A 71555-nucleotide genomic window follows, 5' to 3' on the forward strand; every position below is an offset into this window, starting at 1 on the left:
CCATCTTGTTATCCTCGATGGCAACAATACAATACATGCCTTTCTGCCCTTACTGTCACCGGGAAAGGACACCGCAAGATTGAACCCAAAGCTAAGCACTTCTCCCATTGCAAGAAAGATCAATCTAGTAGGCCAAACAAAACTGATAATTCGAAGAGACTTGCAAAGATAACCAATCATACATAAAAGAATTCAGATAAGATTCAAATATTATTCATAGATAGACTTGATCATAAACCCACAATTCATCGGTCTCAACAAACACACCGCAAAAAGAAGATTACATCGAATAGATCTCCACAAGAGAGGGGGAGAACATTGTATTGAGATCCAAAAAGAGAGAAGAAGCCATCTAGCTACAAACTATGGACCCGTAGGTCTGAGGTGAACTACTCACACTTCATCGGAGGGGCTATGGTGTTGATTTAGAAGCCCTCCGTGATCGATGCCCCCTCCGGTGGAGCTCCGGAACAGGCCCCAAGATGGGATCTCATGGATACAGAAAGTTACGGCGGTGGAATTAGGGTTTTGGCTCCTATTCTGATCGTTTGGGGGTACGTGGATATATATATAGGAGGAAGGAGTACGTTGGTGGAGCAACAGGGGGCCCACGAGGGTGGAGGGCGCGCCTGGTGGGGGTGGGCGCGCCCCCCCTACCTCGTGGCCTCCTGTTTTATTTCTTGACGTAGGGTCCAAGTCTCCCTGATCTTATTCATTGAGAAAATCATGTTTCCGAAGGTTTCATTCCGTTTGGATTCCGTTTGATATTCCTTTTCTTCGAAACCCTAAAACAGGCAAAAAACAACAATTCTGGGTTGGCCTCCGGTTAATAGGTTAGTCCCAAAAATAATATAAAAGTGGATAATAAAGCCCAATAATGTCCAAAACAGTAGATAATATAGCATGGAGCAATCAAAAATTATAGATACGTTGGAGACGTATCAAATACTTACCGAAGTGTCCGGATGATTGCAGTCAAGGCCAACATCTTCAGTGGTGTCCGGCCATTGCTCTTGCTCCCCGAAATATAATTTCCACATTCCTTCGTGCATATTACCGAAGAAGTGCTGAAGAGTCTGCCGCTCTTCTGGATTGAACTCCCACATATGGAGAGGCCGCCGTTGACACGACAGGATCCGGCGGACCAGCATTACCTGAACGACGTTTACAAGATCGATGCCCTTCTCGGTAAGGCTTCGGATGCGACCTTGCAGAGTCTACACCTCATTAGCAGATCCCCATTCCAACCCCTTGTTGATCCATGAAGCAAGTTGAGTCGGAGGGCCGGGACGGAACGCAGGCGCTGCCGCCCACTTGGAGCCCCGCGGCTCGTTAACATAAAACCACCTCTGCTGCCATAGTTCGGAAGACTCGGCGAAGGATCGTTCAAACCAAACCGCGCTGGCAAGCTTGTTTATTACAACGCTGCCGCACTCTACCTGCTCCCCCTCGGTCACCCGCGGCCTCACATCAAAAGTCTTGAGCCACAAACCAAAGTGCGGAGGAGTCCAGAGGAAGGCCTCACACGTGACGATAAATGCCGAGATGAGAAGAATGGCATCCGGGGACAGATCGTGAAAATGTAGCCCATAATAGAACATGAGCCCCCAGACAAAGGGGCTAAGCGCGAAACCTAGCCCACGAAGGAAGTGGGACACAAATGCTACCCTCTCGCCGGATTTGGGGGTGGGAATAATCTGCCCCTCGGCAGGAAGCCGATGAAAAATTTCTGGGGTCAGGTACCTCGCTACGCGGAGCTTCGCAATATCCTCCTCTGTGATGGAAGAGGCCACCCACTGGCCTGAACGGCTGGACCCGGACATGATTGGGGCTGGTGGTGATTGGGACTCGAGGGATAGAACTCGAGGTGGCTGGGATTGAGGAAGAAGCAAGTGCAGAAGAGAAAGACAAGTCCGGGTCCCTATATAAAGGCCCAGAATATCGAGCATCCACTCCTGGGTATTGAAACTTACCTATCCTCAAAGAGTTGTACCCAGAGGACAGTTGGGTTACCCATGCCAGCATTATTGAAAATCCTGTGAATAAGGGGGCACGATCTCTGCTTTGACAAGATGTGCCAATAAAACCGCTTCCCAGGCGACATGGTAGCCAACGGTTGGAAATAATAACCGGGCAGGCGTAATATAGTGCCGTAAGCCATTGTCTACAGATTGGCCTCATGGAGTATTGTATTTTCTGCAATTATATACACAGGTCCGAATACAATCATCATCTCCGACTACATTGAAGTTCGGACGAAGGGGAACCCGCCTTGCAATGCCGAAGACAATCTGCACGCCGGACTCCTCGTCATTGAAGCCAGGTTCAGGGGCTACTGAGGGAGTCCTGGACTAAGGGGTCCTCGGGCGTCCGGCCTGTTATCCGATGGGCCGGACTGATGGGCTATGAAGACATGAAGACTGAAGAATATATCCATGTCCGGATTGGACTCTACTTGGCGTGGAAGGCAAGCTAGACGACCGATTATGAAGATTCCCTCTTATGTAACCGACCTCGTGTAACTCTAGATCTCTTCGGTGTCTATATAAACCGGAGAGCATAGTCCGGATAGGACAGATTCATTACCATATACTCATAGGCTAGACTTCTAGGGTTTAGCCATTACGATCTCGTGGTAGATCAACTCTTGTAATACTCATATTCATCAAGATCAATCAAGCAGTAAGTAGGGTATTACCTCCATAGAGAGGGCCCGAACCTGGGTAAACATCGTGTCCCCCGTCTCCTGTTACCATCGATCCTAGACGCACAGTTCGGGACCCCCTACCCGAGATCCGCCGGTTTTGACACCGACAGGGACTCCGAACAATATTAGGTCATCAAATCACATAACTCATAATACAAATCATCATCGAACGTTAAGCGTGCGGACCCTACGGGTTCGAGAACTATGTAGACATGACCGAGACACATCTCCGGTCAATAACCAATAGCGGAACCTGGATGCTCATATTGTCTCCTACATATTCTACGAAGATCTTTATCGGTCAAACCGCATAACAACATACGTTGTTCCCTTTGTCATCGGTATGTTACTTGCCCGAGATTCGATCATCGGTATCATCATACCTAGTTCAATCTCGTTACCGGCAAGTCTCTTTACTCATTCCATAATGCATCATCCCGCAACTAACTCATTAGTCATATTGGTTGCAAGGCTTATAGTGATGTGCATTACCGAGAGGGCCCAGAGATACCTCTCCGATACACGGAGTGACAAATCCTAATATCGATCTATTCCAACTCAATAAACACAATCGGAGACACCTGTAGAGCATCTTTATAATCACCCAATTACGTTGTGACGTTTGATAGCACATAAGGTGTTCCTCCGGTATTCGGGAGTTGCATAATCTCATAGTCAGAGGAACATGTATAAGTCATGAAGAAAGCAATAGCAATAAAACTAAACGATCATTATGCTAAGCTAATGGATGGGTCTTGTCCATCACATCATTCTCTAATGATGTGATGCCATTCATCAAAGGACAACACATGTCTATGGCTAGGAAACTTAACCATCTTTGATTAACGAGATGGTCAAGTAGAGGCATACTAGGGACACTCTGTTTTGTCTATGTATTCACACATGTAGTAAGTTTCCGGTTAATACAATTCTAGCATGAATAATAAACATTTATCATGATATAAGGAATATAAATAGCAACTTTATTATTGCATCTAGGGCATATTTCCTTCAGTCTCCCACTTGCACTAGAGTCAATAATCTAGTTCACATCGTCATGTGATTTAATACCAATAATTCACATCTTTATGTGATTAGTTCACATCGCCATGTGACTAATACCCAAAGGGTTTTACTAGGGTCAATAATCTAGTTCACATTGCTATGTGATTAACACCCAAAGAGTACTAAGGTGTGATCATGTTTTGCTTGTGAGAGAAGTTTAGTCAACGGGTCTGCCATATTCAGATCCGTATGTATTTTGCAAATTTTCTATGTCTACAATGCTCTGCATGGAGCTACTCTAGCTAATTGCTCCCACTTTTAATATGTATCTAGATTGAGACTCAGAGTCATCCAGATCAGTGTTAAAGCTTACATCGACGTAACTCTTTACGACGAACTTTTTGTCAACTCCATAACCGAGAAACATATCCTTATTCCACTAAGGATAATTTTGACCGCTGTCCGGTGAACCACTCCTGGATCACTATTGTACCCTCTTGCCAAACTCATGGCGAGGTACACAATAGGTCTGGTACACAACATAGCATACTTTATAGAACCTATGACTGAGGCATAGGGAATGACTTTTCATTCTCTTTCTATTTTCTGCCATGGTCGAGTTTTGAGTCTTTACTCAACTTCACACCTTGCAACACAGGCAAGAACTCCTTCTTTGACTGTTCCATTTTGAACTACTTCAAAATCTTGTCAAGGTATGTACTTATTGAAAAAACTTATCAAGCGTCTCGATCTATCTATATAGATCTTGATGCTCAATATGTAAGCATCTTCACCGAGGTCTTTCTTTGAAAAACTCATTTCAAACACTCCTTTATGCTTTCCAGAAAAATCTACATCATTTTCAATCAACAATATGTCATGCACATATATTTATCAGAAAGGTTGTAGTGCTCCCACTCATTTCTTGTAAATACAGGCTTCACCGCAAGTCTGTATAAAATTATATGCTTTGATCAACTCATCAAAGCATATATTCCAACTCCGAGATGCTAGCACCAGTCCATAGATGGATCGCTAGAGCTTGCGTATTTTGTTACCACTTTTAGGATTGACAAAACCTTCTTGTTGCATCATATACAACTCTTCTATAAGAATCCATTAAGGAATGCAGTTTGGGCATCCATTTGCTAGATTTCATAAAATGTGGCAATTGCTAACATGATTCAGACAGATTTAAGCATTGCTACGAGTGAGAAAATCTCATAGTAATCAACACCTTGAACTTGTCGAAAACCTTTTGCGATAAGTCGAGCTTTGTAGATAGTAACACTACCATCAACGTCCATCTTTCTCTTGAAGATCCATTTATTCTTCATGACTTGCCGATCATTGGGAAGTCAACCAAAGTCCATACTTTGTTTTCGTACATGGATCCCATCTCAGATTTCATGGCCTCAAGCCATTTCACGGAATCTGGGCTCATCATCGCTTGCTCATAGTTCATAGGTTCGTCATGGTCTAGTAACATGATTTCCAGACCATGGTTACCATACCACTCTGGTGCGGAACATACTCTGGTTAACCTACGAGGTTCGGTAGTAACTTGATCTGAAGTTTCATGATCATCATCATTAACTTCCTCACTAATTGGTGTAGGCATCACATGAACTAATTTCTGTGATGAACTACTTTCCAATTTGGGAGAAGGTACAATTAGCTCATCAAGTTCTACTTTCCTCCCACTCACTTCCTTTCGACAGAAAATCCTTCTCTAGAAAGGATCCATTCTTAGCAATGAATATCTTGCCTTCGGATCTGTGATAGAAGGTGTACCCAAGAGTTTCCTTTGGGTATCCTATGAAGATGCATTTCTCCAATTTGGGTTTGAGCTTATCAGGTTGAAGCTTTTTCATATAAGCATCGCAGCCCCAAACTTTAAGTAATGACAACTTAGGTTTCTTGCCAAACCATAGTTCAAACGGTGTCATCTCAACGGATTTAGATGGTGCCCTATTTAACGTAAATGCAACTGTCTCTAATGCATAAACCCAAAACGATAATGGTAAATCGGTAAGAGACATCATAGATCGCACCATATCTAATAAAGTGTGGTTACGATGTTCGTACACACCATTACACTGTGGTGTTCCAGGTGGCGTGAGTTGCGAATCTATTCCACATTGTTTCAAATAAAGACCAAACTCGTAACTCAAATAGTCGCCTCCACGATCAGATCATAGAAACTTTATTTTCTTGTTATGATGATTTTCAACTTCACTCTGAAATTCTTTGAACTTTTCAAATGTTTCAGACTTATGTTTCATTAAGTAGATATACCCATATCTGCTCAAATCATCTATGAAGGTCAGAAAATAATGATACCCATCACGAGCCTCAACACTCATCAGACCGCATACATCGGTATGTATTATTTCCAATAAGTCACTGGCTCGCTCCATTATTCTGGAGAACGGAGTCTTAGTCACCTTGCCCATGAGGCACGGTTCGCAAGCATCAAATGATTCATAATCAAGTGATACCAAAAGCCCATATGCATGGAGTTTCTTCATGCTCTTTACACCAATATGATCAAAACGGCAGTGCCACAAATATGTTGCACTATCATTATCAACTTTGCATCTTTTGGCACCAATACTATGTATATGTGTATCACTACGATCGAGATTCAATAAACCATTTACATTGGGTGTATGACCATAGAAGGTTTTATTCATGTAAACTGAACAACAATCATTCTCTGACTTAAATGAATAACCGTATCGCAATAAACATGATCCAATCATATTCATGCTCAACGCAAACACCAAATAACATTTATTTAGCTCCAACACTAATCCCGAAGATAGAGGGAGTGTGCGATGGTGATTTTATCAACCTTGGAATCACTACCAATACACATCGTCACCTCGCCCTTAACTAGTCTCTGTTCAATTTGCAACTCCTGTTTCGAGTTACTAATCATAGCAACTGAACCGGTATCAAATACCCTGGGGTTACTATCAACACTAGTAAAGTACACATCAATAACATGTATATCAAATATACATTTCACTTTGCCATCCTTCTTATCCGACAAGTATTTGGGATAGTTCCGCTTCTAGTGACCATTCCCTTTGTAGTAGAAGCACTCAGTTTCAAGCTTAGGTCTAGCTTTGGGTTTTTTCACGGGAGTGGCAACTTGCTTGCCATTATTTCTTGAAGTTCCCTTTCTTTTCCTTTGCCCCTTTTATTGAAACTAGTGGTCTTGTTAACCATCAACACTTGATGCTCTTTCTTGATTTCTACCTTTGCTGATTTTAGCATCGCGAAGAGCTTGGGAATTGTTTTTGTCATCCCTTCCATATTATAGTTCATCACGAAGTTCCAGTAACTTGGTGATAGTGACTAGAGAACTCTATCAATCACTATCTTATCTGGAAGATTAACTCCCACTTGATTCAAGCGATTGTAGTACTCAGACATTCTGAGCACATGCTTACTGGTTGAGCTATTCTCCTCCATCTTGTAGGCAAAGTACTTGTCAGAGGTCTCATACTTGTCGACTCGGGCATGTGTCTGAAATACCAACTTCAGCTCTTGGAACATCTTATATGCTCTGTGGCGTTCAAAATGTTTTTGAAGTTCCGGTTCTAAGCCGTAAAGCATGGAGCACTAAACTATCAAGTAGTCATCATACCGAGCTTGCCAAACGTTCATAACGTCTGCATCTGCTCCTGCAATAGGTCTATCACCTAGCGGTGCATCAAGGACATAATTCTTCTGTGCAGCAATGAGGATAATCCTCAGATCACGGAACTAGTCCGCATAATTGCTACTATAATCTTTCAACTTATTTTTCTCTACGAACATATCAAAAATAAACGAGGAGCTATATAATGAGCTATTGATCTACAACATAATTTGCAAATATTATCAAGACTAAGTTCATGATAAATTAAAGTTCAATTAATCATATTACTTAAGAACTCCCACTTAGATAGACATCCCTCTAGTCATCTAAATGATCACGTGATCCATATCAACTAAACCATGTCCAATCATCATGTGAGATGGAGTAGTTTTCAATGGTGAACATCTCTATGTTGATCATATCTACTCACTGGTGCGCGTCGGTCCTAAACAAATGGTTTTTAACCCCTTTCCGCGACGGCATTTGGAACCGTCGCCAAGTGAGTGTGTGTGATAGGGTGTCCTTCCCACACGACCCAGAAATCATCGGGGATAGGTCCTCCTAGGACCCAGGCTGGGGCCGTGTGCGATCGGGCGAGGCATCGAAACCCAATAATTTCCCTAGGTATGTACATCCCACACGGTAATCCGAGAAAATCATTTCTGTAGGTATGTACATCCCACACGCTGAATCCCAGAAAATCATTTCCGTTCATATGTATATCACACACAGTCAATCCAAGGAATACGTTTCCGTTCTTATGTACATCCCACACAGTCAATTCAGGGAAAACGTTTCCGTTGGGATGTACACCCCAGACGGTTTTATGTATACACTCGTGTGTGAAAGGTGTAACTATCACACATGGTCTACCTTGGTTAACTGTTTGCTTTCATTAACTACATCACACATGATTTGATGTAGAAAACTGTGTGGCATTGGGCTATCCATCACAAGCGCTTTTATTGCCAGAACCGTTTACAAAGTTCCATGACCGTCTGTTCTCTTTTTATTTTTGCCTATAATTTATTATTCTAATTGGAAATTTTGACAAAACATGCAATTCAAATTTTCAGCACAATGGTTCAACAACGAATCCATAAATAAAGTTGCCAGTACAATATGTTCAGTAGTTACAGGATTAGGCAGCAATTAACTATGATGAACCACAATATTTAAAGGCGGTAAAGGTGAAGAGACAAGTGTAAATCATTTTGACTGCTGACAGTGTTGAAGAAGCGGAATGCCCATAATGTGCCTTCCTGCATGCCATAGGCACGAACCACTTTTGTCCAACCCCTTGTGACGATCGCCCGCCCATCCTTCACCGCCTTTAGGAAGACTTCTAGAGCTTTATCATGGTAGCATGAATTATATACTGTAACCTCAATTGCCTCCACTCCGATCATGTAGTTTGCAAGGTAATCGTCAGTAAATAGCTTCGGAAACCACTGAAAAGAGAAAAATATCAGATAGTGAAGTCTAATAGAGTAACTTGTTGTGAGCAGGGGGAAAAGGCAACACATTACTTACCATCCTAAAGTTCACTGTTGTCTTCGACAAAGTGTAAATAAAGAGCTTAACTCCAATCACCAGTTTCTTTCGCCTTACAATCTTTCTTAGTTTCCTCACTTGATGCTTGTTCATGAATATCTCATTGCCCCATACGCAAAAGGGATCGAAGTGTGGATCAGTACCGCTCATATATGTACCTACAAACAACCAGTAAATGTTAGAAGCTAAACTGAGATCGCACAAATGATGTAAAATACAACTACATATGTTCCTAATTACAAGTATTTTTTTGAGATTTTAATATGAACTACATATAGATGTATATAGAATTATAGATATAGTTTAGATTAGAATCTAGATTCACTCACTTTGCTCCTTAAGTAGTCTATATTGGAATCTCTAAAAATACTTTTATTTAGGAATAGATGGTGTATAAGACATGGGATGCAGCTAACCTCGATGGCAAACAACAACATTGCCCATTGTAGCCATGTGTAAGTACATGCAAAGCCAATGTTAACTACAACAAGGTTAACATCCACCAAAAAAAGAAAATGGTAATAAAACGGCAGCATCTGTAGTGATATCTTCATTTCGAAAGAGTAGCACGGTAGCAAACAGACGGATTAAAAAAATGGATACAACTGTTAATTGCAACAGGCTTAACAACATCCTAATTCATGTTTTGTAAGTTTGTAGCCATTGAAATACAACTCTTTAAAAATGGATACAACTGTTAATTGCAACAGGCTTAATAGCCATTGAAACCGGTACTGATAAAAATGCAATTGGGAGAGTTAAACATCACAAGGCAGGTGCTGCCAGAGCAGATAATGGCCCGGTTGTCTATAAAAAGGTAGGGAAAATAGCTCAAATGTGTTAGGCATGTTTACTACAACATGCTTAATACATCGAAAGTACAAAACATAGCCATTAATTGCAACTGGTATTAGTAAGATTGAACTGGTGGGTACATACTTGGTAAGTCCTGAGAGGTAGTTGCCGGGGAACTTCATCTTGGCCAGAGCCCGCCCAAAGTTAGCGGCGGCGGAGGCGAGCTGTTCCTCCGGGTCGAAGTGTGGATCAGTGCCACTAACATGTGTACCTACAAGCAACCAGTAAATGGTAGAAGTTAAATTGTAATTGCACAAATTATGTGAAATACTGTAAGACATGGGATGCAGCTTACCTTGACGACAAACAAAATCATTGGCCATTATGATCCTGCGTAAGTACATGGACAAGCATGTTAAGTAAAACAGGGTTAGCATACACCAAAAATAAAAAATGGGGAGCATCTCTAGTATATCTTCGTTGCGGAGAGTAGCATGGTAGCAAATGGACAGATTAAAAAATAGATACAACTGTTAATTGCAACAGGCTTAACAACATCCTAAGTCATGTTTTGTAAGTTTGTAGCCATTGAAATACAACTGTTTAAAAATGATTCAACTGTTAATTGCAACAGGCTTAATAGACATTGAAACCGGTACTGATAAAAATGCAATTGGCATAGTTAAACATCACAAGGTAGGTGCTGCCACAGCAGAGAATGGCCCAGATGTCTATAAAAAGGTAGGGAAAGTAGTAAAAATGTGTTAGGCATGTTTACTAGAACATGCTTAATACATCGACCATACAGAACATAGCCATTAATTGCAGCTGGTATTGGTAAGATTGAACTGGTGAGTGCATACTTGGTAAGTCCCGAGAGGTAGTTGCTGGGGCACTTCATCTTGGCCAGAGCTCGCCCAAAGTCAGCAGCGGCAGAGGCGAGCTGTTCCTCCGGGTTGAAGCGTGGATCAGTGCCACTGATATGTGTATCTACAGGCAACCAGCAAATGGTAGAAGTTAAACTTCAACTGCCCAAATTATGTGAAATACTATAAGACATGGGATGCAGCTCACCTCGACGGCAAACAAAAGCATCGGCCGTTATGACCCTGCGTAAGTACATGGACAGGCATGTTAAGTACAACAGGGTTAGCATCCACTAAAAATAGCAAATGGGCAGGATCTCTAGTGATATCCTGAGTCATGTATTGTAAGTTTGTTGTTGGTATTGGTGAAATTGAGCTGGACACGGTAATATTTGAACATCACACATTGTGCAGTACTGAAATAAACAAGGCACGAACATGCTTAATACATCAACCGTACAATTCATAGCCATTCTAAGTGGTATTGGTAAGATTTAGCTGGCCAGATCTTACCTGTTAAGTCCTAGGGGCAGTCGCTGGGGGGCTTCATCTAGGCCAGAGCCTGCACCATGTCGGCGGCGGCAGTGGAGGCGAGGTGTTCCTCCGGGTCAACACGCACAGCGGCCATCGCGCCATGGACCACCATCAGCTCCTGGCGGGGGGGGGGGGGGATTTGGAGGCATGAGGATGTTTCGCGGGCACCATATAAGCAATCAGGCCGGGGACGTGATAGAGATCGGTGGGTTACCTGACTGGATCCGAGCAGAACGTAGATGTGGTTTAAGCTGTGGTTGCGGCGGCGGTTTGAGATGCCGGTAGGGGGAGGGCGAGGGAGGGGGGATTCTGAGGGGAAGGGGATGTGGCTGGAGGAATAAATTCTGAAATCACGCGCCTAATGAAAATTTCGGTGCGAAACTTGAAACTTGGGCAGGGGAAACACACAACGCAGACAAAGTGCGTAAAATACTCGTGTGCGAGAAAAAAAAGAAAGTTGGCAGATCCCGTCTCCAAAAAAATGTACACGTGTACTTGATTTTTTTGGTCAATGATACGCCTGGTTTATTAGGAAATATCGCACACGTAACTTACTTATGGGTCATTAACGCAAAAAACGGCGATGGGTACGGCATAGAAACCGTGTGTTTTGTGATCTTCTAATGATTAACGCAAAAAACGCACACGGGGACACATGCTAATCAACACTCAAAGCCCTTAAAGGAAGTTATTACCGACATTGTACGTCAATACTACAAACTTGAAGTACTACTAGCAATTTTCTCTAATACTACAAACTTAAACTACTTCTCACATGCTGCCATCAGGGCATGCTGGCCAGATGTCGGCATTCTCCTTCCCGGCCTTGTAGGCGGCAGCCCACCGTGCTTCGATCCCCGCCAAGCTCTACTCACCATGGCGTGCGGCCTCTTTTTTCTTGCGGCGATGAGACTCATTTTTCTTGACTGCTTTCTGCCTTTTCCGCTCCTTCTGTGCGGCTTTGGCTGCCTCTAGATACACCACCCATTCGGCCATGGCAGCCTCAAAGTCCGCCCATGTAACTGTCTGGCCGCCGGCGGTGATGAACTCGGCGTGGCGAGATGCCTTCACTTCCTTACCATGTGTGCAGCCGCGGGCGGCGAGGAACGCGGCGCGGTGGGATGCCATCACTTCCTTACCAGTTACTGTGCGCCGCGGTGCCATGGACGACGCCTGGAGGGGAACGCAGTATTACAAATTTTTTCCTACGATCATGCAAGATCTATCTAGGAATGCATAGCAACGAGAGGGGAGAGTGTGTCCACGTACCCTCGTAGACTGAAAGCGGAAGCGTTTAGTAACACGGTTGATGTAGTCGAACGTCTTCACGATTGTCGGGTGGTAGGTGCGACATATGCCAACGGGTGGCTTATCATTGTGGGAGCCAGTAAGACATCGCCGGTGCCTGGAAACGGGATAAGGCGAAGACATGCACGCCGGCGGATCTTACCCAGCTTCGGGGCTCTCCGTGGAGATAACACCCCTACTGCTGCTCTGCGGGGTCTCCGCATGATCACTAGATGAACAAGTAGCTACACAATGCTCCTTGAGCTGTTTGGTGGGAGGAGGAAGAAGGACACGGCTAGCCTACTTCTTCTCCTTGTGTGGTGTCTAGGACTAGTTGGGGGTCCGACCCTTTGCATGGGTGCCTCGGGGGTTTATATAGGCCTACCCCCTGGGGGTACAATGGTAATCCGACTAGGCGCGGGGCCCAGCCGTCTGTGACTGCGCTCGCCGGCTTCCACGCCGGCTGCTGGGGCCCGCCGACTGGTGGGTCCCGCCGGCCGCCGGCCCCTTGGTCGACAGGCAGGCCCCACTGTCCAGGGCCTGGTCGGCGGCTGGTTACTGTGGCTTCATCTTGGTGACGTGGGCTTCGTCGTGGTAGGCGCGGCTACAGTGCCGCCGCCCGTCGAGCGATCGCTGTAGCCTCACCGCGTCTTGTCTCCTTAATGGGGCGTCTCCTTCGAGGGAGGCGGCAAGCCGGCTGCGGGGAGCCGGCTCTGTCTTGGGCCGACTGGTTGGAGGCGTGGCCGCCTTCGGGCGTCTCTCTGCCCGAAGGGGCCCACCGTCTGTGGGCCGCGCTGGCGGCCCGTCGTGGGTGACATCAGGGTCAACATGGCAACAGTGCCGCGCCGGACGGGTCATGGCTACTCCGTACGGCGCACTGTGCCAGGCGTGCTCCGGGATACGGGGGTGGCCGGCTTCACTGTAGCCACGACCCGTCGCACTGCCGTTAGGTGGGTGCAAACTTTGAGGGTACGGTCTTGACTGCTTTATGGGAGCCGGCTTCTTGGAGTCGGCCTTCTCATGGCCGGCTTCCCGAAGTCGGCCCTCCCGTGGCTTCCTTCATGAGGGCTAAAGTCAGACCGCCTTCCGAAAGCCGGCCTGGGTGGCAGCCAGCAAGGGGGAAGGCGGCTCCATGTCTTGGATTCTTGTGAGCCGGACGGGCTCGTGATTTTTCAGAAGGGCCAGCGGAAGCCGGCTAGGCTACCCATGGCTATTTACTCCGACAGTAGTCCCCGAAGCTGATCGAGCTTCGAGGCGGACAAAGGGACGAGAAGCTTGGTCAGCTTCCTATCCTCAAGAGCCGGCTTTGCTGATGTATTCCGTTTTCGGGGAGCCCTGCGTCTTGCAGGCGGGAAAGCTTGGTCGACCCGCGTGCTGACCGCGGGCCCTCCCGCGGGCCACGTGGCAGCGAGACCCTGCCGTCGCACGCGCGCGACGGGACGCCGCTACAGGCCCGGGCCCGCCACTCCTAGGCCTCGACCCGAACGCTGATCTTCTGCGGCCCAGGTGGACCGCTCGCCTTCCCGTGACGATTTTATTTCGCCATTAGGGCGCAACAAGCGCAGGACGTGGGGGAGTGGGCACGATCGATCCCCACGTTTCCCCATGCCGCGCCTCCTCGGCTCCGCCACGCGAGCCTATAAGTAGGAGGAGGGGGGGGGAACGACAGAGGATCGCACGCTCCCTCTCGCTCCGCCCCCTCTCGTCCCCCTTTCTTCCTCTCGTCGCCGCCGCAGCCTCTCGTCTCAGCACCGCCACATCGTCTTGCTCCTATGGCGCTGTCGAGCTCGTGGGACGGCTCCAACGTCCATGAGGACCACGTTGAATTCCTCCGCCAGACTCGGCGCCTGCCCGACGTCAACCTCGTGCGGGTCCGCCTGGCGCCGAAGACGGAGATTTCGCCGGCGCCGGAGGGGGGCGAGCGGGTCGTCTTCCACTCGCACTTCCTGCGCGGCTTCGGCCTTCTAGCGAGCGGATTTCTGCGCTCCTTCCTCGAGTTCTACAACCTTCAGCCGCATCACCTCACGCCCAATGCGGTGATGCTACTGTCGGCCTTCGTCTCCCTCTGCGAAGGTTTCTTGGGGCTGCTCCCCACGCTGGAGCTCTGGGGGGAGTTCTTCCAGAGCAAGCTCGGCACCGTCGTCGCAGGCGTGCCTGCCCCCTGCGGGGCCTTCATCGCCATGAGGAGGGCGAGCGAGAACAACCCATTCCCGCCCATCCCCCTGATCCAGTCGGTGAAGATCTGGCAGAAATCATATTTCTACGTGAAGAACGTCGCCGAGCAAGGGGATCACGTCAACCTGCCGGCTTACGTAGCCGGCCCGCCGGCTGGGAGGCAGCCCTCATGGAGTTTCCGGTCCCGGTCACTGTCTCAGGCCGGGAACGCCGCCGTCTTCCGGCTTCGGGTGATGATCCAGTCGGAAAACCTGAACGGGGCCGACTTGGTGGCCGCCTTCGTGGAGCGCCGGATATCTCCTCTCCAAAGCCGGCCCCACATGATGTGCCAGATGAGTGGCCGCTTCGACCCAAGCCGGCTGAGCACCAGGGAGATGCCTCATGCGGAGGTATTGTATATGGTAAATTACATCTCAAATTGCAAGCTCGCCGAAGACTGGCGATACGGCAAGGCGCCGTATTCTCGCGCTAACCCTCCACCCGTGGTAAGTTTTCTTTTCTTCCTTCTTTTCGTTGGTAGCCGGCTTTATGACGGCCGGCCTTTGATCAGTCGGTTCTTCTTAGCAGAACCCCCTTCTCCCGCCGACGACCGGGTTAGCGGGGATAGAACGCCAGTATGCCCCCGACCGCACGGCGGACGGCGTTGACGATCCGGACTTGGGGGCGGCTGCCATGGAAGACGCCGCCGTGGAGGACGACGCCGAGCCCGGGGGCTCAAGGCTCACCGCGAGCTTCGAGGACTGGCCGGACGATGCTGAAGCCGAAGTCGCCCCGCGTCGTCAGCCGGCGGCCGACGATCAGGGCGCGGGCTCGTCCATCGCGCCGGCTACTGGTGGTGGCACACAGAAGCGCCGGGCCGCTTCAGGCCTCTTCGGCAGTCGGCCGAAAAAGTCCAAAGCCTCCACCGCGGCGACCAAGCGAGACGAGGCGGCCGCGAAAGCGGCCCGCTTCCGCAAGGCGGTGAAGCAGCCTCAGGCGGTCTCAGCGTAAGTCGTCAATTGCCTTGTCGCATGCTCTTCATCATTCTCTTCTTGTTCGAGCATTCTTCTTAATTTCTTCCGCTTGCTGGGCAGGGCGCCGCTTTCCCTTGAGCGTGGTCCGGGCGGCTCCGTAGTTGGGCCGACTGGAGGTTCTTCAAGCTCCCGCCGCGTGGACCCCCACGCCGACCTCAGGGAGGCCACAGAGCGAAACGCCCGTGAAGCGCGGGAGGAGCGCGAGGCGGCGGAGAAAGCGGCCGCCCAGGCGGTGAGGGAGCAGGCCGACGCGGCAGCCAAGGCCCAGACGGAGGCGGCGACCGCGGAGCCGGAGGTGGAGGGTTCGCGCAACCAGCCTCCGCTGCTCGCCATTCCCCTCCGAGGCGTGGCCCCCGACACCCCATTGCCCTTGGCGGAGGAGATCGTCCAAGACCCGCCGCTGATGGAAAGGGGGGAGGACCCCGTGGCCTTTGCGAGGAAAGCGCCGCCAGCAGCGCCAACCGGAGCGGGCCAAGGCGGCCAATCGTCAGCGGCGCTAGAGGGGCCGACCGGGGGTGAGCCGGAGAACAGAGCCGGCCTCGAGGTGCAGCCGGCGACGGGCCGGTGCGCAGGGGGAGGCGCCGCTCTGCCGGAGTTGCGCCGAGTCGCGGGCGCAGGCCAGTCGGTGGAAGATCTGGAGGCGGCCAGCACTGCCACATCCGAGTGGACTCCCAGCGGGGGGACTGGCGAGCTGAATGTGGCGGCTCAAGGGGTCCGTAGCCGGCTGCAAGCTCAGGCCGCCCTGCTGCAACAGTTCACCCAGGAGTTCTTGTCGATGCGAGCCACCATCCGGGTGAGTCCTTCGTTCTTGGCTGCTTTGCTCTCTTAATTTCTTCCGTGGGGGCGCGTCAGCGCACCCACTGGGTGTAGTCCCCGAGATTCGGGCCGACTGCTGCGCAGTCGGGTCGGATCTTTCTTGACGGCTACCTTATTTTTGCCTCTTGTCTGAATTTCCAGGAATATCACAACCTCCGTGCTGCCGCCTTCAACTCCCAGGCTCGGGAGTTGAGCCGGAGGACCGACGACCTGGTCGACAGCCGAAGTAAGTACTCGATCTTGTCTGTCTCCTATGGGGGCGCGTCAGCGCACCCACTGGGTGTAGTCCCCGAGATTTGGGCCGACTGCTGAGCAGTCAGGTCGGATCTTTCTTGACGACTCTTTCCTTATTGGTTTTTCTTTTTCTTTGTCTCCAGGGGCCAACGCCGACTTGAGGAAGGAGCTCGGCGAGGCGAAGGCCGCCCTTCATACCAAGGATGCCGAGTACGCTGCCTTGGTCCAGGAGCGTGATCGCCTGGCCAAGAAGCTAGCCGACCAGGAGAAGAGCCACAAGGCGGCCCTGCAGGCGGCGCAGGATAGCGAAGCCGCCCTGAAGGCAGAGTATGAGACCGAGGCGGCGAGCTGGGCTGAGACCCGGCGAGCCCTGGATGAAGGCTTCGGCCGGATCGAGGATTTGATCGACGGTAAGCCGCCTTCCTCGCCCCTCTCCTGCCCCTTGCCGCCTGGGTTTTTGGCTTAACTTGAGCTGCTGCTTGTTTTTTGGTGCAGACTACTTCCCCGGCTATTCCGCCTTCGCCGCCCAAAGCATTGAGGCCCATCGCGAGGCGCGCCGTCAGGCGGGGGCCAACATCGCGCCGGATGCGAACCGGACGCTTGAGGAGCAGCTCTTGGCTGTCCAGGCACTGTTGCAGCCGGCTCATCGAATGCTTCGCCGGCTCCAACGTGCCGGGGTGCAAGTGTTGGCCGCCCTCTGGCCCGGCGAGACGATCCCCCGCACCCCAAGCCGAACTGCCGACTGGCTAGAGGTCGCAGTCGGTCGCTTTGAGGCTTGGAAGGCGTCGGCGTCCCGCCTCGGAGCCGGGCGGGCGTTGGAGTTCGTTCGGGCTTGGTACCCAGGGCTGAGCCTGGACCAGCTGCGCACTTGGCGGATGGAGGCCGACGCGGAGCTGGAGGAGGTGAGGCCGGCTATCGCCCAGCGAGCTTCGACGATCGCCGAGTGCACCGACATCAGCGTTTTCGCACCCGAAATCGATGATGACGGTGTTGCTCAGCCGGAGGAGTGGTTTGGGCTGAACCCGGCGGTGGGCGAGGACTCGGTGGAGGAGATTGCCTCCAGCGACGAGGGCGAGGATGACGAAGAGGAGGACGGCGAAGACGTCGAGCCGGCTGGTGGAACAACCGGCCAACCTCAGGCCGACCGTGCCTCCAGCAACGAGGCGCGTGGAAGCGCGCCCTCTACGGGAGGCGGTGACCAAGCCGAAGTTCACCAGCCGGCCGCTCCTTCAGCCGGCACGACCATCTCCGCCAGCTTGACCTGCCGTCTTTATCTTTCCTGCTTGTTGTCTTTTGAACAATCTTCATTAAGTTTTCGCAGTTCCACCCACTTGGGGTGTATCCAAACTATGTTGAATGCTGGCCTCTCGGAGGTCTTTTATGTAAATATTGTTATGTGCATGTTTGGTTTCCATTCGCGTATGCTTTTTATCCTTAGGCCTTTTCCTTTGCCGCCTTCCCTCTTTGGAGAGGCAAGTACTTGAGCTTTCTTGGATTGAAGTGAAGTGAATGGAAACCGGCCGGCCGGCTACTCTGGTAGCCAGTCGGCGGTGGGAGAAAAAAACGGCTTTTGTTATATTAGTCTGTTAGTCCCTAGCCGTTTTTCGTGTGGGCGCCCGTTCCAGCCTTTAACTCTTGCCAGCCGGACAGCCGGTTCTTCGAACTGCGACTTTTGGCAAGGGAAGGCTTGGGAGCTGGCACACTACTTGTCTGACTGCGGGTAGGACTTCTAATATAACTCCAGTCGGCCAGTCCCCGAGCCGACTAGTCGAACCCGGTGCCGGACGGAACAAGTAAATGAAATGACAAGGTCATAAGCATGATACTTTTCATTCATAAATAAGGGATGGCAGTCCCCGAGCCCTCCTCGGGGGGCCTATTGTCTCGTACTTAATACAAAAGTTAGCGTGATACATACTGCGTTTCAACTGTAAAATCTTCGAAGGAGGTTGGCGTTCCATGGTCGTTCCGACTCCTTGCCGGAGTCGTCTCTCTTGCGTGCCTTCGGCTTCTGTGCGTCGATCAGGTAGTAGGAGTCGTTGCCTAGAGCTCTGCTGATGACGAAGGGGCCTTCCCAAGGGGCCGAGAGTTTGTGCTGGCCGGTTGTTCGCTGGATCAGCCGAAGCACAAGATCGCCCTCTTGGAAAGATCTTGGCCTGACCTTCCGGCTGTGGTAGCGGCGCAAACCCTGCTGGTAGATGGCAGACCGGCTGAGGGCTAACAGCCGGCTTTTTTCCAGCAGGTCGACGCCGTCTTCTCGTGCTTCCTTGGCCTCCGCTTCCGTGTACATGGTTACTCGAGGCGAGTCGAACTCAATGTCAGTTGGGATGACCGCCTCGGCACCATACACAAGGAAGAAAGGGGTGAAGCCGGTCGGAATATCTCTTGCTCGACACACCGTTGGAGGATTCCAGTGACACTGCGCTTGACTAGTTCTCTGTTGACGATTGTGTATGCTCCGGCTCGACGTTGGACTTGTCTTGCTTCTGTTTCGCCAGCCGGCAGATCTTGGTTTACTAGGAAGTTGAGGATAGACTGAGCCCATGATGGAGCCGCGACTTCTTGTACTGCCAAAGTGGCTACCGCCACCAGGGTGGGCCGGCTGGAGTCGGTCGCAGGCTATTGTGCTGGTGCAGTCCCCGGGCCGGCTACCGCAGTCCCCGAGCCGGGTGTGGCAGTCCCCGAGCCGGTTGCCGATGTCCCTGGGTCGGCTGCGGGAGTCTCGGGGTTGCCTGCTAGGTTCTTCGAGCCGGACTCGGCCGCATCGGGTTGATGGACAGTTTGAGGAGGCGTTGTAGAGCGACGCCGGTTGGAATTGCTTGTCTAGTGGAGCCTATTCGAGCCAGGGCATCGGCTGGCTCGTTGTCGGCTCGCGGTACATGGAGGAACTCCCATCCTTCAAAGTATCCGCTGAGTTGTTGAACCAGGAAGCGGTAGCTCGCCATGTTTGCGTCCTTGGCATCCCAGTCGCCGGATGATTGCTGGACCACCAAGTCCGAGTCGCCATAGCATAGGATCCGGCGAATGCCGAGTTCTTTGGCAAGCCGGAGCCCGTGTATGAGCGCCTCGTACTCGGCCACGTTGTTGGAGGCGCCAAAGTGGATCTGTAGCGTGTATCTGAGCTTGTCGCCTTTGGGAGAGGTAAGGACGATGCCGGCTCCCAAGCCGGTGCGCATCTTGGACCCGTCGAGTGCATGCGCCAATGGGTGGAGTCGGGAGCCGGCGGAAGGTACTGGGTCTCGGCCCAGTCGACGAGGAAGTCGGCCAGTGCTTGGGACTTGATGGCGGTGCGGGGCTGGTAGAAGATTGTGTAAGGGGCCAGCTCGATGGCCCATTTCGCCACCCGGCCGGATGCGTCCCGGCTGCCTATGATCTCGGCCAGCGGGGCGGTGCATACGACCATGACGGGATGCTCTTGAAAGTAGGGCTTCAGCTTCTTGGCGGTGAAGTACACGCCGTAACACATCTTCTGGTAGTGCGGGTAGTTCTGCTTTGAGGCGGACAGCACCTCGCTCAAATAATACACCGGCCGTTGGACCGGCTGGGCTCGGCCTTCTTCTGGGCGTTGGACTACGATGACGGTGCTGACCACCCGGCTGGTTGCGGCGATGTAAAGGAGCATGGGCTCTTTCTCAGTCGGCGCCGCGAGGACAGGCGGCGTGGCCAGCATCTTCTTCACCTCGTGAAAAGCTTGGTCGGCCTGGTCGTTCCACTCGAAGTGAGTGCTCTTCTTCATGAGGCGATAGAGGGGGAGAGCTTTCTCTCCGAGCCGGCTGATGAAGCGGTTCAAGGAGGCCAAGCACCCGGTGAACTTTTGAATGTCTCGAAGCTTGGTGGGGATCGCCATTCTCTCGATGGCCTTGATCTTCACCGGGTTGCATTCGATGCCGCGTTCGGAGACCAGGAAGCCTAGGAGCTGGCCGGCTGGCACTCCGAACACGCATTTCTCGGGGTTGAGCTTGATTTGGAACCGGCGTAAGTTCTCAAATGTTTCCTTGAGGTCTCCCAGCAAGGTGCCGCGCTTCTCCGTCTTCACCACGATGTCGTCCACGTAAACGTGAGCGTTTCTGCCGAGTTGCTTGAGGAGGCACTTCTGCATGCAACGCTGAAAAGTGGCACCGGCATTTCTCAAGCCGAATGTCATAGTCAGGTAGCAGAAGGCTCCAAATGGCGTGATGAAGGCGGTCTTCAGGCGGTCGTCCGGATCCAGCTTTATCTGGTGATATCCGGAGTAAGCATCCAAGAAACTCAACAGCTCGCATCCGGCTGTGGAGTCTATCAGTTGGTCAATCCTTGGCAGGGCAAAAGGATCTTTGGGACAGGCCTTGTTGAGGCTCGTGTAGTCTATACACATGCGCCACTTGTTATTCTTCTTTAGCACAAGGACCGGGTTGGCAAGCCATTCTGGAAAGAAAACTTCCATAATGAAGCCGGCTGCCAGAAGCCGGGCTATCTCCTCTCCCACAATCCTGCGCTTCTCCTCCGACAGTCGGCGGAGGGGTTGTTTGACTGGCTTTGCGTCTTCTCGGACGTGTAGTTTGTGCTCGGCGAATTTCCTCGGAACACCCGGCATGTCCTTGGGGGACCATGCAAAGATGTCCCGATTCTCACGGAGGAAATCGGTGAGCTCGCCTTCCTATTTGCTGTTCAGGTTTGCCCCGATGACGGCAAACCTCTCTGGATGCTCGGGGTCAAGAGGTATCTTCTTCGTCTCCTTGGCCGGCTGGAAGGATCCTTGAGCATCGTGCTCCTTGGGGTCGGGGGACACGGCCGACTGCTTGCCGGCTATGGCAACGACTCAGTCCAACATCTTCTTTTCCGCGGCAATTACAAGGGACTCGGCCAGCCGGCTGCTGGCTGCCGCGCACTCAGAGGACTTCTTGTAATCGCCGGCTACGGTGATGATGCCTTTGGTGCTTGGTATCTTCATCTTGAGGTATGCATAGTGGGGAACTGCCATGAATTTGGCCAAGGCAGGTCGGCCAAGCAATGCATGGTAAGGGCTCTCCAGGTCCACCACTTCAAACCAGATCGCTTCTCGGCGGAAATGCTCCTTGTCCCCAAAAAGTACATCGATCTTGATCTTGCCAATGGGGGCGCAGGATAAGCCGGGTACAATGCCATGAAACACTGTCCGAGTAGGCATGAGCTGCTACGTCTTGACGTTTAGCTTCTCCAGGCTGTCACGGTACAGGATGTTGATGCTGCTCCCGCCGTCTATCAACACACGGGAGAAGCGGGTAGCACGTCTGTCCGTCGCGAGGGTGGCTTCCAGGACCAGGCATAAGAACCGAGAGACGGCATCACCTCTGGATGGTCGGCCCGGCTCCAATGCATGTGTCTGGCGGGGTCGGCAGCGACCATGCTAACTTCCTGGTGCTCTCGGCGTTTGCTGCGCCGGTCTTCGGGCTGGCTTGTAAAGATGATGTAGGTTGCTTGCTCGTCAGGGAACTCGTCATGCACGGCTCTGACCGCGGGCCGAGCTGCCGGAGGCGGCGGAGGCGGAGGCGGCGGGCCGGCAGGCGGAGGCGGCGCGAGCCCCTCGCCTTTGGAGATTCGGGTGAGCCAATGGCACTTCCGGGTTGTGTGGTTGGACGGCTTCGCGCCGCTGTGGAACTTGCACGGGGCGTCGAGAGTTTGCTCGTAGGAGAAAGCCAGCTGCCAAGCCGGCCGGCCGCCCTTGGGTTTCTTGGGCGTGGGCCGCCCTTCAGGCGGCACGTCTTCAACTGTGGCCACCTGCCGATTGGCGGGAGGCGGCGCGGGGCCCTTGCGCTTGTGGTCGTTCGAGTGGGGGCGTCGGCCGGAATCCCCAGCCGGCGTCTTGGGTGTCGGGTTGAGTACCTTTCCGGACGCGTCTACCCGAAGCTCGGTCTTCATCGAGGAATCGGCGGTGTGAGTAAGTGGTGGGTCCCACATTCATGTGGATAACTGATGGGCACCGCGTGTCATAACTCAAACCACTAACCCCTTGTGTTTTGCATTTCATGCTCAAATAGGGCCATGTCGCATTGGAGCAATTGTTGGCTGCAAATAGGTCGCATCAGAGATATTTTCGTCAATTACGTAGCTCCTCATCCAATTCATCTCAAAGATGTCGCACAGGAGCTATTGGCCCAGATTTTTCAGCCTATATATTTCAATTACACATTAAAAAATCAATTCAATTGCTAAAAATAAAATAACAAAATATTTTATCCCGTTGCAACACACGGACATATGTGCTAGTATATATACCCAAGCCTCTATATCTAGCAAGGTTTTCGCCCCAACAATGAGCCATTTGGATGAAAGTGACCTATGGTGAGTTGTGGTTATGGCGCGTGGTATTTTTTTGGTACATGGCGGGGTAGAAACGCTTTGTGTATCCAGATATTTCATTCAAATTTTCTGAACGGGTGTAGCATTCGTTTTGGTTGCGTTAGCGTTTTTCTACCGGATGTGGGGCAGCTTCATGTGGTCGGTCTTTGTACGTGTTTTTGTTGCATACATTGATTTGCTATTGTCGCTCTCGCGTTGTAGTTTGTGCCCTGGTTCCTCCTTTCTGGTTCGGTGCTTCTTTGTGTTTTAATTGGCCTAGACGACCTGTCCCTTTCTCTTTCTACCGCTGTTGGGTCTGTGATGAGCCAGTCGATCTGTCCCTTTCTTTCCAATTTGGCCCAATCGATCTGCCGCTCTTTCTTTGATTGACGCATGTATGGGAGAGTTTCGATGTTCTTTTTAGCGGCCAAGCTTTCTGCACCTCCACCGATTTGACTAGGTTTGATTGCACGTGTAATTTTTAGATCGATTGCCGCTTTGACGTGGGTCTTCTGGGGTATTCATCTTGTCTGTTGGACGCCACGCGTGTACTCTTGAAAAACCGTGGTGTTTTCTCGATGTCTCGCTTCGCCTATTTAGGCGCCAGAGCGCAATCCCTTGACGCAAATTCCACGCCGGCGAAATAGTAGCCAATTGCTGTAGGGGAGACTCCCGCGGCGCGATGCCAAATTTGCCGGATCTGGCTCGAAGGCCACGATTGCCGTGCGAAACGGCGCTACCTCGAGGTCGCTGGAACAGCTTCAGCAGCGGGCCGAAATAGAGGTCCATCTCGGCCCAAAATTTGCTACGACAGAGTAGGACCTCCAGGAAACCTAGCATCGCTCCGTTTAGTCCCTCGCATCTGAGGAGGTTCCGGCAAGCCGGCAGCTGCTTCGGCGCAGGCTCGAGGCAGTGATGGGCGAGGTGACAAGGCGGCGAATAGGGATCCAGGTGGCAAGCCGGAGGCAATGATGGGCAAGGCGGCGACAAGTCATCTTGGCGAAAAGCATGAAGCTGTGATGGGCGAGGCAGCGACGGCGACAAGCCAGAGGTGACGGGCGAGGCGGCAAGGCGACGAGTCCGCGTCGTCTTCTCCAACTCCCAGCAAGTATAGGCAAGTGTTCTCTGTCTGTTTGTGGATTCAGTACCATTAGCAAGTGCATCCCCATATCAATCTTGAGTTCTTCACTTGTTCACTTCTTGTGCTTTACCCTTTTTTATTTCGAGTAAATCTATTTTCCTAATGAAAATCCCTTGTTTTTCTGCTGAAAATGCCCTGTAGTAATTCCTTCTAAATGGCTTAGCTGCTATAGCGTTAGAGATGAGCTGCCGCCAAATGTAATCTCCCACAATTTTGATCTTTGCTGCTGCTACACATGCAGTATCTCTCTCGAGTCTGTGCTAAGAATAATATAATCGGGCAAATAGCTCCCATGGGACGTCGTTGGTGTGAATTGTCTCTCATGCGACGTCATTGGTTGTAATAGCTCTCATGCGACTTCTGCGTTGGAAAAAAAATAGCTCCCATGCGACACTGCTGCCTAATCCAAAGACACATGTTTAAAACTCGAATCAGGTGAGCGGGACCCACAGCATGGGACCCACTAACTTATCCAACTCAGCATTGGTCAGGTGAACGAGACCCACAGCGTGGGACCCACTAACTTATCCAGGTCAGCATTGGTACAAGAGGACACCGAGCCTTGCCCCGAGCCATGCAGCACCCGAGCCCATCCTCCCCCCTCCCTCCTCCCCGGCCGTTGTTGTTCTTCTTCTCCAGCAACGACGCGCAGCAACGCCGTTTCGGGCCGCGACCTAGCAATGTCGAGCTCCGCTTCAGCCTCCCGCCGCTCATGGCCGCGCTATGGCGCAGTGCCCATGACAAGGTGCCCTGCATGCCCACGTATCGCACCCCTGAAGCGGCTACTCACAACGACCGATAAGAATGGCAACCTTGGGCGGGAATTCGTAAAATGCGAGAGCAAACCAGAGCAGAGAAAGGTGAGATTTTACTTCTCAATATGCCAATTTTGGTTTTTGTCTCCCAATTTCATATTTGCCCAATTTTTCATCGGATTTGAGATTTAGGGTTCATCTTTCCAATTTCAGAAATTGAAGCAATGCACCCATTTTGAGTGGCTAGATGAGTACATAGAGCGGATTCAATTGGACGGTGCATCAAGGGAGCTCGATTTACCGTTGGAGGCGGAGAAGTTGGGCAAGTTTGGATCGGGTGCGTCTGGATCTCCCCATTCCATTGGGGCTACTATGGGGATGTAGGAGTGACGGCAGAGCTGAAGAAGCTGAACAAGCAGATGAAGAAACTCATCGAATTGCAGAAGCAGGGCAATTTGATGGGGCTGATGGCCGGACTTTTTTATGTTTGTGTAATTGCTCTCGCATTTGTTTATGTGATGATAATTAGTCGTAAGTGAATAGATTGGGCATCATTTGTAGTCGTAATGATATGTATATTTGAATAAAAGTGTTGCGCTGTACGAATTCGGCATGTCTTCTCCACTCTGTTTCGGCCCCATTTTTTCAGTTCTTCAGTTTGTCATCAGTTTCAGTGGTAGAGGGAGAAAAGGAAAAAAAAAGGTTCATCCACGGTTGCCCGAAAAGGCCAGGCCCATATAGAAGTTAGGCAGGGCCGAATAGAACATATCCAGGCCCATTGATAAAAGAAGTGTAGCTAGTGCAAAAAAAGTGCACACGGTCATTGACATCGATATATCTTTTCGGCTTTAGTTTATTTCACAAATTTTAAGTTTCCTGCAGTCATCTTTTTTGAGATAACTCATCTGATAATTATTTGAGCTATTTTTATGCATAAGCTATCATGTCCGATGGTAGGGTCCCGTGTTGTTTCGGCTAAAACAAAAGGTTGGTTCTAGTTAGCAGTCTAACTTGCAGTCTTTGTGAACCAAAAAAGTTGCAATTGTTTGGTTCTAGTTTATTTCAACCAAGCACCATTTTTTGAATTTTTTTTTGATTTGTGCTATGGTGTTTTCAAAGTTTTTACTTGTGTGTTTCAACCGAAAAAGATTGTGCCCCTCTCAAAAAAAGAAAACATCTAGTGTGCCCCTAGTAGCATCTCCTTACAACATAGAGGGGCATCCCCTTACAACATATAGTGCATAAAACATAAAAGGAAGATAATTAACTAGACACGTGCTAACAACAACTTATATGATTGGATCATGTTTTAGTGCATTTTTTAGTACACATGGCCACATAAATAAAATGCAATGGAGAAACTTTAGGCCTGAAAAAACATTTATAGATAGCACGATAGAGGGGCATCGGGTACCCTAGTAGCATAGATAGATAGAACATATAGAGGGGCATCCCCTTACAACATATAATTCATAAAACATGAAAGGAAAATAATTAAAACTAGATAGATAGAAGACACGGGCACACACGCCCGAACCAACACAAACACAAGCTAGATGGATAGAAAGACTCGCACTCGAACAACTCCTTGGCCCCTCCTCCTTAGCCGGCGCCCCTCACTCGTCGTTCTCCGGCATCTGGTAGGGGACGGTGTGCATGCCGTTGGGGTGAGGGAAGATGTGGTGGAAGTTGGTGAAGATGTTGTAGGTCGTGAACGCGATAAACTCGCATCCACACCAGAACACCTGGCCGAGGAGGTGGTGAGCATCGTAGGGGTTGGTGAAGGTGACGTAGAGGCTGATGACGAAGCTGTTGGCGTTTCCATCGTACTGCTCGTGGAGGTGGAACATGGGCGGAGTGCCCGGAGGGAGGTGGCGGTAGCCGGCTTGGAGGAAGAAGCCAACCAACTCTCTAGGGCCCCTCCACCTTGAGATGGCCCACACCCTCAGGCTATTCTCGACGATGACTCCGGCCGGGTACTCTCTCTCCGGCACGGTGCGAGGGCGACGGTAGGTAGGGTCATTGAACTGCATGGTGGCTCGAGTGGTGGATTTGGCTCGAAAAGAAGAAGGGGAGGAGGCTTGAGAGATGAGTGTGAGAGGGATGAGGAAATGGTGCCCTTTTATAGCCGCGTTGCAGCCGTGGTCAATGTGTACATGGTGCCTTCTCAATCGTTTTCTCTTCTCCGTTTGTACTGGTATAAGTAATTGCGGGCATTAATTCAAAAACGGCGGGCAGAGCATCCAAAGAGGCACGGGCGGCACAGGCGAGATGCATCGTTTCGTGCACTTGCATCGGCGGTGACGCCGCATGTGAAACAGGCCCGTTCATCCGCGCGTGACACTGAAAAAGGAGCTGCACCACCGACGCGTCCGTCCTATTCAAACATGCATTTGTTAAAATAGCTTAGATGCGACGTACTTATACGCTGCGCCCCTGCCGTGCTTTACTGCGTCGATGCGTGCATGCAAGCCTGCATGCAAATGGCTAGGCTGTGTCACAGCGTTCACGAGCACATAATAGCTAGGCTGCGACGGTGCATGGCATGCATGGGACAGGGATGGCCCACATGTCATTGACCCTCTCGCATGTAGCCCATCCCCCCTCTCGACGGCCATGCGCACGCACGCCAGGCTCTGCCGGGCCCGATCCGCTCGGCCCAACGGTCACTGAGATGCTCCCCCGCTCAACGTTATCTGTTCGTTAGAGAGAAAAAATGGTGGCCAATCAGATTGGAGAATCAGGGCTCCCACGGATCGCCCCCACGGAATCCTTCTAGAAGGCCTATCCGACGGCCGCAGTTTGGCGTTAGGGTTAAATCGACGGTGGACGTTTGGCGCTAGGGTTACATGGGTTTTGGAGGCAGTCAACGGGGTTTTGAAAGGTTTGAACGAATATTCAAATGTGTATAACTAATTCAAAAAAATCTAAAAAATGAAAAACATGCTCATATAGTCTTTTTATGTTACATAGTTATGATATAAAATGATAAACTTGATCTAATGATCTTTGCATGAAAAAAAACCTTCACAAATTGGACTGTCTCAACTGAGGTTGCATAGAGTTCAAAGGAGTGAGAAGAGGGTTTGAGGTTTCGAAAATGCAAAAAAATCAAGAACATCACCTTAGCTTCATTTTGGAGTGACTAAGGAGGATCTGAAGTTATTTTTGCATTTTAAATTTTTAAACTTGTTTTATTGCTGACTTTGTATTAAAGGGTGTTTTTTCAAAAATAAATTAAATAATATGAATACTTATTCAAAAAAGGTGAGACTTCGTATTGATCCTATATAGGTATAATATAAGCTAAGAAAATCTTTTTTGGGTGATTTTGAGAAGGTCGAAAAGAACTTGCTTAGAAATGGGGCCGTTTTCCCTTACTTTGGAGCCTGTTTGGACAACATTTTCAGTGACTATGAGTTGGACTTCACAAAAAGGGTTGGATTTATGAACTAAAGTGCATAGTAGTACATAAAACAATGCAACATCACAGAACAAACAAATGAACTCCAAAAATATTGGAGATAGGTTCAAATTTGAATGTCGGTTCAAATTTGAATTTTATTTCAAGTCAAATCAACATCATAGCACATAAGTTTTCACATGAAAGAACATAAGTTTTCACATCAAATGACAACAAACTTAAGTTTTCACATCAAATTTGAAGGATTTCGACTCTATTTCTTTTGCTTCTTTCTACCACTCGATTTCTTCCCCTTTTTTCCACCGTTTGGTTCCACGGCGCATAGTTTGTTGATGCTGATGCTCTTGCTTTTTGGCCCCTTAGTTTTCTTGCCAACTCCACTAGCCCCCCTCAACTTTTGCACCTGACCATGTCCCACTTCTTCAGTTTGCACTTCTGCAGATTGAGTAGATGCCACACATTGTTCAACTACTTCAGTTTGCAACTCAACACTTGGCAGCACAACCTCCAAACATGGCAACACAGCTGTCAAAGCAGATTCGCATGGCAGCACAATAGTTGCTTCATCTGCAACAGTTTCAGATTGCCCTAGCGCCTGCAAAACAGATTCAGTATGCATCACATCGTCCAAAACAGAAACACTTAGCTCATGTTCACCAGTAACAGTTTCAGTTTGCTCCATATCTTTGTCACCAAACATTATCTGCTTAGTGCTCTTCCTTCTAAAGCCATTGAGTCTTACTTTTTCACTGGCCAGCATTGTTCAACAACAAGAGGTGGGGCTTTTTCTGCACGCTTCCTCCTTAAAAAATAAAGCATTTGACTTGGTTAGATACTAGAACAAGTAGCAAAATCAAAAACTTGCAAAAACAGTAACATAAACATACTTTGGCCTCTGAGGAGTGTAGATGCACTTGGATGAACCAATTCTGTGCCCAAGTACCTCACACAACTTGCACCTATTTTTGTTACCTTTTTGATCCCTTTTGGGCTTATCATTCTTTTCCTTTTCCTTTTTCCCCTTCTTACTACAACCACCTTTCTCAAACCAAGCTTTGAATTTGCTCTGTTTAGGCCTCCCAGCCTTTCTTCTAGTGACAGGGGGACACAAGGTAAATTCTATTTCCACCTTAGGCCACTGAGATTGGTCAGTCAGTGCAGGAATTGGACTTGCATATGCAGCTTTGAATTTTTATACTGAATAATACTCATGCAAATATGGGTGCATATTTAACCTGGGTTTAGATGCCAAAAAAAGTATGGAATGCTCACATGGTTTTCCAGTGTGTTGCCACTCTTGGCAAGTGCACTCATGCAACTCAGTATTTACCACATGCCTCTTGCCACTCTTTGTATCTCTAACTTCAGCACCCCACAAGGAAGATTTCTCAACAGATAGATGTGAAAGATTTCTACTCCTGTTGACCACCTGTTGTACCACTGCTGGAAGCTTGTCCCCTTCCAAAATATTAGCAATTTTTCCTCTCAACTCCCACAAACGCATGATCATGATCCTTATTTGGTCCACCATGTCATGCACAGGCAATTCTTTCAAATCCTTCACTTTGTTGTTAAAACTTTCTGCCAAGTTGTTATTGATATGATCACATTTTATGGCAGTATTAAAACCTGATCTATACCACAACAGAGAATGATGGGTGTTCAACCATGAAGCAAATTCATTATCACTACATGATGCCAATATCTTACCAAGGTGATAGGAATGTGTCTGTCTGGTGTAGGATCTTGCTGCTGGCCACATGCGCCCAAATTCATCTCCTCTGAATTTTTTTATCAGATTCATCCACATATGTCCAAAGCACTCCCTCTGCTCAGCATGGGGAAAAACATTTTTTACTGCATTTTCCAACTCTTTATATGCATCTGTGTGGATGGCCAAAGGAGAAACTAGCCCTATGCATCTTTTCAGTTGCATCATGAACCATATCCATGATGCCTCTGTCTCTGATTGAAACATTCTTATTGCAATTGGGAACATCCAGTTGTGTCCATCTAGAGCATTGCATGCAGCCAACTGACCATTCCACTTTCCAGTCAAAAAAGATGAGTCTATGCTCAAATATGGACGACAACCTGCTTTGAATCCATTAATGCAAGGCTTCAAACACATAAAAAACTTGCTGAATAAAACCTTGTCATCCTCTGTTACCTCTGTATCTATCTCCACCACACTCCCAGGTGACCTCTTCTCCACCTCTGCTTTAAAACTATACAACATCCTAAATGTATTTGCCCAGTCACCATACAATGATTTCATGGCCCTTTGTTTTGCTTTCCACACTGTGGTATATTGCAGCTGGATGGGGTACAGCTTCTCCAAGTCAACTTTAAGCCTCTTTGTAGTAGTGTTTGGAGTCTTGGCTAAAATAGAGTAATCTTCTCTGTAACCCAAAGCTGTGATGTCATCTTTGAAACTCTCTGTGAAGTGGTCATGCATGTATGCTGGTGTGGTATTTGATTTACCCTTACTGTACTTCCATCAGGTTGTAGTCTGGCAGACAAGTACCATCTGCAAGGATTGCCACCACCATCATAACCTTTGCACCGAGCATAAAATTTCTTTCGATCAGTCCACATAGTCTTGGCATCAAACTCTTTTTTCACTGCATAGGTCCTGAAAGACATCCTAAACTCCTTCATGCTTGGCCACAACTTTCCCACCTCAATAACTGGGTTGTCTTTGTCATACAAACAAACCAGCTCATTATCATCTGCATCATTCACATCATTTGCAGCTTCTCTCATCAGCTGTTCTTCATCCTCATTTGCATTTCTAGGGCTTGTGTTACCATCAGCAGGCAAAGAACTGTCATCCTTCTCCTTATATTTGTCATCAACTTGAATGCCAAACATTTCGGCCATATCAATGTCAGATATTGGTGTAATGACCAAATCTGTTTTTTCATTCAAATCTACTACATTCCAGTCAACAACAATCTTCCTAGCACCATGGGTTCCCTCCTCTCCATCTGCATCAATCCCTGTATCTTCAGCTACTACAGTCGGTTCAGTCAACAATGCCAACATCTTCTTTTGTGAAACCCACTCATCATCTTCCACCTGTGCAGCCATCTTTGATGGCACATAACCAACTCTGGAATGAGTTTGCAGATCAATTAGCTCTGCATAAAATGTTACTTGTTTGCTTGCCCACCCTTCTTGCTGATCAATTTCAGCAACCATGGATTCTCCATCTTCAATTCTCACATATTCACCATTATAGTTATCGAAACATTGCAGAGATACCTCTTGTTCTGGACCCCAAACAATACTCTCCCCAATTCTCTCCACCAAATTGCCCACGGCCTTCTCCTTCATGCTCTCCAATTCCTGGGGATCAACATCTGCAAATTCGACATCCAACCTCACGGTGGTATCTCTATCAATGTCTTGGACACTGCCATCACTGAGCTTGGCTTTACAGGAAAAAATTCCACTATAATTGCGAATGTGGTGGCAGAATCTGAACCTCCCCTGTTTTGTCAATGGCAGGCAGCGGAGGCACTGTAAGCGACAGTCACCACCAAATCGAGTTCGATTCTAAATCGCCAAGAAAAGAGGGTGGCATTACCGATTTGAAGCACTGTCTCCTCGCTCCATCTCATCCAGCCCTCGCTGCATCTCCTATCCAATCGAGATTCTAAAACGCCAAGAAAAAGGGGCAGCATGAGGCCACAGATTTATCCAAAATTCAGTGAAATGGGAGTAGTGTTTGGAAAATACTCACTCGCAATAGCCGCTGCACAGAAAGGCGCTCCACCACCGGGCCGCGGAGAAGAAACAGCCCCCGGATCCAGTAGAGCCCGATTCTAAATCGCCAAGAAACAGAGGGCAGCATGAGACCATAGATCCCCCAAAATTCTGGGGAGTGGGATTACGGTTTCGGGCTCACCTCGCAATAGCTCTGCCGCTGCCGAGAAATGCGCTCCACCACCGCGGAGAAGAAACCGTTGCCGGGGAAGATGCTTACGGCGGCGCCGCTCGCCCAGTCCAGCACGGGCGAGTCGACCATGGTCACACAGTCACCGGTCGAGTCATGAACGGTTGACTCTTGACTACGTGGCCCTAGGTGGACCCCACCATTCAGAGCACATAACCCCCAGTGTCCTAACCAAACCTCAGCTTAACTAACAGCCAACTAGCCGCGTAAATGGGTTGTCTTGCTTGAGCTATTTATGCGTTGGGAGACGTCGCATGAGAGCTACTACAACCAACGACGTCGCATGAGAGACAATTCACACCAACGACGGCGCATGGGAGCTATTTGCCCGATATAATCCTTGTACGATGTGTGCTGAATCTACCTGTGTAGTGCAGCTAATGCCATGCATGTGCTATTCTACCTGGGCAATGCTATTTGTTGGACCAAATGCCTAATTGTCAACGGTATTCTGGACAAGGAGGACAAGGCAAGACGCACTGGACATCTCAATCTCATTTTCATTTTTGAAGTAGGTATGGACTATGGTCGCTCCCACTAATAAGAATTTCCTGCATGGAACACTTTGCTATTTTCATACAACATGTTTTGTTCCTATGAAGTATAATCAATTAAATGGTTTGGCAATTCATATTTCAGACTACCCCTTGGACAGGAAATTTAAGAGAATGCCAAGAAAACCGAAGGCTAGCAAGACTTTCAGGAGATTAAAATGCAAAGAATTGGTAAAACAAGGTTAGCTCTTTACATTTGTACAGGTAGGTATATTGTAGGATGCAGGGTCTACCACTTCAGAAAGATAAGGTGGTATTAAAAGCTAAAGCACATTTGCAACTGATTTTCTTAAGAAGTGATGTAGGAAGAAGTGAGTTAGAGTATATAACTGAAGATTGTCATCACAACAATTGTAGATGCAGAAACATGAGGGACTGGGTGTATGAATAAGCTTTTTTTGACCCTCAGTACTAAGCCCAAATTTTGTCTTGTGAACGGTAATACAACTCTTTTACATCCTTGTCTTGAGAATTTTTGACACATTGTCACAAGTTGTGACTTAGGCTGCTGTCACGATGTTGGATGAACACACAATATGGTGATAAGTGTTGGGTATATGACTAAATTTAGCTATGGAATTTATTATGTTAGCAACTCTACTTTGGATCTGAACTAGCAGAAGTTGTAAGTTGAATTTTTCCTGGCTAAAAAGTTGCATTCTATGCCAGAGCTAGCTTGCAAAGGCCAACAGAAAATATATGAACTTGGCAGCTCCTAAGCTATGAATACCGTTTCAGGTTGCAGTGTCATATTGTCTATACTACTCTGGGTAAGGGTGTGGTTGTCGGTAAGAATGCGCTCACGGTTGTGCACGAGCCATTCCCACGCTCCGATCATTTGGTGCTCCTGATGTTCTGCCAAATTAAGGGCCTGCAGACTTGTGTCCTTCGTGCTACCAATGATCATATATGCTTGCATGGTTCGTGTGGTGGGTGTAATACAGTGCAAATTGAGAATGGACTGTGAGCTCCTATGCTTCAGATCCTCTTCTGTGACATGTATATGGTTTCTATAATGATCTGTGACTGGCGTGCTCTTTATATTTTCTTCTTCTATGGACTTTTCGTTGTTTCTTGCTGCCAACATATTTGTTCTCTTCCTTTGTAGCCTACATTTCGTAGTGGAAGATATTATAATTTTTTATGACGCACGGCATGGTAAAGTTATGACAAATTTCTTTTACTTGAGTTATAGTGTTGTATTATTTTTCAGCTGAGTACCACAATCAGAAATCTCAATTACTTATAGAATTGTTTTTATTGTTTTTAGTTGCCAAATTAGCCAGAGGAATATTGGAGAGAACTGTAAATGGCATAATTTTCTTCACCAAGACGACCACATCAAAAATAGGTCATGTTCTCCCCTGAATTATGCCTGCTTTCCCTCGATATATATATATATATATATAGCGTGGTTTGCACAGAAGCAAACTTGAGATTATGATCACAGTTTGCTGCTAGGAAGGAGGCTGCTGGTTGTACCCCAAGTTACTTTAAGCATAATCTTAATTAGAATCCTCCGAAACAGAATTCATGAAGCACATGTAAATAAGGTTCCCATGGGTTGTGAATCTGGGTCAGCTGAAGTGGGACTGTGGGAGGGAGGTAGTTTCAGCCAAGAGACTCATCAGGTAGCTGCAATGCAGGATGCGTGGCCTTGCCTTTCTCCGTTACATTTCTAGCTTGATACATTGTTCAGGCACAAATTATCTGTAATGTACGCCTCTTCATATGTACCAGTTTTGTTTTGGAAGAAACATGTCATAATTATTGTATATGGATTGTGGACTGATCATGTAGTCTTTTTCTTTATCTTTAGATAAAAAAGCACACTCCTTGATTTCCTTGGTTCTTGATTATAAAAATAGTAGACAAGCATACAGATTGAAATGTTAACGTGATTGTTTGCCGACAAGATTACCCAAGAAAAATCTACTTTCACTTTGCCGACATCTTACCACTCCGTTACGAGTCTGGCAGCACATCAACCGTCAATACCTCGACCATCTACACTGGAAAACTGAAGGGAAGAACTGGCTTCTGCTCTATAACAAACATCTTTAGACAAACCCAACGGGTGGTTCTACATCGCAGCTCTAGGTGTTACATGCAAAAAAAAAGTAGACTACTAGGCCACCAGTTGTAACTGTGTCTTTTACTCATTTGCTTTTAGCTATCGCAATGTAAAAATTCTATCTAGAAACTATTACAACACAACTATTCTCTCGCTCACTACAAAGGTACACATATGTAGAACATACAACAATTCTCAAAAACAGAAAATAAATTGCTTGCGAGCACAACTTGCCTTTTTGTAACTACAAACTTATGGTCATAAAACACTTATTTTAGGCCTAAATTTGAATAACTTACATAATCATAACGTATCAAGGGGGCGCGGCGTGCTGTTGCGCGGGCATTGCTAGTATAAACAAAGGAAAAGTAGAATCAATGCAAATCCTTTGACAAAAGGTACGCACTTTCGCATGTTCGCTCGCCGGAACGTGTGTGCCATACGTACAACCGTACGTTCGGCTATCCTACCCATCGTCACCACACAATCCCAAAAATAATAATTGAAAACCGCCACCCCCTCCCGGTCCGCAGCCATCGTTTGGAGTCCGACCAGCGGCAATCCTAAGCCATCGGCGGCCCCCGCGTGGACCCCACTCGCGAGTTCACGCCGGCATTGGGTCCTCCTCGCACGTCGTGTCGTGGTCGCTACCCTCCCCGCAATAGGCGGCGCCAAGCACACCGGCGATGCTAAACTTGGTGTGATCCAAATTGGAGCTGGTAAATCTAGCCAAGAATGCATGATTGGCCACACATCGTCAAGCTTCTGCATAATCCTCTTCTTGATGTTCCAGATACCCAGATCTTTCGGCAACATCGGGTGACATGATGGATGGTGAAAATCATCCGTGAGGTAGATGCAGTTTGGTTCCAATGTTGTGTCTTTGGTCGAAAGGCACACAGCGGCATTGAACCCAAGGAAGATTGCGCAGTCTCCAATGTGCTGAAGCTCTACCAGTTTCTGCCTATCCATGTCAACCTTGAAGACTAGGACCTCTGTCGTGTTGACCTCATTATGACGCCCCTCCTTAGCATCAATGTGTTGTTGGTCTTTGATGACAGTTTCACTAAGCCTGTCGCCGCCATTCTCGTTTGCCAATTCAATAAGATCATTGGTCACATACGGCACAATGTCTTTGTATGTCTTGCGATTCTTGAGTGGGGTATCTATCGTAGCCTGCATCCTCCACACCTGCAGGAATTGGCCCGACGGCGCGACGACGAGATACATATCAGAAATGCTCATTCTCGATGTGGGACGCATGGTCATGGTCACCCTCGGCTGAAGCCCATTGAGATCCACAGCACTGATGGAGGCAGTATTATGTAGAACGTAGAACAGGCCGTCCTTATCGTTGTAAAGAACATCACTGACACCGGTTTCAAGGTCGGAGAGCAATGTCCACTGCTTATCGCCCGGCTTGGCAAACGAGAGCATCGAATCTGGATTGTGCATGATCAGGACAGTGCATGCAGTCACCTCGGCTCCGGAGGAGATGGCGACCCGGATATACTCAATATCTCGTGCCCAGAGGATGTCGGTTCTCGGGTCTCCATTCTCGTCAACACCCTCGAGGGTGAGGACATTCTTGCCGTCATCGTCGTAGAAGTTCTCATCGCGGCCCGAGAGCGTCTTGACCGGCGGGAGCGCAGCCTGGACGCCGGTGGTGGGGTTGAAGAGGTACGGGTCGCCGACTTCATCGGCAGCGAACACCCAGCCGTGGCACGAGAAGACGACGCCCCGCTTCCCGTGCGGTGGGCCGGGGAAGGGGACACGGAAGGTGGCGTTGGTGGAGGGGCAGTACAGGGCGGCCTCCTTGGGCCCGTACTCGTCGCAGGCGTAGAGCAGGCACGGCGCTTGCTTCAGCGCGGGTAAGCGGAAGGTGCTGTAGGCGTCCCGCCAGGACGTGCAGACGGCGCCGGAACGGACGAGGCTGGGGACATCCAGCGCCGCCATGATGACCAGCAGGAGGTCCTGCAGCAGGCCAGACCAATCGGCGGCGGCATGCGCATCTGGCGGGGCGATTGACCTTCGTTGCGCCTCCTTGTCATTGGTCGCCCCGACTACTGCGTAGCGAACAAGGTTACTGCTTCCATCGTTTGTGGGTGGTGCTATCTGGCGGTGCCGGCGAATCCAAGACTAGCCCTAGTACATCTTTATATATGCCAGGAACTTCAGCCCGCTGCGTTTAGTTTCCGAAAGGGAATAGGGTTGGCCAGGTTACAGTACTCCAGATACGTCTAGTTGTGCAGGTAACTTTAGCCTGCCACGTTTAATTTCCGTACGAAACAATCTGGGCTGGTAACTTTAGATACGTCTAGTTGTGCAGGTAACTTTAGCAGCCACTTGGGCTGGTACATCAGACACTCGATCATTCAACAATCTGGTTTATAGGGTACAAGCGACCAATATTGGCTAGCTCATATGCTACCGCATTTGCACTACAACGACAAACTTCTAATACATATTTAGAAAACCACGTCTTAAGCTGAAACTTCGTGCCCTCAATGACAGTCGTGTAAGTAGAGTCGACTCTTGTGAAGTCCATGGCCTCAACTAGCAGTTGCGAGTCCGTTCAAACACCACACTCAGTGTACCCAAGTCAGCCGCAAGGGCCACGACATTAGAGAGAGCCAGAACTTCAGCCGCAAAGACATCATGTATATGGTCTTGCCTGCCCTCACTAGCGGCCACAATGGCCCCCCTCCGAGTCTCTCGACACCACGTACGCCCCAGCCGGCATGCTCATCACCTGGAACAAAGGACCCGTCCGCATTGATCTTCACCATCTACTCAGGTGGTGGTGCCCATTTGTCGACAACAATTTTCTTTGGTTCAGTAAGATAGACCTCCATGTATTTCATGACTGCGCTGCGTGTACGCCTCGCAAGTTCGCCCGCTGACACAACTAGCTCTCCCTTCCTTAGCTTATTCCGCATACCTCCACCAGAGCCACCAAAATGTCGGAATATGCATGCGTTTCTTTACGTCCAAGCCCCACATATAATCCAATCCAACTCTAACAGAAGATCGAACCAGTTGAAAACCTCGCCAATTTATCACATGGAAGAGAAACATTGGAATCGATGCAACTTTAGTGATCTAAACGATCTTATATCCTTTATTGGAAAAAAACGATCTTATATTTCTTTACAAATTAAGGGGGTATTATGTACACCGCTTCGCGTGCGTCGCTCTCGCGAGCGGCGGTGGGTGAACCCTAGCCTCCACTCCCGCAAGCCTTCCCCTTCCCCCTTTCCCCGCTGCCACCGGAGGGCGAAGCCCGGTTGGCGTCGTCGGCGGGGCTCCTCCTCCCTCCCTAGCGTGCGGCTGCAGCGCTAGATGCGGCGTCTCGGCAAGGGTGCGACACTAGCGCAAGGCGTGGCGGCGGCGGCCAGGCGCTCCGCCGAGCAGGGGTGCGGGCATTGTCGCCGTGGAGGCTGCGGGGTGGCGACAGCGGGTTGCAAGTGGCGCTGCTCTAGGTCGGCTGGGACAGCGCGATTGTGGATTGTGGGTCCTAGGTGGATCTGCGGCCTGGGCGCTGCTCCAGCCTTGTTGGGTGCGGGCCGTGGACCCAGTCGGGGACGAGCTGGGCATGGCGGTGGCGGCGTCCTCCCCTCTTCTAGGTCCGAGTCAGTGGCGTGCGAAATGCTCGCACGACGGGGGATGGTTGGGACCTAGAGTTCGTGCTCGGGCGGGCGAGATCTAGGCCCGAGGCAGGTCGGAGCTTACACTCTGGGTATGTGAGAATGGGCTTGGTCCGGGTGGCGGCGTTTCCTGGTCTCTCCGGCTGGCAATGGGGCAGCACGACAGTTGTGGTTTGGCAGTGGTCTGATCCATGTCATGGGCGTCTTCGGTGTGCGGCGTGGATTTGGTTTGTGGTGGTGGACGACGTCTGGCGTGTAGGTATGAGAGGCTGACTTGGTCCGCCTAGGTTTCCTTTGCATTGTGCTCTTCGTGTCTGCTGCTTGCTGATGGCATCGGTCCGAGTTGGGCTCTTCGGGTGCCGTCATGTACATAGCGTCATTCGAGCTTACTCGGCGGCGGCCGGCGGCAGTCACTGGATTCCATCCCCACGGTTTACCTGAACCGGTAGGGGAAGCAGGTGTGGGCGCCTCCTACTGTGGAGGCGCTAACCCACATCCGGTGGCTCATGCCGGGCGAGGAGTGAAAGGAGGTCACTTTCACTCTTACTACCGTGGTGGGGGGTCATGATGTGGATGGCCGGTGATGTCCGAGGCCGTGGATGCCGAGGCAGTGGTTTCGGATGGCGGGCTTCACGGTTGGCTTTCTGGCAGGCGTCGTGGTAGAGGTGGTGACTGTACTTCTGGTCGTGTGGGTGGCAAGGGGTGGAGTGGCGGGAGGCTCTGGTCTGCTCAAGCAGTGCCCAGATTTGGTGTGGATGGTTGTCTCTCGTGGAGGTGTTGATCGACACTCCTACTGGTGGTAGGCGAGTGTCCGAGCGAAAGCTTTGCGAACCTGGCATCGACGTCGGTGACGCTTGTGGGTGCCACTTTCTTCATGGAGTCGTCGTCGTGGGTCTCGTTATGCCAGGGCTTCGGGTGAAAATCTATGTCTGTTTGCTTGGACTCGGCAACGGCGATGCTTCGCGCCGTCACCTTTTTGGAGGCGTTGTCGTGGAGCTCAGGAGTTGTCGATTGGGTCTCCACGAGGTGTTAGCTTGTTCTAGGTTATTGTTATATCTTTTTATCTGCTTTGTAAGAGGGTTTCTCATCACATTGTATCGTTCGGCCATGTACTTTGTTGTGTTGCTTTATTTATAAAGCGGGGTGAAAATCTGTTTCAAGAGGAAGTATTATGTATGAAATGGTTGCAACTGGACCACATATTTGAAGTATTTTTGCACAATAGTGTGGGTGTGATCAAAATCCCCATTTGGGTAAAACTATGTGAAGAAAGCTTGGCAAATTCCATCATATCTCGTATTGTTGTCTCGAATCCAGTCACATCGCTCCCTCTATTACTGTTTTATATACACTAGCAACTAAACTTTGTGTGATCTAAATTGAAGCCGGTAAATCTAACCAAGAATGCATGATTGCCCGCGCATCACCAAGGTTTTGCATACTCCTCTTCTTGATGTTCCAGATACGAAGATCTTTCCGCAACATCGGCTGATTTGATGAATGGTCGAAGTTCGTGAGATAGATGGACTTTGGTTCTAAGAGCGACTCTAATCGATGCTTAATCCGGACGTAAGGGAGATTGTCGGGGGTTGGGTGTGACATATGCCAATGGATGGCTTATCATGGTGGGAGCGAGTAGAACGTCGCCTGGAAGCGGGATGAGGCGTAGACACGTATGCCGGCAAACTTTACCCAGGTTCGGGGCTCTCCTAGGAGATAACACCCCTAGTCCTGCTTTGCGGGGTCTCCATATGATCACTAAGGCACAAGTGAGTACAATGGTGCTCCTCGAGCTGTATGCTAGAGGTGGGAGAAGGCAAGGCTTGCTCTCTCCTCCCCTAGGTATGAATCTAGTCCTAACCGAGTGGGAACCCTTTGCATGGGTGCCCTGGGGGGTTTATATAGGCCTACCCCCAGGGGTACAATGGTAATCCGGCCGGGCGTAGGGCCCGGTTGTCGGTCTCTCTGGTCGCCGGCCTCTCCGCCGACTGCTGGGGCCCGCCGCTTGGTGGGCCCCGCTAGCTAGTCTGGTACGAAGCCGACAGGCCGCCTCCGCCGCTCACGGGTCCTGCCGGCCGTGGATTACTGTAGTCGTGTTGCTAATGACGCGTGCTCGGTTGGGGAGGCATGGCTACAGTCCCGCCGCCTGGTGGGAGATCACTGTAGCCACTCTGCATCTTATTTGGTTAATGGTGCGTGGGGCTCTGAGGAAGGACCGGGCCGGCTGCTGGGAGCCGGCCTCCCTCGGGTCCGACTGGTGTGGCTCCCGCTACCCTCCGGGCTCTCGCTGACCGATAGGACCCGCCGTCCTTGGGTCGTACCGACAGGCGGTCGTGGGAGCAGGGCTTGGCCTGTCAGGAGTGACGTCAAGGGAGAAGTGGCAACAGTGCCGCGCCGGGCGGAGATCTCCGCTGGTACGAGGCACTGTGGCCACGCCCGCTCCTGGATTCGTGGGGGGTTGGCTACACTGTTGCCTCACCCTGTCCTATTTTATTTAATGGGGGTGCAGACTTTGAGGGCACCATGGGCCGACTGCTGGGAGCCGGCCACTCTGGAGGCCGCCTGCCAGGAGTCGGCTTGTCTTGGAGCCGCCTTCCTGAGCATGGCCGCCTTCTGCCTTCTAGCAGTCGGCCGTCCAGCCAGCCGGCCACCAGAAGGCGGCGCTTCATCTCGACGCCTTGAGGGGCGCAGCCGGCCCGATGTCTTGAAAGGTTCTGGGACTCGGGTTAGGCTACCCGTGGCCCATTGCTCCGACAGTAGTCCCCGAAGCTGGTGAGGCGCCACGGTTGACGCGCCAAGGAGCCTCAACAGTTTCCTCCTCCGGGTGCTCTGAAAGAAACCTCGTCCGACTCCCGGGAAGCCGGTTGGCGGGAGTCGGATACGTCCAGTTGGATCTTCCTGGAATTTCGAATGCATCGGCGGGAACCAGATGGCGTGCTGGCTAAGCTTCTCGATCAGCCGCCTGTCGTGGGCACGCCACGTGGTGCCAGCCGGGCGGGCAAGCCTGTGAGCCCACGCGCGTGATGGGACGCCTCGGCAGGCCGGGCCCACCACTACCGGGCCTCGGACGCGAGCGGATCCGCTGCGGCCGAGGCGGGCGGTTTCGCTCGCCCGTGGAGTTATTGCGTGTAGTAACTTTGCGCGACAAAGGTGGGGACGTGGGGTTGTGGGCACAGTTGATCCCACGATCCCACGCCCCCCTCGGTTTCATAGCCCGCAGGCTATAAGTAGGGGAGGAGAGAGAGCGGCAGAGCTCGCGCGCCCCTCTACTCCGCCCATGCCTCCTTCTTCTTCCTTTCGCCACAGCGCCCCCCGAGCTATGCCGGAGTGCTGCTGCGGTTCGTCTCCGTCGAGCCCGTTCGCCCGAGCCTCCTTTCTCCACCCACTCTCAGCTCCCGAGCCGCGCCTTTCTTCGTCGAGCTCTCCATGGCGCGCGAGCGAGGAGGGGATTGGGACGGATCCAACGTCAATGAGGATCACATAACCTTCCTCCGCGAGACACGGCGTCTCCCCGGCGCGGATCAGGTGAAGGCACACGTGCCGCCGGAGGGAGAGATCTCGCCGGCGCCGGGTGAGAGCGAGCGGGTCGTCTTCCGCTCGCACTTCATCCGGGGCTTCGGCCTGCCGGCGAGCGACTTCCTCCGCTCATTCCTCGAGTTCTACCACCTTCAGCCTCATCACATCACGCACAACACTGTGATGCTCCTGGCCGCCTTCGTCACGATGTGTGAAGGATACCTCAGCGTTCTCCGCACCATCGAGCTGTGGGGAGCCTTCTTCTACACCAAACTGGGCACCTCCGTCCGGGAGGTGGCTGCCCATTGTGGTGCCTTCGTTGTAGTCCACCGACCGTCGCCGCAAAACATCTTCCCCATCATCAAGCTGCCGCAGTCGGTCAAGATGTGGCAGCAATCCTACTTCTACGTGGAGAACGTAGACCCGGCTGCCGACTTCCTCAACCAGCCGGCATACGAAGCCGGCCCGCCTGCCGAGCCCCGGGCTACCTGGGGCTACAAGCCAAAGCCAGTGTCGGTAGACGGCGCTGCCGCCATCCAACGGCTCCGGGAGCTGATCAACACTGAAGGCCTCAGGGCGTCTGACTTGCTGGTCGCCTTCGTCGAGCGCCGGGTTCTCCCGCTCCAACACCGACCACACCTGATCAGCCGGATGAGCGGGCACCACGACCCGTGCCGGCTGAGCACCAAGGAGATGCCGGCTGCCGAAGTCGCGAACTTGGTGAACGAGATCTCCGCCCTCAAGCTGGAGGGGTCTTGGAGTTTCGCCAAGCGGCCATATTCCCGCGCCGACCCGCCGCTTGCGGTAAGTTTGCCGATTCTCTCTCTCTCTGATACTTGCCCTAGTCTTGATTTTGATCTTGATCAGTCGGCCTTCTGTTGTCTAAAATAGATCTACATGTCGAACACGACGGCCCCCCTCGCAGGGCGGGTGGTGACTACCAGCCGAACCAGGCGGTGAGCGATGTGGACGACCCCGACTTGGGGGCGGCTTCCTTGGAGGACACCGCGACGGGCGGTGTCTACGAAGCAGGCGGCTCCGAAGAAGTCGGCATCGAGTCCTGGCCTGATGATGATGAAGACAAAGAAGAGCCGCGCCCCGCACGAGGCGCTGGCAAGGCGGACGCGGGCCCCTCCGGCGAGCCGACTGCCCGAGGCGGCGTGCGCAAGCGTAAGCAAGGCGCCGCCTTGTTCGGCAGCGCGCCGAAGAAACCCAAGAATCCGAAAGCCGCGACCAAGCGGAAGGAGGCCGCGGCGAAGGCGGCCAAGTACCAGAAGCTCCCCAAGGCGCCCCCTGTGGTGTCGGCGTAAGTTTCTTTCCTTTGCGCTTTCCTTCCCATTGACTATTTCTAAACTTCCTTTGCTTTATTTTCTTGATTTTAGGGCTCCGCTCTCTCTCGAGAAGTTGGCCGCCGGCTCCATCGTGAGGTCGGCGGAGACCTCCACCACCACCCGGCGGATCGATCCGGCCACCGACCTCCGGGAGGCGACGACGCGGAACCCGCGGGAGGCGCGCGAGGAGCGGGAAGCCGCCCACCTGAAGAAGGCGGAAGCTGACAAGGCGGAGGCCGCCGCCTTGAAGAAGCTGGCGGAGGCCGAGGCCGCCGACGCGACGAAGAAGCGTGTTGAAGAAGCCACGCATCGCCACTCGGCGGTGTTTGTTTTCCCTCTAAACTCTGCGCCGCCACCACCGGAGTTCGTGGCGCAGACTGGAGAAGTCGGCGGCGAGCACCCTACTATGGAAAGGGACGATGGCGACATCGTCATGCCGGATGTCATTTTGCCCCCGCGACCTCCATCTAAGGAGGCGCGAGACAAGCAGCCGGCCGACCCGCCAGCACCACCAGCCAGGAACGAGATGGTGACGGGCCCGACTCCCGGGGTCCGCACACCCCTACGCCGCCGGCTCGCGAAGGCGGCTTCGGCGCCGCGCCCGCTGGAGGCCGGCATCGCAAGCTCCTCGATCCCGGACACCAAGGCCACCAGCGCCACGCACGCTGGGTGGGTGCGGGGAGGAGGAACGGGCCCTCTGAACCAGGCGATTCTGGACGTTCAAGCAAAACTCCGCGCCGAGGCCGACGCTCTCAAGCTCTGCAACAAGACTTTCCTGGAGTCACGAGAGGCCATCCGGGTACACTTCTTGCTTCTTTGCTCTTGATTCTTGTACTTCTTCGTGGGGGCGCGCTGGCACACCCACTGGGTGTAGTCCCGAGTTTCGGGCCGGCTGCTGAGCAGGCGGCTCGGAACTCCAATTGGCGAGCTCCGAGTACTAAATATGTTTACTGCAGGATTATCATAACCTCCGTGCGGCCGCCTTTAACTCCAAGGTACTGGAGTCAGCTTAACGTGTTGACGACTTGTCGGAGAGCCGGAGTAAATCTCCTTCTTTCTCTGTGGGGGCGCGCTAGCGCACCCGCGAGCTGTAGTCCCCGAGATTCGGGCCGACCACTAAGCAGTCGGGCCGGATCTTCCTGGCAACTTCATCTTCCTTGCTGACTGTTGTCATCTCTTTCTTTTTCTACTTTTTGCAGAGGCCAACGCCACCCTTCAACAGCAACTGGGCGAAGCCAACGCCGTGCTTCGTGCCAAGGAGGTGGACTGCGGCAAGCTGGCTGAAGAGCGCGACCGACTTGTCACGCAACTCGCGGAACAGAAGGAGCTCCTCAAGAAGGCCCAGGATGAGATGGAGGACAAGGAGACCAGACTCCTTGCTGAGTTTGCGATCGAGCGCTCCGCCTGGACCGACAAGGAGGCGATGCTGACCTCTGGCTTTCACGTGGTCGAGGACATAGTCGATCGTGAGCTTCCCTCTTTTTGTTTATTTGAACTGCCGGCTTGTTGGTTGAGCCGGCTTCTCGCCCTTAACTTTGGCTTTTTGCTTTCTTGTTTTGGCAGACTTCTTCCCTGGCCACTCGGATGCCGCCAACCAGTCCATTGAAGCTAATCGCGAAGGACGGAGGGCGGACGGTGCGCAGATAGCTGCCAACGCCCCCCGGACCCTTAACGAGCAGATCCTGAGCATCGAGGCCCGCCTTCGGCCGGCTCACCGGATGCTGCGCCGGCTTCAGCGTGTCGGCGCCCAGGCGATTGCCACCCTGTGGCCCGACATACCGACACCGCGCACCCCCAGTCGGACTGCCGACTGTCTGGAGGTGGCGGTCGGCCGTCTTGAGGCCTAGAAGGGCTCCTCGGCCCGGGCTGGAGTGCGCCGGGCCTTGGAGTTCGTCAAGGCGTGATATCCTGGGCTGAGCCTAGCCCAGCTAGCCACGTTCCGGCTGGAAGCTTAGGAGGAACTGGCGGTCGTGGAAGATGAGCTCGTCAAGCGCGTGGAGTCAATCGCCGAGTACACCGACACCGGTATCTTCGTCCCGGAGCGGGTTGAGGATGGAACCAAGGCGCCGCCAGAATGGTTCGGGCTGAACCTGGAAGATGACGAGGACTCGGTAGAGGTGATTGACTCCAGCGGCGAGGAAGAGGGTGAGGCAGAGGAAGAAGGCGAAGAGGAGGCGCTAGAAGTCGGAGCGGGCGGCCAGCTCCAGCTCGACCGTGCCTCAAGCAACGAGCCACGCCCAACTGAGCCGGCTGCCGCCAGAGGCGACCAAGCAGAGACTGACCAGCCGGCCGCTCCACCAACCGGCGCCGCCGATTCCTCCAATCCACCGAACCCTTCTGCTGCTTCCTAGGCGGCTAGTTTATCTTTGCTTTACCTGTCTACCAATCTCGATTAACTTGTTAATTTCGCACAATTCCACCCGCGGGGTGTATCCTAAACTTGTGTTTTGAATATCGGCCAAGGGCCTTTGTTATGTAAATATTATTCCGAGTTCTATCTTTTCTTGCTTGCTGCTCTTTGGCTTTTCCTTTGCCGCCTTCCCTTGGTTACCGTCTTGCCAGCCGAACAGCCGCTCTGCGGACTGTGGCTGGGTCAAGTACTTAGCTACTTTTGGGAAGGCAAGTACTTAGCCGTTTTTAGAACATTCTAGCAAGTTAAGTAGAAGCCGGCAGACCGGCTGTTCGGCAACCGGTTGGTGAGGCGAGAAGCCGGCTTGGACTATGCACGTGCTTTGTGTCCTGAGCCATTTTTCATGTGGACACCCGTTCTGCCTTGCTCCTGCCCACCAAACAGTCGCTCTGCGAGCTGCGGCTTCTGGCAGGAGACGGCTTAAGTGCCACGCATTACTTGTCCGGCTGCAGGAAGCACTTCATAGTACAAGGCGGCAAGTCCCCGGGCTGGCTACTCGGACCCGATGTCGAGCGGCAAGAAGAAAATGACATACTCATAGGCATAATTCTTATCATATAGATGAAAGAGGGCAGTCCCCGAGCTCTTCTCGGGGGACCCGGAGTCTTCGTACTTTAATACAAAAGGTAGCGTGGTACATACTGCATCAACTGTAAAATCTTGGAAGGAGATTTGCATTCCATGGCTGCTCCGTATCCTTGCCGGAGTCGTCCCTCTTGCGTGCTCGAGGCTTCTGAGTGTCGATCAGGTAGTAGGAGTCGTTGCCCGACACTTTACTGATGATGAAGGGGCCTTCCCAAGGCGCTGAGAGCTTGTGCTGGCCGGCTGTTCGTTGCATCAGCCGGAGCACAAGGTCTCCTTCTTGGAAAGATCTCGGCTTGACCTTCCGGTTATGGTACCGGCGCAGGCTCTGCTGGTAGATGCTGGACTGGCTGAGTGCCAGTAGCCGGCCCTCTTCCAGCAGATCGACACCGTCTTGACGAGCTTCTTCCGCCTCCTCCTCGGTGTACATGGTGGCTCGAGGGGAGTCAAATTCTATGTCCATTGGGATGATGGCTTCGGCACTATAGACGAGGAAGAAGGGCCTGAAGCCGGTTGACTTGTTCGGAGTTGTGCGCAGACTCCAGAGGACGGCCGTCAGTTCGTCGAGCTAGCAGCCGGCCGACCGTTCCAAAGGCTCGACCAGTCGGGGCTTGATGCCGGACAAAATAAGGCCGTTTGCTCGCTCCACCTGGCCGTTTGACTATGGATGAGCAACGGACGCTAGGTCCAGTCGGATGCCCTACGTCGCACAGAAACGGGCCAAGGCACCTTTGGCAAAGTTCGTGCTGTTGTCAGTGATGATGTTGTGCGGTATGCCATACCGGACGGTGATGTCGGAGATGAAAGTCACGACAGTCGGACCATTCAACTTTTTGATTGGTTTTGCTTCTATCCACTTGGTGAACTTGTCCACCGCGACAAGCAGATGGGTCAAGCCACCTCTTGTTGTCTTGAATGGTCCCACCATATCCAGGCCCCAGACGGCAAAGGGTCAGGCTATGGGAATAGTCTTGAGTGCAGAAGCCGGCTGAGGAGGCTTTGTACTAAACTTTTGGCACCCTTTGCATTTCTGGACCAAGCTCTTGGCGTCTTCCAGGGCAGTTGGCCAGAAAAAATCATGGAGGAAAGCCTTGGCGACAAGTGCTCTTGAAGCCGCATGGCGGCCGCATTCTCCTTGATGGATGTCTTTGAGAATTGCTTGGCCTTGCTCCGGCTCGACGTAGCGCTGGTAGACACTGGTGACACTGCGCCTCACCAGCTCTCTGTTAACTATGGTGTATGCTGATGCCCGGCGTTGCAATTGCATGGCCGACATCTCATCAGTCGGCAACTCTTTGTTTACCAGGAAGTTGAGGATGGGCTGGGCCCATGAAGGTGCTACGATTTCTTCGACTGTCAGGACTTCAAGTTGGACGAGGGCGGTTGGGCCGGGAGGCGGCGGGTTGGAGTCGGCTACCGCTTGCTGGATCGATGAAGTCTCCAGACCGACTGCCGCAGTCCCCGGGCCGGGCTCTGAAGTCCCCGGGCTGACCGCTGCAGTCCCCGGGCTGACCGCTGTAGTCCCCGGGCCGGGCTCTGAAGTCCCTGGGCTGGGTGCGACTGTCGTGGTCCCCGGGCCGCCTGCCAGAATTCCCGTGCCGACTGCTGGAGCTCTTGAGTCGGATCCGGCTGCTTCAGGAGGAGCCGACATGAAGATAGAATCTGACTCTGGTGATGGCTTGACAGACAGCTTGAGGAGGCATTGTAGGGTGACGCCGGTTGGTATTGCTTGACGGGTGGAGTCGATTCGCGCCAAGGCGACTGCTTGCTCATTGTCGTTTCTTGGCACATGGAGAAACTCGCACCCATCAAAATACCCACTGAGTTGCTGTACAAGGAAACGATAGCTCGCCATGCTTGCATCCTTGGCATCCCAGTCTCCTGACGACTGCTGGACCACCAAGTCAGAGTCACCATAGCATAGGATCCGGCGAATGCTGAGTCCTTTGGCAAGCCGGAGCCCATGAATGAGTGCCTCATATTCAGCGACGTTGTTGGAAGCAGCAAAATGGATTTGCAGCACATATCTGAGCTTGTCGCCTTTGGGAGAAGTGAGGACGATGCCGGCTCCCAAACCGGTGTGCATCTTGGAACCATCAAAGTGCATCCGCCAATGGGTGGAGTCCAGCGCCGGTGGCAGGTACTGGGTCTCGGCCCAGTCGACGAGGAAGTCGGCCAGCGCCTGTGACTTGATGGCGGTGCGAGGCTGGTAGTAGATGGTGTAGGGGGGCAAATCTATGGCCTATTTGGCCACTCGGTCGGAGGCATCTCGGCTTCCAATGATCTCGGCGAGCAGAGCAGTGTAGATAACAGTGATTGGGTGCTCTTGAAAGTATGGCTTCAATTTTTTGGCGGCAAAGTGCACGCCGTAGCACACTTCTGATAGTGGGGGTAGTTTTGCTTGGAGGCTGACAGCACTTCACTCAGGTAATACACCGGTCTCTAGACTGGTAGTGCCTTGCCTTCCTCCTTGCGTTCTACCACTATGACTGTGCTGACCACCCAGCTGGTGATGGCGATGTAGAGGAGGTGGGCTCCTTAGGAGTCTGAGCCGCCAGGACAGGTGGAGTAGTCAACATCTTCTTGAGCTGGAGAAAAGCTTCATCCGCCTTGTCGTTCCACTCGAAAAAGTGGTCTTCTCCATGAGCTGGTACAGGGGGAGAGCCATCTCTCCCTACCGACTGATGAAACGGCTGATGGACGCCAAGCAGCCGGTGAACTTTTGTACGTCGAGCAGTCGGGTGGGCACTTCCATCCTCTCGATGGCCTTGATCTTCATAGGGTTGCACTCTATGCCGCGTTCTGAGACCAGGAAGCCAAGGAGCTGGCCGGCTGGCACTCGGAAGACGCATTTCTCTGGGTTGAGCTTGATTTGAAATCGGCGCAGGTTCTCAAAGGTCTCCTTGAGGTCTTCTAGCAGCGTTCCACGCTTTTCCGTCTTCACCACGACATCGTCCACGTAAATGTGGGCGTTTCTGCCGAGTTGTTTGAGGAGGCACTTCTGCATGCAACGTTGAAATGTGGAGCCGGCATTCCTCAAGCCGAACGTCATGGTTAAGTAGCAGAAGGCTCCAAATGGCGTGATGAAGGCGGTCTTCAGCCGGTCGGCCGGGTTCAGCTTGATCTGGTGATACCCTGAGTATGCATCCAAGAAACTCAACAGCTCGCATCCGGCTGTGGAGTCTATCACCTGGTCAATTCTTGGCAAAGCAAACGGGTCTTTGTAGCAGGCTTTGTTGAGGCTGGTGTAATCAATACACATGCGCCACTGCTTGTTTTTCTTCAGCACAAGGACTGGGTTGGCCAGCCACTCTGGAAACAACACTTCCATGATGAAGTCGGCTGCTAGCAGCCGGGTTATCTCTTCTCCGACGACTCTTCTCTTCTCCTCTGACAGGCGGCACAAGGGCTGCCTGACTAGCTTGACATCAGATTGAACATGTAACTTGTGCTCGGCGAAATCCGTCGGAACACCTGGCATGTCTTTAGGTGACCATGCAAAGATGTCCCGATTCTCACGGAGGAAATCGACGAGCTCGCCTTCCTATTTTCTATCGAGGTTTGCACCTATGACAGCGTATTTCTCTGGGTGCTCCGGGTCCAAGGGTATCTTCTTTGTCTCCTTGGCCGGCTTGAATGAGCCCTCGGCTTCCGACTCCTTGCGGTGGGGTGGCATGTCCGGCTGCTTGCCTGCCATTGCCACAACTCGGTCAAGGAGTCGCTTCTCGGCTGCGATCACAAGGGACTCGGCCAGCCGACTGCTCTCAGCCGCACAAGCGGACGACTTCTTGTAGTCCCCAGCTATGGTCAGAATTCCCTTAGAACTCGGCATCTTCATCTTGAGGTAAGCGTAGTGGGGGACCGCCATGAACTTGGCCAGTGCAGGTCGGCCAAGTAGCGCATGGTATGGGCTTTCAAGGTCCACCACTTCGAACCAGACTGGCTCTCGTCGGAAGTGATCCTTGTCTCCGAAGAGCACATCTATATGGATCTTGCCGATTGGTGAGCAGGAAAGGCCAGGAACTATGCCATGAAATACAGTCTGACTGAGCTGAAGCTGTCTCTGTCTGATTCCCAACTTCTCCATGGTATCTATGTACAGAATATTGATGTTGCTGCCGCCATCTATCAGAACTCGGGAAAACTGAGCAGCTCGCCTATCAGTGGAAAAGGTGGCATCCAGAACCAGGGTGTAGGAGCCGGGATTGGGCATCACCTCCGGGTGGTCGGCTCTGCTCCAATTGATGGGCTTCTCGGACCAATGCATGAACTCGAGGGTCTCTGATGCTACTGCATTCACTTCTTGTTGTCGTTGCCGTCTACTATGCCTATCATCGGCCACACTGGTGAACACGACATAAGCCCCGTGCTCTTCGGGGTATTCGTCTTGTATGGCTCCGACTGGTCGAACGGCCGCCTGCTGAGGGGGAGGGGGCGGCTGCCCAGCAGGCGGAGGAGGCAGAAGGCCGTCTCCCTTGGCGATCCTGGTGAGCCAGTGGCATTTCTGGGTGGTGTGGTTGGACGGCTTCACACCACTATGGAATTTATAGGGTGCGTCCAGGGTATGCTCATATGAGAAAGCCGGCAGCCAATTGGGCTTGTCGCCCTTCTGGCGCTTGGACGGAGGTTGCCCCTCCGGCTGCTGGTCCTCGACTGTTGCCACCTGCCGGCTTGTGGGAGCCGGCTGCATGGCCTTTCGCTTGTTGTCACTTGGTTGCTGGCGCCGACTGGTGTCGCCAGCCGGGGTTCGAGGAGCTGGAGGGGCTACTTTGCCTGACGCATCAACTTGGATTTCTGCCTTCATGGAGGAGTCTGCTACCTCTTGAGCACTGCGTTGGTTTTCCCCGAAGAGGAAGGGATGATGCAGCAAAGTAGCATAAGTATTTCCCTCAGTTTTTGAGAACCAAGGTATCAATCCAGTAGGAGGCTACGCGCCAGTCCCTCGTACCTACACAAAACAAATAAATCCTCGCAACCAACGCGATAAGGGGTTGTCTATCCCTACACGGCCACTTACGAGAGTAAGATCTGATAGATATGATAAGATAATATTTTTGGTATTTTTGTGATAAAGATGCAAAGTAAAATAAATCAAAGTAAAAAAGCAAAGGAAATAACTAAGTATTGGGAGATTAATATGATAAAGATAGACCTGGGGGCTATACGTTTCACTAGTGGCTTCTCTCGAGAGCATAAGTATTCTACGGTGGGTGAACAAATTAATGTTGAGCAATTGACAGAATTGAGCATAGTTATGAGAATATCTAGGTATGATCATGTATATAGGCATCACGTCCGAGACAAGTAGACCGACTCCTGCCTGCATCTACTACTATTACTCCACTCATCGACCGCTATCCAGCATGCATCTAGAGTATTAAGTTAATGAAAACAGAGTAACGCCTTAAGCAAGATGACATGACGTAGAGGGATAAACTCATGCAATATGATGAAAACCCCATCTTGTTATCCTCGATGGCAACAATACAATACGTTCCTTGCTGCCCCTACTGTCACTAGGAAAGGACACCGCAAGATTGAACCCAAAGCTAAGCACTCCTCCCATTGCAAGAAAGATCAATCTAGTAGGCCAAACCAAACTGATAATTCGAAGAGACTTGCAAAGATAACCAGTCATACATAAAAGAATTCAGAGAAGATTCAAATATTGTTCATAGATAGACTTGATCATAAACCCACAATTCATCGGTCTCAACAAACACACCGCAAAAAGAAGATTGCATCGAATAGATCTCCACAAGAGAGGGGGAGAACATTGTATTGAGATCCAAAAAGAGAGAAGAAGCCATCTAGCTACTAACTATGGACCCGTAGGTCTGAGGTAAACTACTCACACTTCATCGGAGGGGCTATGGTGATGATGTAGAAGCCCTCCGTGATCGATGCCCCCTCCGACGGAGCTCCAGAACAGGCCCCAAGATGGGATCTCAAGGATACAGAAAGTTGCGGCGGTGGAATTAGGGTTTTGGCTCCGTATCTGATCATTTGGGGGTACGTAGGTATATATAGGAGGAAGGAGTACGTCGGTGGAGCAACAGGGGGCCCACGAGGGTGGAGGGCACTCCTGGGGTGTAGGCGCGCGCCCCTACCTCGTGGCCTCCTCTTTTGTTTCTTGACGTAGGGTCCAAGTCCCCTGGATCACGTTCGGTGAGAAAATCACGTTCCCGAAGGTTTCATTCCGTTTGGACTCCGTTTGATATTCCTTTTCTTCGAAACCCTGAAATAGGCAAAAACAACAATTCTGGGCTGGGCCTCCGGTTAATAGGTTAGTCCCAAAAATAATATAAAAGTGGATAATAAAGCCCAACAATGTCCAAAACAGAAGATAATATAGTATGGAGCAATCAAAAATTATAGATACGTTGGAGACGTATCAAGCATCCCCAAGCTTAATTCCTGCTCGTCCTCGAGTAGGTAAACGATAAAAACAGAATTTTTGATGCGGAGTGCTACTTGGCATAATTGTAATGGAATTCTTCTTAATTGTGGTATGAATATTCAGATCCGAAAGATTCAGGACAAAAGTTCATATTGACATAAAAATAATAATACTTCAAGCATACTAACAAAGCAATTATGTCTTCTCAATATAACATGGCCAAAGAAAGTTCATCCCTACAAAATCATATAGTTTAGTCATGCTCCATTTTCATCACACAAGAATGGTCTCATCATGCCCAACCCCGATGACAAGCCAAGCAACTGTTTCATACTTTAGTAATCTCAAACCTATAAACTTTCACGCAATATATGAGTGCGAGCCATGGACGTAGCACTATGGGTGGAATAGAATATAATGAGGGGGGTTGTGTTGAGAAGACAAAAAGGAGAAAGTCTCACATCAACGAGGCTAATCAATGGGCTATGGAGATGCCCACTAATTGATGTTAATGCAAGGAGTAGGGATTGCCATGCAACGGATGCACTAGAGCTATAAATGTATGAAAGCTCAGCAAAAGAAACTAAGTGGGTGTGCATCCAACTTGCTTGCTCATGAAGACCTAAGGCACTTGAGGAGGCCCATTGTTGGAATATACAAGGCAAGTTCTATAATGAAAATTCCCACTAGTATATGAAAGTGACAAAACAAGAGACTCTCTATCATGAAGATTACAGTGCTACTTTGAAGCACAAGTGTGGCAAAGGATAGTAACATTGTCCCTTCTCTCTTTTTCTCTCATTTTTTTATTTGGACTTTTCTCTTTTTTATATGGCCTTTCTCTTCTTTTTTTATAATTCCTCACTTGGGACAATGTTCTAGAAAATGATGATCATCACACTTCTATTTATTTTACAACTCAATGATTACAACTCGATACTAGAACAAAAGATGACTCTATATGAATGCCTCCGGCGGTGTACCGGGATATGCAATGGACCAAGAGTGACATGTATGAAATAATTATGAACGGTGGCTTTGCCACAAATACTATGTTAACTACATGATCATGCTAAGCATTATGACAATAATGAATGTGTCATGATAAACGGAATGGTGGAAAGTTGCATGGCAATATATCTCGGAATGGCTATGGAAATGCCATAATAGGTAGGTATGGTGGCTGTTTTGAGGAAGATATAAGGAGGTTTATGTGTCTCATATCACGGGTTTGGATGCACCGGCGAAGTTTGCGCCAACTCTCAATGTGAGAAAGGGCAATGCACGGTACCGAAGAGGCTAGCAAGGATGGAAGGGTGAGAGTGCGTATAATCCATGGACTCAACATTAGTCATAAAGAACTCACATACTTATTGCAAAAATCTACAAGTGAAAGCACAAGTGCTCCCTGGGTGGTTTTGGTACACTAGTAGAAAACGGAGCTTTAAAACCGGTTCGTAAGGGCCTTTAGTGCCGGTTCCATAACCGGCACTAATTGGTGGGCACTAAATGCCCCCCCTTTAGTACCGGTTCGGCACGAACCGGCGCTAAAGTGCCACCACGTGGCGTGAGCTCGCGCCCTGGTATGGGGGATCTTTAGTACCGGTTGGTGTTACCAACCGGTACTAAAGGTTTTCTTTTGAATTTTTTTTTGAAAATTTTGGAAATTTTTTTTATTTTTATTTTTTCGATTTTTAATTTTTCTGAATTATTTGGTGATTTAGTCTCTAATCACCTCTCTTAACTGCTCAAGTGTGGATGACTCATTCCAAATCATCTAACTTCTCGACCGATCACCCATCCCTCTCACTACTCCAGCCCGAGCACGCTTAACTTTCGGGTTCTATTCTCCTTCGTTTCCAAGTCTGCACTTGTTGTTTTCCTGACAATACTAAGATGCCAATCCTATTAACCCTCAGGAGTTTAGCTTGAGCATGAAGTCACACATTTCACTGTTTGAGTTTGAAACTATTATTTTAAAAAAACAGTAATTATTTAGTAACACTAATATTTCTTGAATAAGTTTGACCATAGTTTGACCACAGTTTGACCATAGTTTGACCAGATTTGACCAAAATTCAAAAAATTGAAATTATTATTTAGTAACACTAATATTCTTGAATAATTATGTAGTAACATTAATACTTCTTGAATAAGTAGTTTGACCAGATTTAACAAATTTTTTTAAAAAAACTTAAATTTGACCATATCTTTTTTTCCTTTTGATTTTCGTGCTGAATTTTTTGATATATTATACGTTTTTTCCGACATCGTATGCAAAAGTTATAGTCGTTTTACATTTTCCCTACACTTTTTGCAAAACATGTCCAAATTTAAGTTTTCAAATTTTCCTAACTAGTAGATGTAGTAATATAACCACCTCTCGAAGGATTTTATTTTTTGAAGTTTTTATCATTTTCTTTTGATTTTTTCAGAACTAAAATGGCGACACACGGGGGGTAGAGTTTGAAAATTGCCCTATAGTGCCGGTTTGTGTCACAAACCGGTACTATAGGTCAGACCCCTTTAGTACCGGTTCGTGGCACAAACCGGTACTAAAGGTTAGCCCTTTAGTACCGGTTTGTGACATGAACCGGTACTAAAGGTGATCGTGGGGCCCCGGCCTGACGCCAGCCTGCCATCACCCTTTTAGTACCGGTTCGTGGCACGAACCGGTACTAAAGGTTCAACACGAACTGGCATTAATGCATAGCCGTTCGAACCGGCACTAATGGTACCAGTAGTGCCGGCTCAAATTCAAACCGGCACTAATGTGCTTCACATTTGACACTTTCTCTACTAGTGGTAATTAATGTCAACATATCTCTTGTTGGACTAACACTTTTACCTAGTATGTTTCAGATAAGTTCAACAATGGAGTGGCATGGACTAGAGGATGTGGAACCCCTTCAAGATGCTAAGGACAAAGGATTGGCTCAAGCTTCAAGATCAAGACTCTACATTTTCTATTTTAGTGATCCAAGATCACATTGAGTCTACAGGAAAAGCCAATACTATCAAGAGGGGATGAGGTGTTGCTTAATGGCTTGCTTGCTCAAAGTGCTTAGTGATATGCTCCAAAACCCTCAACTACCTTCCCACATCCACATATGACCTAAACCAAAAGTCAAACTCGGCCCCACTGATTCTATCTATCCGGTGCCACCGAGTTTCAGATGTCATAGCCACTGCCACAAACCCTAGCAAATCGGTTTCACCGATAGGGATCTCGGTCTCACCGAGATGGGATTGTAATCTCTCTGTGTATGTCCATTACCAAGATCGGTCTCACCGAGTTTGAGCAATCGGTACTACCGAGATTACAATGCAAACTCTTTGGTTAGCTTATTACCAAAATCGGTCCCACCGAGTTTGTGTAATTGGTCTCACCGAGTTTGTGTAATCGGTATTACCGAGTTTGCCTGACCAACTCTCTGGTTAGCTTATTACCAAAATCGGTCCCACCGAGTTTGTGTAATCGGTCACACCGAGATTACGTTATGCCCTAACCCTAACCATATCGGTCCTACCGAGTTGCATCTCAGTCCCACCGAAAATCCTAACAGTCACTAGGTTTGCTGAATCGGTCCGACCGAGTTTAACCATTCGGTCCCACCGAGTTTGGCAAATTGTGTGTAACGGTTAGATTCTGTGTGGAGGCTATATATACCCCTCCACCCACTCTTCATTCGAGAAGAGAGCCATCAGAACATACCTACACTTCCAATACACATTTTCTGAGAGAGAACCACCTACACTTGTGTTGAGGTCAAGATATTCCATTCCAACCATATGAATCTTGATCTCTAGCCTTCCCCAAGTTGCTTTCCACTCAAATCTTCTTTCCACCAAATCCAAATCCTGTGAGAGAGAGTTGAGTGTTGGGGAGACTATCATTTGAGGCACAAGAGCAAGGAGTTCATCATCAACACACCATTTGTTACTTCTTGGAGAGTGGTGTCTCTAGATTGGCTAGGTGTCACTTGGGAGCCTCCAACAAGACTGTGGAGTTGAACCAAGGAGTTTGTAAGGGCAAGGAGATCGCCTGCTTTGTGAAGATCTACCGCAAGTGAGGCAAGTCCTTCGTGGGCGACGGCCGTGATGGAATAGACAAGGTTGCTTCTTCGTGGACCCTTCGTGGGTGGAGCCCTCCGTGGACTCGCGCAACCGTTACCCTCCGTGGGTTGAAGTCTCCATCAACGTGGATGTACGATAGCACCACCTATCGGAACCACGACAAAAACATCTGTGTCTCCAATTGCGTTTGAATACTCCAAACCCTTCTCTTTACATTCTTGCAAGTTGCATGCTTTACTTTCCGCTGCTCATATACTCATTGCATGCTTGCTTGATATGTATTGTGTTTGTTAAACTTGTGCTTAAACTCCACTTAAACTTAAGAATATTAAAAACTACAACTTTTGGCACTTAGTGTCTAATCACCCCCCCCCCCTCTAGACACCTCTTCTCAATCCTTTCTGAAAGTGCGTTATATTGACTAGAGGGGGGGTGAATAGGCGATTTTTATGAAAGTCTTCAAAACGTGGAAGTTATGAAGACAAACAGTAGAGATATGCCTATTACTATGCAGCGGAAGGTAGATTACACTAGGCAAGCCATGGTCAAGTATTCAATAGAGTGAGAGCACAATGACAAATAGCTGCAGTGTAATAAGGATCAGGTAGGAAGATGTTATGAAGCCAAACAGATCATACAGTCACGTTGTGAAGACAAAAGATAGAGCAAGCATGCAATGACTTCACAATGAGTAACAGTAAGCAAAGGAAGTGAAGATGAAACCAATGACTCGTTGAAGACAATGATTTGTTGGACCAGTTCCAGTTGCTGTGACAACTGTACGTCTGGTTGGAGCGGCTAGGTATTTAAACCTTAGGACACACAGTCCCGGACACCCAGTCCTGAACACGCAGCTCAGGACACCCGGTCCTCACCGTATTCTCCTTGAGCTAAGGTCACACAGACCTCGCCCAATCACTCTGGTAAGTCTTCAAGGTAGACTCCCAAACCTTCACAGACTTCGTTCACCGGCAATCCACAATGTCTCTTGGATGCTCAGAACCCGATGCCTAACCGGCTGGAGGATGCACAGTCCTCAAGTGTAATAAGTCTTCAGATCACTCAGACAAGAAGACTTAAGTGATGCCCAATTCTCTCTGGCTCTGGGTGGTTAGGGCTTTATCCTCGCTAGGTATTCTCTCTCTCAAAGGCTTGGAGGTGGGTTGCTCTCAAACGACAAAAGCCGTGCACTGAATCTGAGCAGCCGACCGTTTATGGTTGTAGGGGGTGGTCTATTTATAGCCACTAGGCAACCCGACCTGATTTGTCCGAAATGACCCTGGGTCACTAAGGAACTGACACGTGTTCCAACGGTCAGATTTCAAACTCACACGGCAACTTTACTTGGGCTACAAGTAAAGCTGACTTGTCCGACTCTGGACAAGATTCGCTCTCATAGTCTTCACTCGAAGACATAGGTTTTTAATTAGGCATCACTTCAGTCGTTCTGACTGGTTCTCTTGGACCCCACTTAACAGTACGGTGGTTCCTATGACTCAACACAAATGAAAGAGAACTATGAAAGATCTAAGTCTTCGAGTTCCATAGGCTTCACGTGGTGTTTTCTCTTGTCATAGTCTTCAATGTGAATATCTTCATATACCACCATTGACTTCAATGTCTTCGTACATTTTTAGGGGTCATCTCTGGTAGTAAAACCGAATCAATGAGGGACTTCTACCTGTGTTATCCTGCAATTCTCACAAACACATTAGTCCCTCAACTAGGTTTGTCGTCAATACTCCAAAACCAACTAGGGGTGGCACTAGATGCACTTACAATCTCCTCCTTTTTGGTGATTGATGACAAACTCGTTGAAGTTTTCAACGGGGAATATAATCTGTGAAATTGTAAAGGATAAGGAATTGTCTTCATAAGTTGCAAGGGCTCCCCCTGAAGATGTGCATATAAGTAATTTGCTTTTGGAATGCAAATGCACATGGCAGGTTGTACTTGTGGAGATCCACTTCAACTTATGATGACAATCCACTATGCATGTAAAAGTATACGAAGATAATGTCATGCATAATGGAAAATGAACGTCTGCAGAATGATCTAAGTGCGGAATTTATCGTCGCACATGCGGAATTTATCTTCGCAAAACAAGGTGGCAAGCAAGTAGCAGACGACCATCGAGTTTTAGTGTTACAACTCAAAGAACCAGATGAAGCAAAAGGAGAGTTGTAAGCACGAAGCAAAATATAGCAAAATATAAAGCACCCGCCCATATGGACCCGCTTGAAGACTATCAACCCCATATGCTTCTCCCCCTTTTGTCAGTAAGGACCAAAAAGGTTTGAAGACATAGAGTTTTCTAGTCGTTCCCATGAGCAGCAGGGTCGTTGGTGGTGTTTGGCGGTGCTGAAGAAGGTGGTGGTGAAGTAGCATCATCTTCAGCCTCGATAATTTTGGCGTTCACTGTGGCAGCAGATGAAGAGAACTCAGAGTCTTCAAGTGATGGTGTTCCTCGCAGCACAGCCCTTCTAGGAGGTGTGGAGTCAAACTTGAATCGCTCAGTGAAGCCATCCTCTTGAAGATCAGCTTCAGAAAGCATCATCGTGAGTCCTTTCCATGTGCGGCGACAGGTTTCATGTGCAACGAAGGCATTCTTGGTGGCAAGATTTCGAATGCGATTTACATCCACCAAGAGGCTTTTCATTTGTCTCTTCAGCCAGTCATGATGCCTATCTTGTTTCTGATGAAGGGCCACAAGAAGTTCTCGGTCGTTGAGAACGTGAGAGCGCTTCTTGGGTCTTGGAGCAGTTGTGCTGTCTGTGGCTTCAGTGGAAGCAGGGTGTGGTGCACGTGTAGTGCCAGCCAACGGATACACCCGAGAGACTGCTTCAACTCCTTCAATGTTTTGAGTGAAGCTCTGGTGTTCTGCATTCTGAAGACTTAGAGGTTGCTTGGCAGGCTCAGAATAGATGGCTTCAGCAGAGGTATCCACATCAGGCAAGAAGATCTGATGGTTGCGGGCTGAGTGCTGATATGAGATAGCAGAGTGAAGTTTGATCAGCCGCATTACCCAAGGGGCGTAGAACTTCAAACCAAACAGATCTAAGCCTGAGGCAGCAAGTTGGCGTATGAAGAAGTCCTGTGCATTGAAGCATTTGCCATGAAGGATGCAGAATATCAGAGTCTTCATTGCACCCTCGATCTTGGCATTTGGAGAGTGCCCTTTGATAGGCCAGAGAGTTCGCCTGATGATGTGATAGATGGTTCCGGGCAGATACTCAAGGTCTTCAACGAAGAACTCTGTGGGATAAGCAGCATCTTGGGGCAATGGCTTCATCATGCTGAGCATCTGACTCACATTAGGTTCAGGCCTCTGAAAGATGCTCTCAATAGCTTCAGTATGCAGCTGACAGCCTTGCTCGAAGAGATCGCCAGGAGTGGGCAAGCCAGTGAGCTCAATGATATCAAATGCATTGGCTTCGTGATGAACATTGCCAGTCATCCACTCCAGGACCCAAGTCTTCGGATCTCTGTTGTACCCTTTGATGTGAAGTGTAGCATAGAATTGTAGCAACAGCTCTTCATTCCAATGCTCTTCATCAGTAACAAACTACAGCAGACCCACTTGCTTGAAGCAATCCAACGCTTCTTCTAGACAGGGCAGACCAGCTATAGCTTCAACATCAAGGCGCTTGTGTGGGAAGATGCGACCTTGGTTGTACAGTACGCATGAGTAGTAGCTTCGCTGAGGATAGCTCCAGAACCGATCTAATGAGATCATTTCCCTTGAGTAGGGGTTCTTGGAGCTATTGAAGAATGTATTATCTGCCCTGAAGCCATTGATGTTGAAGGAGCCAGGTGCTGATGCAGGACAGGGGAACCTTGGCAGTCTTGGGATTGGCTTCTGGACCAGAGGCCTATGCTCAACATGATAGTCGAATTGGGGACCGGCAGCAGACTCAGGAACAGAAGTGTCAGGATCAGTGGCTTCGCTGTCTTCTGAAGCTTTTGCTGGGGAGGGCTCCACATTAGCTTCATTGTTGGTTGTGGCAGCCTCAAGATTTTCATCCTCCACTTGACTAGCTGGAGGGTCGGACACAAGCACGTTCTCTGTAAGAACTGCTTCTTGGTGAGACGAGGGGACTTGTGGTACTTCTTCTTCTTCGACTGATGCAGCCGGAATGTCTTCAGTAGAGACTTGAGGCCTTGGACCTTTGCGAAGCCTACGTAATGCAGACGACGCCTGTGGAGTTGGAGTGGGCTGGGCCTCATAGTCTTCTTCCTCTTGTGGGCGATCCGCCCATGAAGCATCATGTGCAATTGGCGTCAGTGGACGACCAATGCTGATGAGTTCGCTGTTTTCAAACTGAGGAAGGACTGCATCATCTTCTACATTGTCATGATGACCAATGTCTTCAGCAGCGATGGGATCAGCTGCTGGAATGTCTTCAGCTTCAGGAGCCTCTGTGGAAGCAGGCTCATGAACTGTCAGTTGTCGTTCTGCGTCAGGATGAACCATAGAAATGGGTTCAACCATCAAGGGCACTGTGGAAGCAGCACGAGCTTTCTTGGTCTTCCTCTTCTTCTTAGAGGGGGCAGTAGGAGAGGCTTCAGGATATTTCCTTTTCCTTGCTTCAGCCTCAGCAGTCCTAGTCTTCTTGAGCTCTGATATGGTTGACCGGCTCTTTGGCTTCGAGCCAGTCATTGCAGTTGGGAAGACAATCGGAACTGCTTCCTGCCTTGGTGCATCGGGTTCAGCTGTAGCAGGCTTCTTCTTCTTCTTCGCGGCCATCTTGGGGTCGATGCTAGGACGCCCAAGTGCCTTGCGCTTCTCAGCCTCATTGTAGGCTTGCACACATCTGTCAGCCAGAGTCTTCATGCGCTCACGCGAACCCCGAGCTTCTGCAAGCTTCTTCAGAAAGTTTTCCTTGAGCTCGTGCATCATGATCTTGAAGTTCTTCACTTCTTGCACGCTGAGCTTGGCCATATGCTTCTTGAACTGAGCCTTTTCATTGTCAATCTTCTGCTTCAGTTCAACAATGCGCTGGGCAATAGCAAGTTCTGAAGCAATGGCGCCTTGGAAGGCGACACTGAGGCCAATGGGTAGCTGCAGATCTTCAAAGCTGATGTTTGGCGTGTCAAACCACTCGTCAATGAAGTTGTGGATGATGGTGACATCAAAGAGAGGCAGATTATTGAAGATTTTTGCTTCTTCTTTGCTCTTGATGAGTTGCTCAAGAGCGTCATCTGCAAGATCTTCATCACTTGACAGATCAATGGCGTCGTTGCGCAGAATGGCAGCAGCTGTGAGCTCTTGGCCGGTGTGTGGCTGAGGCATCTTGGCCTTCTGGGGCTTGGAGACGCGTGATAAGTCTTCAGACTGCACACTGTCTTCAGGAGGTGCAGTTACCAATGGCTTCGCCCTTGAGATTTTTGGTGAAGGGGCCGGCTTTGAAGCTTTTGGCTTCTTCAACTGCTTTGGCTTCGGCACTGCAGGCGCGTCATCAGACTCAGTGTCAGCTGCAGGCTCATTCACTGCAGTCCCTTGAACCAAGATGTAGGTGATGAGTCCTTCAAGGTTGGCATAAGGACCGATGACATTTGGTTCTGCTTCTCGTGTGCCATCTGCCCTTGGTGCTGAGGGACCAGGGTTGAAGTCTAACCCAAATTTCTCCTTGTTCTGCTTCACTGAGTTTTGGGCAAACTGGAAGTTGCGCTTGAACAGATTGTCGTCACGACACCAGAGTAGTGACGACGGATGTGCATCAGCAGGCTGTGGTCCACGGACCATGCATGGGTAGAAGCTTTGGGCAATAGCTTCATCTTTGGACCTGGGTAGAAGGTTCTTGTATAGGATATCTCCCCACGGTCTTTTGATGGCACTTTTCTCAGCATACTCTTGGGTTGTGAAGCGGTATTTGAACCACTGTTCTGCCCAATAGCGTCGAATCCATTGGATTCGGGTCTTGCGCTGACTATAATCCTCTTCAGGATCTGTTTTATACATTTCTGCGAGTTCATCAGGCAGATCTCTGGATGTTCCACCACGACGCTGTCTGCCCCCCTTCCTTGCTGCTTTCTCTGAAGCCATAAACTTTAACTTGAAAGGCTTCAAGACGTTCAAAGGCTTTCTCTTGCTGGACCAATAGGAACTGGCTTCAGGAGAATTTATGTGATGCTGTAAGAATTCTGCAAATGAATGCAGACTATGAGAACCAAAGGATTCTCCCACGAACATGTACCTGTGACAGCATTAAGGTGCGAGGGAAGGGGAAGAGATCATATGCATTCTCAGAAGATTTTGAAGATAAATCAGTTTTGAAGACATTGACCTCATCGTGCGAAGACATTCACTCATAGATAAGAAGTTGGTTCCAGATTTGTACGAACCCACAGATCAGTACAAGTGAGGAATCTAACTACTTTGTGAAGCACAAGTGAATAGACTAGGCATGTTATGAGATGCAGTTTGAGAGAGATCTAACTTGTGTGAATAGAAACTTCTTATGGTAGAAAATGACAGAGCCATAGGATCAAAAGGGGCTGTAAAAAGAAGTTTTATTTACCACACTGGGAACTGCTAGACGGAGTGGGAGATGAGGACGAGTAGTTCAATCTTCCGTGCCCTAACTTGGCGACGGAGGACACCTACGGCGACGGCGGAGAGGACGATGTCCGCGATCGGCGTGAAGACGGCGTCGGAGAGGTTGCGGCAGCGAAGCGCTTCGTCGCCGGTGTCATCGAGGGCTAGCGGTGGCGCTAGGGTTCGTACGAGGGTGGAAGAAGAGATAATGACCGCTGTGAAGTGTGTGTTTATAGGTATAGGGGCGACACTGCGCTATTACACAGGTGCCCCTGGTGATTCGCATCTGAGTAACACGTGGCCATCATGCGGAATTTTGGGGGTTGTTCCACGTCCCACGCACACCTGGATTGTCGGGTGGTCGTTCCTACTTCTCCGGATTTCATGTGGATTAATGAGCATTGAAAACGGACTAAAAGGTTGTCTCTGTGTCGTCTGCTGACAAGGACGCAGAGAAGACATTCGACAGTTTCAATAGAATGCATATGACTTGGAGAGATAGAATTTGAGATAGAAAGCATAGAGAGATTAGGGTCCAATCACATTCACTTAGTTCAAAAGATTCAAACAAGAAAACATAGCTATAAGTGAATGCTGTAGCGGACAGAACACTAGTATATATATATCTATACAATCAACATAGTGAAGATAATCATGAAGACATGTTGAGATTGAAGCCAAACTAAATGTGAAGACATTGCAAGGTGACGCCATGAGTGAAACACTTCAAAATAGAATGTTTGGTGGTGGCGTTTCCCACCGTATAGGAAGTATTAGACCCAGACACGGCGCACAATTATCGTGGCACTCCGAAGTCAAATTCCACATTAGTGTATTCACACTTAGAATGTATGTCTTCATTGATTGAAGATATACGTTACTTCGTGTGTTGCACATCTAAGTCATCAATATGCATAAATGTTAGGATGTGTGCCTGATAACAGGACATTTGAGGACTCCAGGATATTTAGCTCACACCGTAACTTGCAAAATCTCTTCTCATCCAAGGGCTTGGTGAAGATATCTGCCAATTGCTCTTCAGTGTTGACGTGTATGATATCAATATCTTCCTTCACAACATGATCTCTGAGAAAGTGATGACGAATTTCTATGTGCTTTGTCTTCGAGTGCTGAACTGGGTTGTTGGCAATCTTGATGGCGCTTTCGTTGTCGCAGTAAAGTGGCACTTGCTTCAAATGAATGCTATAGTCCTTGAGAGTTTGCTTCATCCACAGAAGCTGAGCGCAGCAAGATCCAGCAGCAATGTATTCAGATTCAGCAGTGGAGAGGGATACACAGTTCTGCTTCTTTGAAGACCAACATACAAGTGATCGTCCCAGAAAGTGACATGTGCCTGATGTAGACTCCCGATCAACCTTGTCACCAGCATAATCAGCATCCGAGAATCCAACTAGATCAAACTCTAAGCCCTTTGGATACCATAATCCTAGAGTTGGGGTGTGAGCCAAATATCGAAGAATTCGCTTCACAGCTAAGTGATGTGACTCCTTTGGTGCCGCTTGAAATCGAGCACACATGCAAACACTAAGCATAATATCTGGTCTAGATGCACATAAATAAAGCAAAGAACCAATCATGGAGCAGTATACCTTTTGATCGAACTCTTTACCATTGTCGTCGTGACCCAGATGATGTTTGGCTGGCATTGGTGTTGTGAAGCCTTTGCAGTCTTGCATACCAAACTTCTTCAGGCACTCTTTGAGATACTTCTCTTGAGATATGAAGATGTCGTTGTGTTGTTGTCGTATTTGAAGACCGAGGAAGAACTTTAGCTCCCCCATCATAGACATCTGATATTGGTCTTGCATCATATAGCCAAACTCTTCACTGTATTTCTGATTGGTGCAGCCGAAGATAATGTCATCCACATAAATTTGGCACACAAACAGTTCACCATCATATGTCTTCGTGAAGAGAGTGGGATCTAGGGAACCAGGTATGAAGCCTTTGCTCTTCAGGAAGTATTTGAGTGTGTCATACCAGGCCCGAGGGGCTTGTTTGAGGCCATACAGTGCCTTGTTGAGCTTGTATACCATGTCAGGATGTTTTGGATCTTCAAACCCAGGCGATTGTGCAACATACACTTCTTCTTCAATCTTGCCATTGAGAAAGGCACTCTTCATATCCATTTGATATAGAAGTATGTTATGATGATTTGCATAGGCCAGCAGTATACGTATGGCTTCAAGTCTAGCCACTGGAGCAAATGTTTCATCGAAATCAATGCCTTCCACTTGAGTATATCCTTGAGCAACGAGGCGAGCTTTGTTTCTGACAATTTGACCATGCTCATCTTGCTTGTTGCGGTATATCCATTTGGTTCCTATTATATTGTGCTTCCGTGGATCAGGACGCTTAACCAGTTCCCATACATTGTTTAGCTCAAACTGTTGAAGCTCTTCTTGCATAGCTTGAATCCATTCAGGTTCCATGAAGGCTTCTTCAACTTTCTTGGGTTCTGCAATTGAGACGAATGCGAAGTGCCCACAGAAATTTGCCAGCTGAGTTGCCCTTGAACGAGTGAGTGGACCAGGTGCATTGATGCTGTCAATTATTCTGTCAATCTGCACTTCATTGGCAACACGAGGATGTACAAGGCGAAGACTTTGCTCTTGCTGATCTGTGTTGTTGTTGGGAGGAATGTCTTCAGTCTGAGCATTGTCTTCATGTGGATCAGGTGCTGAGATGATAAGTTCTTCTTCAGGATGAGCTTTAGAAGGTATAATCTCTCCAGTTCCCATTAGCTTGATTGATTCACTAGATGGAACTTCATCTAGCACATTTGACAGTTGCTCTCTTTGTGAACCATTGGTCTCATCGAACCGCACATCCACTGTTTCAACCACTTTGTAATGAAAGAGATTGAAGACTGTAGGAGTGCGAATCCTTTCCATATCCAAGCATAAAACCCTCATGTGCTTTTGGTGCAAACTTTGAGGTGTGGTGTGGGTCCTTGATCCAGCACCTTGCGCCAAATACTCTGAAGTAACTGACATTTGGCTTCTTGCCAGTTAGGAGTTCATAAGATGTCTTGTTCAGAAGCTTGTGAAGATAAACACGATTGATTGTATGGCATGCAGTGTCAATGGCTTCAGGCCAGAATTTTCTTGGAGTCTTGTATTCATCTAGCATCGTTCTGGCCATCTCAATGAGTGTTCTGTTCTTGCGTTCGACGACGCCATTCTGCTATGGCGTGTACGGGGCTGAGAATTCATGTGTGATGCCCAAGGTATCAAGATATGTATCAAGTCCAGTGTTCTTGAATTCAGTGCCATTGTCACTTCTGATGTGCTTTATCTTGGTGCCGTAATTATTCATAGCTCGATTGGCGAAGCGTCTGAAGACATCCTGCACTTCAGTCTTGTAAAGGATTATGTGCACCCAAGTATATCTAGAGTAATCATCAACAATGACAAAGACATAGAGGCAAGCAGTAGTGGTAAAAGTTGAGTAGTGAGTGGGACCAAAAAGATCCATGTGAAGCAGTTCGAAGGGTCGAGTAGTGGTCATGATTGTCTTCGAGGGATGTTTTGCCCTTGTCATCTTCCCTGCTTCACAGGCACCGCATAAGTGATCTTTCTTGAACTTGACGCCTTCGATGCCTATGACATGCTTCTTCTTCGCAAGGGTGTGGAGGTTCCTCATGCCAGCATGCCCAAGCCTCCTATGCCAAAGCCAGCATTCTGAAGCTTTTGCCAGAAGACATACTGCAAGCTGTGGCCCTGCTGAGAAATCTACCACATACAAATCATCTTTCCGATACCCTTCAAACACTAGAGACTTGTCAGATTCCATTAGTACCAGGCAACGATATTTTCCAAATATTACAATCATGTTCAAATCGCAAAGCATTGAGACAGACATTAAGTTGAAGCCAAGAGATTCAACAAGCATGACTTTATCCATGTGTTGATCCCTTGAGATTGCAACTCTACCTAGACCCAATACCTTACTTTTACCAGTGTCAGCAAATGTGATGTGGCTCTTGTCGGATGGACGTAAGGTTGAGTCCATAAGAAGACTTCTTTTGCCAGTCATGTGATTTGTACACCCACTGTCAATAATCCATTCTGAAGACGTTGGTGTCGTACCCTATAGTGCAGTTAGGGGGATAGGCTTCACCAAGAGCATTGTGAAGCAAAAACATTTGATGAACCAGTGGGTTATGAAAGCTTAGATCCAGTTTAGGACTAATAGGAAGAGTAGCATGCGATTCAGGAATGAAGTACATAATGATGCCATTCAGGCATTTTATCTTGCGCCCTACAAAATGTTTAAGGTCTCCAGCAATAGCGTCAGAAGATTTTGGTTTTCTGCTGGAGACCTTTCCGTGCAAAAGAGAGTTAAGCTTTCTTAGCCACCCACATCTTCAAGGGTGGCTTAGAAGCAATAAGTCTAAGTGTAGCATCTGAGAATTTTGGCTTTGGAGCCCTAGCAAATAGTCTAGCAGGTGGACAATAGTATTCATAAGAATAGGCAGAGTGATTCTTGGTCATATGAACATGGCGGTTTGATGAACCGTTCTCATATTTATATGACTGAGTGTGGTTTCCCTGCAAAACATTTGCGTTAGTGCGACTCAGGTGAGTCCTCGGTCTGTATGAAGCCTTTGGATCGTATGAAGCCTTTGGTCTAAGGTTTGTCTTCTTCATGTGAGGTGTCATGAAGACATTCACAAGAAGATTTTCCAGACACCTTTTCGGAACCCAGATCTTCTTCATAGGTGGTCCATTCCTGCAGTTAGTACCAATGTACCTGGCAAACACTTCACCATTCTGATTCTTAAACAGTACATAGTTTGCATCAAAGGATTCATCAATGATAATGGGGTTAGCACAAGTGAAGCCAGATAAATTGGATGGATCTGCTGAAGGTTCCTTTGCAGCAACCCACTTGGTTTTGGGGTACTGCTCAGGCTTCCAGTAAGAGCCATCTGCATTTATTTTCCTTACGAACCCAACACCCTCTTTCCTAGGGTTTCAGTTCAGAATCTGCTTCTTGAGGACATCACATAATGTCTGATGTCCTTTAAGACTTTTGTACATCCCTGTTTCAAGCAATGTCTTCAACCTAGCATTCTCATCAGCAATAGCGGTGGTATCCTCAGCAGAGGGGTTAGTTACCACATCAACAGTTGAAGATATTGCAACAGCAGTAGCAGTGGAACATTCAGCAACAGAAGTAGCATTATCATGCTCAATGCATTTAAGACATGGTGGTTCAAATCCTTCCTGAGCGAAACTGATCTGTTTGGCGCGGAGTGACTGGTTTTCCTTTTGAAGATCTTCATGAGCCACTCTCAATTTCTCAAGATCTTGCTTCCTTTGAAGATAATCATAGGAAAGCTTTTCATGAGTTGTTGAGAGAGTATCATGAAGATCTTCAAGTTCCTGATACTTAACATGAAGATTTTTTATGTCTTCAATTAAGGATTCAGATCGAGTCATTTCAGCACCCAATAGATCATCGCTTCTGTCTAACAGTTTTTGAATATGTTCCATGGCTTTCTGTTGTTCAGTTGCAATTTAGCAAGTGTTTTGTAACTGGGTTTTGAATCACAATCAGAGTCATCGTCACTAGATGTTTGATAGTGAGTAGTGCGTTTGTTTACCTTGGCACCGTGTGCCATGAAGCAGTAGGTAGGAGTGGAGTAGTCCTTGTCATTTGCATCGGTGTCGGTGATGAAGTCATTGTCTTCAGTGTTGAAGATGGACTTGGCGACGTATGCTGTAGCCAGACTTGCAATGCCAGAATCAGACTCCTCCTCAGACTCCACCTCTGCCTCCTCAGAAGCGGACTCCTCCCCTGAATCCATTTCCTTGCCAACAAACGCACGTGCCTTGCCAGATGAGCTCTTCTTGTGTGATGAAGACTTTGAGGAAGACTTGGAAGAAGACTTTGAGTATTTCTTCTTCTTCTTGTCGTCAGAGTCATATTCCTTGCTCTTCTTCTTCTTTCTGTTCTCATTGTCCCACTGTGGACACTCAGAGATGAAGTGTCCAGTTTTCTTGCACTTGTGGCATGTTTTCTCTTGTAGTCATGAGCAGAAGCTTCATCATTCCTTGAGCTTGATCGTGAAGACTTTCTGAAGCCTTTCTTCTTGGTGAATTTTTGGAACTTCTTCACTAGCATTGCAAGTTCCCTTCCAATGTCTTCAGGATCATCAAAACTGCTGTCAGATTCTTCTTCAGATGAGGAAACAGCTTTTGCCTTCAAGGCACGAGTTCGCCCATAGTTTGGACCGTAGATATCTCTTTTCTCAGAATGCTGAAACTCATGTGTGTTGAGCCTCTCAAGTATGTCAGACGGATCGAGTGTCTTGAAAGCAGGACGTTCTTGAATCATCGGGGCTAGGATGTCAAACGAACTATCAAGTGATCTCAGCAGCGTCTTGACGACTTCATGTTTGGTGATCTCAGTAGCGCCGAGGGCTTGAAGCTCATTTGTGATGTCTGTGAGTCGATCAAATGTGTGCTGGACATTCTCATTGTCATTTCGCTTGAAGCGGTTGAAGAGGTTGCGAAGGACACTGATACTCCGTTCTCTCTGGGTTGAGATGCCTTCATTGACCTTGGAGAGCCAGTCCCAGACCAGCTTGGATGTCTTCAAAGCACTCACACGCCCATACTGTCCTTTGGTCAGATGACCACAGATGATATTCTTGGCAGTAGAGTCCAGTTGAACGAATTTCTTGACATCAGCAGCAGTGACACCTTCTCCAGCCTTGGGAACGCCGTTCTCGATGACATACCATAGGTCGACGTCAATGGCTTCAAGATGCATGCGCATCTTATTCTTTCAGTAGGGATATTCAGTTCCATCGAAGACGGGGAACGCAGCGGAGACTTTAATTATCCCTGCAGTCGACATAGCTAAAACTCCAGGTGGTTAAACCGAATCACACAGAACAAGGAAGCACCTTGCTCTGATACCAATTGAAAGTGCGTTATATCGACTAGAGGGGGGGTGAATAGGCGATTTTTATGAAAGTCTTCAAAACGTGGAAGTTATGAAGACAAACAGTAGAGATATGCCTATTACTATGTAGCGGAAGGTAGATTACACTAGGCAAGCCATGGTCAAGTATTCAATAGAGTGAGAGCACAATGACAAATAGCTGCAATGTAATAAGGATCAGGTAGGAAGATGTTATGAAGCCAAACAGATCATACAGTCACGTTGTGAAGACAAAAGATAGAGCAAGCATGCAATGACTTCACAATGAGTAACAGTAAGCAAAAGGAAGTGAAGATGAAACCAGTGACTCGTTGAAGACAATGATTTGTTGGACCAGTTCCAGTTGCTGTGACAACTGTACGTCTGGTTGGAGCGGCTAGGTATTTAAACCTTAGGACACACAGTCCTGGACACCCAGTCCTGAACACACAGCTCGGGACACCCAGTCCTCACCGTATTCTCCTTGAGCTAAGGTCACACAGACCTCGCCCAATCACTCTGGTAAGTCTTCAAGGTAGACTCCCAAACCTTCACAGACTTCGTTCACCGGCAATCCACCATGTCTCTTGGATGCTCAGAACGCGATGCCTAACCGGCTGGAGGATGCACAGTCCTCAAGTGTAATAAGTCTTCAGATCACTCAGACAAGAAGACTTAAGTGATGCCCAATTCTCTCTGGCTCTGGGTGGTTAGGGCTTTATCCTCGCTAGGTATTCTCTCTTTCAAAGGCTTCGAGGTGGGTTGCTCTCAAACGACAAAAGTCGTGCACTGAATTTGAGCAGCCGGCCGTTTATGGTTGTAGGGGGTGGGCTATTTATAGCCACTAGGCAACCCGACCTGATTTGTCCGAAATGACCCTGGGTCACTAAGGAACTGACACGTGTTCCAACGGTCAGATTTCAAACTCACACGGCAACTTTACTTGGGCTACAAGTAAAGCTGACTTGTCCGACTCTGGACAAGATTCGCTCTCATAGTCTTCACTCGAAGACATAGGTTTTTAATTAGGCATCACTTCAGTCGTTCTGACTGGTTCTCTTGGACCCCACTTAATAGTACGGTGGTTCCTATGACTCAACACAAATGAAAGAGAACTACGAAAGATCTAAGTCTTCGAGTTCCATAGGCTTCACGTGGTGTCTTCTCTTGTCATAGTCTTCAATGTGAATATCTTCATATACCACCATTGACTTCAATGTCTTCGTACATTTTTAGGGGTCATCTCTGGTAGT

At 49.4% G+C, this 71555-nt stretch overlaps 2 protein-coding genes and 1 long non-coding RNA gene across 3 annotated transcripts; 2 read left to right on the forward strand and 1 right to left on the reverse strand.

Moving 5' to 3' along the window:
- Positions 1–14949: 14949 nt before the first annotated feature.
- LOC147986475 (uncharacterized) lies at positions 14950–23060 on the forward strand. The gene is made up of 4 exons (XM_087542024.1): positions 14950–14964; positions 15359–15561; positions 15649–15973; positions 23040–23060. Exons 1-4 carry the CDS (start codon positions 14950–14952, stop codon positions 23058–23060), a joined length of 564 nt encoding a protein of 187 aa, XP_087398150.1.
- A 467-nt stretch (positions 23061–23527) lies between these two features.
- Positions 23528–25602, forward strand: LOC147986476 (uncharacterized). The gene is made up of 3 exons (XR_015615209.1): positions 23528–24049; positions 24558–24936; positions 25045–25602. It is a non-coding gene; the product is annotated as an uncharacterized LOC147986476 (long non-coding RNA).
- A 9545-nt stretch (positions 25603–35147) lies between these two features.
- Positions 35148–37392, reverse strand: LOC147986477 (putative F-box protein At4g22660). The gene is made up of 3 exons (XM_087542025.1): positions 37300–37392; positions 35496–36959; positions 35148–35192 (listed from the first exon to the last, which is right to left on the reverse strand). The coding sequence occupies exons 1-3, from the start codon at positions 37390–37392 to the stop codon at positions 35148–35150; spliced, it is 1602 nt and encodes a 533-aa protein (XP_087398151.1).
- Between the last annotated feature and the right edge of the window lie 34163 nt (positions 37393–71555).

The sequence above is a fragment of the Triticum urartu genome, chromosome 2A, assembly GCF_056163025.1.
Source record: "Triticum urartu cultivar PI428250 chromosome 2A, HENAU_Tu73, whole genome shotgun sequence".
Taxonomy (NCBI): domain Eukaryota; kingdom Viridiplantae; phylum Streptophyta; class Magnoliopsida; order Poales; family Poaceae; genus Triticum; species Triticum urartu.

Coding starts and splice junctions, on each gene's coding strand:
- LOC147986477 (XM_087542025.1), bottom strand. CDS start 37,392: ATGGACTTCACAAGAGTCGACTCTACTTACACGACTGTCATTGAGGGC. Junction 36,960..37,299: donor TTTCTAAATATGTATTAGAA/GTTTGTCGTTGT, acceptor CGGCACCGCCAG/ATAGCACCACCCACAAACGA. Junction 35,193..35,495: donor CGCCGCCTATTGCGGGGAGG/GTAGCGACCACG, acceptor TGTTTATACTAG/CAATGCCCGCGCAACAGCAC.
- LOC147986475 (XM_087542024.1), top strand. Junction 15,562..15,648: donor CAGCCTCAGGCGGTCTCAGC/GTAAGTCGTCAA, acceptor CTTGCTGGGCAG/GGCGCCGCTTTCCCTTGAGC. Junction 15,974..23,039: donor TGCCCTTGGCGGAGGAGATC/GTCCAAGACCCG, acceptor GAACGGGTGTAG/CATTCGTTTTGGTTGCGTTA.